At 38.4% G+C, this 59,189-nt stretch overlaps 1 protein-coding gene across 5 annotated transcripts; it reads left to right on the top strand.

Annotated features, from left to right (window-relative positions):
- Positions 1-5,249: 5,249 nt before the first annotated feature.
- On the top strand, positions 5,250-53,292 carry DDC (dopa decarboxylase (aromatic L-amino acid decarboxylase)). 5 transcript variants are annotated; one of them, XM_010140151.1, is made up of 13 exons: positions 5,250-5,450; positions 11,041-11,154; positions 11,829-11,948; positions 18,218-18,352; positions 21,548-21,691; positions 29,106-29,172; positions 31,332-31,426; positions 33,249-33,316; positions 36,775-36,851; positions 40,560-40,579; positions 41,274-41,372; positions 48,682-48,783; positions 52,873-53,292. In XM_010140151.1, exons 1-13 carry the CDS (start codon positions 5,250-5,252, stop codon positions 53,083-53,085), a joined length of 1,455 nt encoding a protein of 484 aa, XP_010138453.1. In that variant the 3' UTR covers positions 53,086-53,292. The 5 variants fall into 5 exon arrangements, with proteins under 5 accessions (XP_010138453.1, XP_010138460.1, XP_010138468.1 ...); XM_010140158.1 differs by lacking the exon at positions 11,041-11,154; XM_010140166.1 differs by lacking the exon at positions 21,548-21,691.
- Positions 53,293-59,189: the final 5,897 nt, after the last annotated feature.

Below are 59,189 nucleotides of genomic sequence, written 5' to 3'. Positions count from 1 at the left end.
CTTTCCCATCATTATAATAAGACATCAGAAGGGAAAATTACTGAGTTGTGGACTCTGTGCCAGTGACAGCAATGAATAAAATGAGCAACTTGTAACTGGAAAATAAAATTTTTAAATGAAATGTAGGGCCTATAAGATTTATACTTAATTCTTGGCTTGTGCAAAAGTAGAAGTACAGGGTAGATCCGGTAGTAGAAGTTTCGCTTAACAGTAGCAACAGCTGCAAAAACCTTTAGCAGAATCTAGTCCTCATGGCTTCAGTGGTGTCACTGTAGTACCACAAGCCTTTAAATTACTTTATATTCTGCAACATTCAGAATATAAAGTGCACTTGTCTCATTTATTGGAAAGATATACAGGTATTACTTTTTTTGAGCCAGTGCAGCTATCAGTTTGAGGTTCTGTTAATGTGTCTATGCATACTTCCTTTCTGTATTTAATAATAGAAGCTGCTAAAAGATTTTATTACGTTAGCTGTTTTTTTATTTTACTCTGATGAACTGGAGAACTGGTACTTACAAAATTATAATATGTTGAAAATACATCTGTCATTTCTCCTCTTTTTCCCCTTTTCCCTCTTTTTTTTTAGTCCTCATAACACATTTCCTGGTAGTATTTAGATATCTTTCAAATTTCTATGTAGTTAATACAAAAAGCAGGTTCTAAAATTATACACAATACTTTTAAACAGAAATAATGAATAAACTGAATGTTATCTACATAATATTACACCTACAAATATATTTAATACTTGTGTGTAAATTGTTCATTTGTATGGTTCTGTTCCAAATAAAGTAGAAAATAATTTGCAAATGAACCTTATACTGAATATACAATCTAAAGATGAATACCAGTTTTTGGTAATTTCACTAAAATTAAATGTTGTCATGTTCTAATTTCAGTGCACTGAGGCAGAAGGAGTAGTTTAAAGAAAGCAGCAATGGATATGTCAACTTTAGATTGTGTAGTGTACATGTCCTGTGAAAAATTCCAGCAAAATTAAAGAGCAATGGGTTTAGATATGAATTTTAAAAAAAGATCCATTGATATAATTTAAGGTTTAAAATGATTATTTGTGGTTTTACGTGAAGTTAAGAGCAAAACTTAGTCTTCTCCAGTAAGGTGGGACTTATCTGAAGAAGTATGCAGTGGTGACAACATCCATTGATTCTTACTGGGAACAAAAGTACTCGGACATAATATATATTTGGTAAAATTGTATTTTTTCAATCAGCGTGAGGCTGTTGATGTGTTTGAATATAAACTGTGCTTGCAAGGAGGTAGAGTTTGATAATTAGGCAGGGTGCCTTCCCCACACCGGGGGTTCGGCTGGCAGTTGCTGAAATTCATCCTGGTAGGTGTGGGATCCCTGAGAGCATGGAGCCTTTATCAACATGGGCCTTCAAGAAAATAACTACTATTAAATATTTTAGAGAGAATTCTCTGGAATTTCCATTTAGTTTCAAAACTCAGCCTGCATTATTTTGCAGTCTAATTCCCTTCAATTTAAGTGGATATGTCAAGTACACACAGATTGTAACATTCAGCCCTTCAGAAAATATGGATGCTCTCAAACAGTGTTTTCATTTTAGACCCTAAGGGCTGATTTGTTTCATGTATTCTTCTTCTTAGAAGGTCACATTCTATATTTTTAAAATATACCATCATAGAGGGAAGATCTCTCTCTATGCATTACGTTGTTGCGTTGTACATGTGTTGTATATGCATGTGAGAGGCAGAAGAGAGAAATATTCTGTACTGGTAGAGAGGTGAAGTAATTTGCATTTTTATAGTACAAACTAGTAAGCATTATAGTTGTCAGATATCCAGTCTACTGGATATGGCTTCCATGACAAGAAGATGAAGAGATATCTGTAATGAACAGTTGAGAAAGAGAATAAAAATAGTGATGAGATGTAAGCGGGTCTTGTCACCTGTAGAAGAACAGATGTAAAATAGGAGGTGAAAAGGAAAATTTAAATGATTGCTGTGTTCCTGCAAGGAGTATACCTTTACAGTTCCCAGAGAGATATGTGTATTACAGTAAGTAAGGTATTTTCAGGTAAGGACGTTTAGTAAAGAAGAAGCAGGGATAAAAATAGGTAGATGTTTAGATAGATTTTAATTGTATTTCAGTATTATCTTTAGGGAAAAGAAGAACAAAATACTTTCCTTAGATTAAGGCAGATTGATGTAATTCACTGGATCAAACTGAACTGAAAGTTCATTACGGGTTAACTAGATACTATTTTATATCAACTTATAACACTGCAGCAACTGTGGCAAATTTGAGACAGATGGTTCATCCTCTCATTCTTTATGCTTAAGCTTCCTGGTTCAATTACATCTTCCGTGCATCACACTGAGTTTCCCCTGTACTTTAATTATTTATCCTGAATTTTGAGAATGTTATTGCAACAGTGATTTATGACAGAAGTTATGCAACCAAAACAATGTTAGGATGAGCCAGTGGGCCTCCAGTTCTTGAGAAAAACTATAGCTAGCAAATAAGATCTCAGTGATTATCTAAAATGTGTATTTTGTCAAACTGAGTTGACAAATTTCAGTTCCATGGTCATAGACTGAAACAACAGATCTGATGTTTAGATGTAAATATTATTTACTTATCCTGATATCCAAAAAGAACTGTCCAAACTGCTAATAATACAATTCACAATAATTTATATCAGCATACTGTATAGGAACGTGATGATACAAATATTACTCAGAATAGAAAGGAGTTTCAAATCCAAAAAAATTTAGGTGGTAGAAAAATACTCACGAACTGTGTAACGTAGTATCCATGTTGTGGTAATAGGGTAAATAAAATTTATTTTTGTCTGTGTGTTTTTGAGCTGTTTTGAGCTTATGTGTGATGCTATTTAATTTATGCCATTGGATTTATATTTTGGGAAAAGACCAAGCAATCCAGGGAAGCTTCTCTGTTAAACGATGCCTTATATTTGATTGATACAAAGTAAAGCCAGAGAGTAGTATAGTGATATTCCTATTTGTCCTGACATTGTACTGACAGCTCATTGGACCCACAGACACTGAATGAAATGTTCAACATCAATGGTGAGCAACAGTAGTGCTAGAAGCGCCAAATCCTCAAGTGCTGAGTCAGGCAACTTTCACGAATTTATTTGGCAGTCATAGGTTAAATTATCTTTTTTCACAGCTTTCGTCTCTGAAACCATAGGGAGAAAAACAAAACAGATCACCATGTGCCGGTTCTTTAAAGCATGATATAGCAATGAACTGATGAATGAAGTAGCATAAAAGAAATAATGATAGCGTAAGGGTTGTTAGAGAGACTTTGAAAAAGATTTCTTCTAGCAAAAATATCTAAACCAAAGAACTGACCCTTGGGGTGTAACTAGATTGCTGCCAGGGAGATGCATATTGATTGCTGCAGTTCATGCTGACTTATTTAGTTTATTAAAATTTTGAACTGCGTTCAAAAGTGTGTTAAATGAAAAGGTACCTAAGACTTGTGGGGTGTTGAAGAAATAGAATCATCCTGTTTGTGAAGGAGCAGAAATAAAACCGCTTGCTTGAATAGTCTTTCAAAGGGGAGGTGACACACAAAGCTGCCCACCAGCGCTTTGTGGGACCCTTTGAGGACCATAATGACTACTGGTAATGAGTTTCTGGAAAAAAATTCTGGAAACTTAGTAGCAAGATCTGAGAAAGGTCCTAATTCCCCTTTCAGAAAAGCCTAGAAAGAGCCAACCAAACACTTAAATGATGGTTAAAGAGATTAATGTAACTTGTAACAAAATAGGAACAAGAACAGCTATTCTCTGGGAGTCTGCAAGTCCCTGCTGTGCAGATCCTTGCTTTCCCAAGTGGTTCATGACCTACAGCAGCACCCTGCCTTCTTAAATAGCAGCAGCAGCTGCCCCACACAAACCACAGACCCTCGGTTTGTAGCAGCAGAGATGTCTCTAGGACAGTGTTTATCAATGATGTCTTTATTTTATAATGTGATGGTACTAATTAAAATATAATAAAGCCCAGAAGGGGCTCACTTTTCTCAAAACAATGTCTTCAGTTATAAATCCTTAGCACAAATAACTGGTATCTAAGAAATTGTCTCTTAATTACCTAATATTCACATTGTGCTTAATATAATTATTTCTTTTTAAAGTGAAGTGCTGAAGATATGTTAACTAAGCATAGTAATTCTTTACACCAGCAGTGAGTATCCTTGTTTCCCTTGCCAATTCTCTTACTAGATCCCAAGGAACAGTATCACTCTGTCTGAGTGTAGAAAGACTCTTGGATTCTTCTTAGGCACTGTGTTCTGAACTTTGTATTCACTGAGCACTCAAACTGGACAGTCACATAGAGTAAAAAAGTTGGGTGGGACAGGATGGCAGGAGCAGGCACCCTAGCAATAGGAGTTTACGTCTGCACAGCGTTCTGCAGGCAAACTCCATCTCAGCTGAGCCAAGCTATATATCATCTCAGGTGTGCTTACGGAGTTTCTGCCTACTTCAAAGCACATCTAGAGCTCCAGCCCTACATCTTGGAAATAGGGACAGTCCCAGACAGAACTTCTTCACATCCTCCTGCAAAACACAGTACAGATCAACTCTAAGTGAATTCTAACTGAACCCTTGGTAAGCAAGAAGATTTTATAAATGGCACAGCATGGGCGTTTACAGTGAAAGAGTGAATCCTGAGGCAAGACAGGATGCAAGACAGGGCAGCACAGTGGAGGACTGTAATAACTGATTATTTTAGCTTGTTATTGAAGATTATTATAGAGACACATAGATGCTGTTTTCTTAGACCCCTCCTTTATAAGGCAGGAGGGAGTTGAATATGTACCACATAACAGTGCCACATCCTTGTGTCAGCCAGCAGCAGTAGTTATTACATCTGTGATTTCTGAATCTTCATTGACTTTGCCGCTCTTCTGTGCTAAAGATACAGCCTATTTTTATCCAGCTAATCTACATCACGATCTAGGCATCAAAGATTTAACAGTGTGATTTTCTTCTATACAATGTCCAACTAATACTGGAGTGGAGCAGAATGCAGCACTTGTATGGGCATTGGCCTAATATGCAGAAATAAAAGAGCATATGGTCTTTTCAAAAATGTTATATGAGTCATCATATAAATCATCTGAATAACATATCTAAAACTAGTAAAAATGTGTTTCAAAAGTGACTTTTTCCTTTTTTTTTTTTCTCTTTTAGGATTTTTCTGATAGTAAGTCCTGAACTCTGATACCCATGGATGCTGCAGAGTACCGCAAGAGAGGGAAGGAGATGGTGGACTATATTGCAGATTACCTGGAGAAGGTAGATACAAGACAGGTCTTCCCAGATGTGGAACCAGGATATCTAAGGCCCCTCATTCCTGACTGTGCACCCCAGGATCCGGAGAGCTTTGAGGATGTCATTAAAGACATTGAGAACATCATTATGCCCGGGGTAAGAAAAATGTGTCTGAGCTGTGATGTTCAATACTGCATTTAGATTTTCAAATACTTTAAGGAAGATGTGGATTGAAGGCTCTGCAGCTAGACCTTATGAACATAAGTACCCACAGTGAGGAACTTTTAGAAGCAGAAGTCTGCTTTGTATCCATAGTTAAATATGGTCTGATACCTTACACAACTGATGTTACCTGTTTTTGATAAAAATAACCAATCATTCTTTACCTTCACACACGGCTTGCGTTTGGAAATAATCCCCTTTCCTCCCTTGAACTGGTTAAGGCAAAGCTTCATAACTTTCAATGTCACGGTGTATTTTTGCTACTTGCAAAGCACAGTAAATATTTCATAAAATGGGATTTTTATTAGTCTGCTGTGCCTGAAGTATTCCTTCAAGCTGATCTTTAAATGTTAAAATTGTCTTAGGAGACTTCTTTTTATTACAGAATTGACTAGAAAGGATTCTCCCTAATACTTGTTGTGTTGACTTACTCTCCTAAATGTCAACTTCTTCTAGTACCTTTTAAGGCAGATGGCCACTACCTAAATATTAGTTCTTGGATAGATCAGTGTTGGACAGACAAAGCACCTGCCATTTGTCCAGTTCTGAATCTTCCTTGTTTTTCTTTTTTTTTTTTCAGATATTACCTTTCTATTTTAAATATATGCTTGTCTCCTAAAGCCCCTAAGTAGCTTGAAGAGGACTGAATTATTAGTAAATGTCAGTGAGGAATCTCTCCACTTTGGATCTTTGCAATAACCGCTTCAGGTTGCTTCTGTGGTAGCTAGGTGATACAATTGCTGTGTGACTGGACATGGAATCACTGCTCTGCAAATGTGTTTAGTCAGCGTACTATAATACCAATTCCTTTTTCATTGACCAATGTAAATATTTGATATTCAATATGACTTTATTTTGTTTCCTTTGGAGCTGTCCTTCAGCACGCAAAAACTCTGCTGAAGGAAGTCAATGGAAATCTCTTCACTCTTTTCAAAGATTTGTGGATGAAGTCTTGGAAAATCCAACAGAATTAGAGCAGTGCAGATTAGAGAATTATGTCCAACACATGCAAATATTTTCATTACTGCTTACTAACCAATACTAACCAATCTTTTTTTGGTCCATGAAGTAGAACAGAAAACACTTTGCTTTCAACATTGGAGAACATTCAATAAAATAATGTCAAATTAAAAAACAAGAGATGAATCATTTGAGAATAGAAAGTGAGACATTGAATTTCAATTACGTCATCAACATGTCATGTTCCTTCTTAAATAAATTAATTTTTTATTCCTATTTACATGCCCTCAAATAAATTTACTTCTACAAACTGATACATTCTGAAGAAGAAATGTTCTATGCAAAATTTTTCACTGGTGTGAAATGTTAGTGTTTGTGATATAAAGAGCACAATATATAAATACCAGTTCTTACAGTAACTCTGGTTCTGCCTGTATTGTTTATACTAGATACTGAAGGCACACATAGTAGAGTGGAAGTTGGATGGCACCTCTAGAGATCGTTTAGTCCACTCCCACTGCTCAGAGCAGAGTCAGTCAGAGCAGGTTGCTCAGGACCATGTCCATTTAGGTGTTGAATATCTCCAAGTCTGAAGTCTTTTCATTCTCTGTGGTCCTGTTCCAAAGTTCAACCACCCTCACAGTAAAAAACCTTTTTCTTATGTTTAAGTGGAATTTTCTTCATTTCAGTTTGTACACGTTTCTTCTTTTCTTGTCACTGAATACCGCCGAGAGGAATCTGGCTTCATCTTCTTCACATCCTCCCATGAGGTGTTAATACATATTGACGAAATACCTATCCCCTGAGTTTTCTGCAGGCTGAGCAAGGCTCTTTCAGCCTCTCATCATATGACAGATGTTCCAATCTTGTCTTTCTCCTACTGCCTGTACTTGCAATTCTACCCTTCACCATCCTGGGCCTCCATTTCCCAACCCAATAAGCAAAGATTTTGACTGCCCCTCCCATTTAGGGGTTCAGGCTCTTCTATCTGAGATACCTCGTGTTATGTCTCAGGGAAGACCCACTCAATCTGCTTTTTGTCGTCGCTGATACTGCACCACCTGCTGACCTCCTCATGCTGTGTAAAACACAGACTCTCCATCACTGCGTATCTCCTGCAGGCTAAAAGACCATCTTCTACTGCCCCAGCCTTGACAAGAGGCACCATCATCCCTGCACTACCAGGCCTGCAGAGCTGCATACTCCCTCAGAAGCTTAGTCTGGGTGGAGACCTGTGATGTGCCAGGGTTAGTTGTTCCAGTTGCTGCTGGGGACTGTGCCCTGAGGAGCATCACCACCACTGCAGAGCTCATGTGCACTAACCTTAGCAGGGTTTATGGACCTCTTCTGTGCATAGTGCTGTACAAACTGCTGCATCTGTTGGGTGCGCCTGTGCTCACAGAAACTGAAGTGTGAAAATGATGGTGTTGTACAAACACATGGAGGCAGGGCATATAGGAAAAACCTAGCACAGGAAGTCTTGTTCACATGTGGCTTAGAGACTTTTAGAATTATTTGTAATTTGTTTTAGGGACTTTTGAAATTGGCTATAGGGACGATCTACCCCCATTATATTTTCCCTTAATATTCTTCCCATATTTTTCCTGACAAGAAACCTAACATTTATAAGTACATCCAGTGTTTTTCAGCTACCATGCTTTTCCAGTGTTTCACTGTGGAATGTCTTAGCTCCATTTTATAAATGAGAAACTGGGATTCTTCAGGGAGAATAAGTAATTTGACAGAGGTCATAAAACCTCGTTTATCCCAGAAGCTCTCAGTGGCCCATAAGTGATTCTTGTTTTCTTCATGTTGACATCTTTACTGTGTTTGTTGCATTCAGATATTTGCTACTTATTGGATGATTGAATATGTGAAAGTGGTGTTCCTTCAGAGGAGAAAGGATCAATTAATTGTGTAAAACAATAATGCAGTATCCACTGCTGTCTTTACCCTATAAGAGAATAAGCATTCATGAGCAGTAAAATTTCTTCATGGAGACTTCTTGTGAAATTGGATGTAGACCTTCAAAGGGCAGTCCACTAAATGATAATGATCACAATGGTGCTAAATTCCTAACATTAACACAGGCACTAAGGGAACAACTGCTGAACTCTGATCTCCACAGCAGGAAGCCAAGGTGGAAAGTATCTGCGTATAAAAATGTCACTGAGAGTCACCTTTTTCTCTCAGACTTGCTTTGTTCTCTCGAAGTGTATCTCCTCCTTTTCAGAGTAAAAAATGATCAAGTTTAGCTGTAACTGCAAATAGCAGCACTGAAGACAGTAATTTTCCTCACATTTGGTCAATTAATCTATGAACTTTCAGCTGAAGTACCTATCCTAGGTGTGTGGTAAGGGAAGACTCTTTGCTTAGACTAAGCAAACCACAGAAAGAAAGACATCCTTAGAAAAAACCTGGGAAATAAAATGTCTCTGAGATTCACTAGAGTGGTAATTACAGAACCCAAGACATTTGTGTATCACTGTTTATCAGCAGAGGGCTGAAAAAACAAGCATCAATTATGTCATGCTCTTTGCAGTATTTGACTAAGTGTGTCTGTTCCAACATGGTGAAAGAAATGAATTTTACAGCTGCTTCAAGATAAGGAGGAAGGGTGGGGGGCAGGAGGAAGGACCACAGCTGCACCTGCCCTAGGGCTTTTGGCTTTTTCCCTTTGTCTGAGTGGTGCAAGTGGAATCTGCTGTGTTTCATCAAACAAATGGCTCCCAGCAAGTAAACAGTTTAAGTTGATTAACCTGAGATGAATGTCACAAGTCTTACAGATCACAGAGGATTGGAGCTGGGGAGATGAACAGTGGCAGCCTGGGCTCATTATAGATGTCAGTGAAAGTCTGTGCGTGTGGGTCCTATCAGGGACCACTGTTTATTGGATATTGTTTTTATCCGTTTATTGTTTTCCTGTGAAGAACCAAGTCCCATGCCATTTTCTTCTGATTTGTGAAGGAAGGTGTTTGCCATAAGTGCTCTCAAACTTTGTTATGGCAAAGAAAGAGATCCAGACCAGATATTAGAAATACAGCTAAAAATTCACATTGGCTTGTCTTTGGATACCTGATTTGAGCAAGTTTGGACGTAGGGAGCCTTAAAAGTTAAAGTTTACAGGGCTAGTTTAGACAGTGGAAAATTTTAGTGGATAGGAGCTGTTTTCATATGAAAGAGATAGGGGCATCTGAAATATTATATATGGTATAATGCAGCAGAGAAAGTGAGACCTGATTCTTTGTGTGTAGAAGACTTAGTTTCCCCTTAGACAGTTTCCCCTTAGCATGGAGCGTGTCCCTTAAAGAAGAGCTGGTTGTTGCATGAAGAAGATTACAAGAGGAAATACAAGGATGTTTGCAGCATGCAGAATAGTGTGGTGGAGTGATCCCTGAGTTAACTCTAGAAGCAGAAAACCTATCACAGACTGGGAAAGGGGGGAGTGTGAAAGGTAAAATTGGTCAGCAGTGGGAAGAGAACAAAACAGTAAGGAAACACTGAGCGCAGGCAAGAGAGAACGTGTGTTCTTACCATCCTCCAGTTGTAATGGAAGAACTCTAGTATTAAAAAAAAAAGAAATCAAAACAGCATTTAGAAAAGGTTAGGCTTCAAAAACTCAACAGCCTCTGGATTTCCAACCAAGGAAAGATCTTACATACATTCTGTTGAATTCTTGCTTATAGTCCATCTAATCCTGTAGAAGCTCTTTTTTTCCTAAGTTTGCCTTTTATCTTGATTGCAAAAGCTGGTTTTGCCAAACATACCACATCACACTATTTCCACAGAACACTGCAGTGTGGCAGTACATTTCTTGTTTTCAAGTTTTATTAGATTGGAGTTGCAGAGCGCTATCAAGTATCTCTCATATCCTTAAAATTGCTTAGATGTTGCCTAAGATAATTATAAATATTGCTACTGCAAGACATTTGACTACAATTTGTGCAATTACTGTGTTGTTTCTCATATTAGTACATATAAAGTGGAAATGTATATAAATCACAACTTGTTACAAGGAGATGATAGTTTAATTTTCTACAGAAGGTATTAGATACTAGAATGGGTTGTTTCCATTGTGGTGAGGATTTTTTTGGCCAGATTCAGTGCCTGAATTTTTGCAAATAACTCCTGAGTGTGAGCAAGCTAGTTCTGTAGACCTCTGCTGCACTGAAGACACTTGCTAGATAAGTCCTATGGCAGAGATGAAAGAACAAAATGCCGGAGTCCCTGGAAGCAGAGGCTCAAGAACAGGACCCTGCACAGAAACTCAGGCTGCCACTGCCCATGTGATTCTTGTCTTCCAGGCAGACAAATGGAGAGCTTTGATTTTGGAACTATTGGGAGGTGCGGGAAAGAACTAATTTACTTTTAATTTGAGCAACAGATAGAAAAAAAAAAGAGAAAAAACAAGGTAATCTTTTCTAAAAATGGGATCCTGTGTTACAGCCAGGTAGTTGAGCTGTGACCAGTTGACTGGTCCCAACCTTTAATCTTTTCTGATTTTGTGACAATTTGTTTCTACTTCCTGCATTAGTAAAAAACGACTGTTTTCCCCTTAATACAGGTGACTCACTGGAACAGTCCATACTTTTTTGCCTACTTCCCTGTAGCCTCTTCCTTCCCAGCTCTTCTTGCAGATATGTTGTGTGGTGGAATAGGATGCGTGGGCTTCTCTTGGGTAAGTTTACTGGGCTATGTACTGCTATGTGGTAATGGTGTTTCACCTTGCCAAGATTTTAAGCATTTCAATGACATTCTTCAATGAAATCATTGATTAATGACCGTAAAGTCACACAATTATTTTTATAGGTAAATTTCCTTGACTAAGTAAGTGTTTTCACATAAACACTCTGAATGACTCCAGGAATAAATGGGTATTTTCTCTTAGCAGTTTTGCCCTTGAAAAATCACCAGCCTTTAGAATTAGTGGTAGCAGTGCAAACTTACTTGTAATTTGTTAAGTACTATAACTGTTGCCTATCACCCGGTGTTGTTACTTCTCTTATCATTTGGATGAACAGAAAATTGTGTTAAAAAATTCATATGAGATGTTTTTTTCTCAAAAGAGGTTGTCTGTTAATGTTGGGAAAAAAATACGCAAGATGCAAATCCTCGCTTTGATATTTGATAGTCATGGTTCTTTGTGAGGCTCAGTTTGTCGTTTTTTTAGTAAGTATTAGAAACAAGATGCAAAAAATGGTCTTCAGGGGCCTAATTTAGCTGGTGAAGTTAGTCTCTTCCTCTATGGTCAAAAGATAGATTGAGAGAGAAAGAGTTATTCTTGCACTGGTAGATCCTGTTTATCTTTGTGGTCCAGTAAAGTTATTCCCTCTGTTCTACTTTTCAACACAGGCTGCAAGTCCAGCTTGCACAGAGCTGGAGACTGTCATGCTGGATTGGCTAGGGAAGATGATTAATTTGCCTAAAGAGTTTTTAGCTGGGAAGGATGGCCAAGGTGGAGGAGTCATTCAGGTAAGAGGGAACATGAAAAAAGAATACAGGATGAGTTTGTGGACTTCACGATTTTGTAAAACCTTCATACCAAAACACTAATAAAAGAAAGATTTTTTTTTTTTTGTCTGCCACGGACAGAGGTGTCGATAGGAGGGTAGGATCATTCATGAAAATAAAGGTTTTGTATTCAGAGCAGATGAATTCTGAAAAACTCTTCTCTGTGAAGAATTGCTAGTAATTCAACTTACCAGTACAATTTGGGCTTAAAATTCAAATCCTAATGTTGAAAAATCATGTAAGATGGAAAATTTAATTTGTTGATCAGGTGAAATGAACTCATACTTATCAACAATGTGCAGCAATGTTTCATGGTTGAAAATCGAAAAAAACTTCTCAAATTGAAATATATCTGATGATTTTGAGTACATCATCACAAAAAGTGGTTACAAAGGCTTCCATGAAGTCTACCTTATACATGTACCATTGCTTACTTCAGTCAGTGTCCAAAGCAGCCTTCCCTTTTCAGGAGAGAAAAAAAATAGTGTCAGAGATCAAGCAATGGATAAGGACTTTGAAGAGAATCTTCTCTAAGTAGAAAACTACAATTTAGTAGCAAGTCTATCAATATTTGTCAAAGAAGTTGAAGTTATTTCAAGAAGTTTTCATTATATAACAAAATGAAGAGGTGCTTAGAATTTGGACCAAAACAGTTCTATCAGTAAATAACACAATTTTCAGACTACATTGCAGTATCCAAAATAGAGCAAAAGCCCTATACTTTGATGTTGACTGCTTAATGAAAGCCTGTAATGTCTGAATAGAGCATCTGTGCATCAATGGGCAAACTTGCATGCATAATAAAGCTAGGTGGTTTGTCAGCCATGGCTTCACAGTGCACGGTGTTTCTGCAAATGCAGACTCTGGTCACAGCTATTAATCTAACTAAAGTAGATCTCTACTATGAACAAAGCTGAATTTTAAATAATTGTTCTGTGCTCCTTTGATAATCTCTGGATTCTGGTCATTGAAGGCCAGGGTACAATCCATTCTATCCTAAGACAAGCTTCTAAAGTACATTTGAATTACATGCTAGAAGTGGGGGCTTCTTTCTTTGATCTCAGCTGCAAATGCCCACAGCATATTCCTATCAATTCTTCCCAACATATTCCCAGGCAAGTATGAATTTAAACCAACTGCTGTGATTCTCCTAGGCAGAGCTGTACCTACACCTCATCTGCTTGCTCTGCTAGGATCTTTCATCATTACAATTACGAAGGAGGGGGTTATGTTCAAGAAATCAAGCTTTTGTCATGCTTCTCAGCAGTGCTCATTTTGTACCAGTGAAAGCAAGCAATTATGCCTGATGGTTAACAGCAGGAAATATTGCCCTTCCAGGCTGATGATGCTGGATTGCCCATAATTTTCATCAGAAACCACTCAGTTTCAACAATCGAAAGTGGGCTCTGTGTTCCTGCTTATGATGAAGTCATTTGTGCTGCAGGTCGTCTTGTCTTACTCTTGAAACAGTAATGATACAAATAAGAGAGCATGAGGCAACCACAACATGAGCGTGTGAAAGTGACGGTCATTCTCTTGGTAAATACCAAGTAATTATTGTGGTATTGGGTAAAACTGAGCCTGTAAAAATTGACTCTCAATTACATTTGAAAATCTATGTCAATATGAAGTACTTTGTTGTTGTGTGCAGGATGACACTTGAAAATGGCAAAAGCTGACAGAAAATTTCAGTTCAGAGCTCTGGTGGACATGATCATCAGCTCTTGCTGATATTTCTTCCGCCTCTTGAGCCTGCTTGCCATGGCAACCTTTGTTTGCTTGCGGTAAAAGGAAAGGTATCATCATCCTTCACTTAATGCAGAATACAGTGTTCGAGAGGAGAAAAAAAAAAGGAGAAAAAAAAAAGTGAGAAAGCAACTTTATTCCTGAAGTAAGCTTCAACAGCTCTCCTGCTGTTCATTCTAGGCAAAAAGCTGAAAAGTGTACCTACTTTGAATTTTAAAGAGTTTTCTTTCTCTGCAAAGTAGAAATATTTTAAGGGTGAAACAAAATGAGACTCAGCCTGTCTTGGCAAGGAACACTGCTGATTTTCCTGTCTTGTCAATTAGCCAAGTAGTTCAAGAACCAAGGGTTTTTTCCTCAAAAATATTTAACACAAGACTTTGGTGCCAAGTGAATAACCAGGTTCTGCAAACACTGTAAGCTTTGATATAAAACAAAGCTGACATGAAAACCGAGGCAAGATGAAAAAGCCTATGTCTGTTGTGAGATACAAAAAATCTTTTCCAAGTTGTTGGATTCAGGTGCCTTTAGGCTATGTCCTAGCTGTGTATCAGAAGGCAAAATTCACCTGGGCAGCATGGCCTTTCCTTTTCATCCTTGTTTCTGTGTAACAAAAATCATACAAGAACCGACTGTACACCAGCCTGAATGAACAGCCAGGATACCAGGACATCTTATGGGACTCCTCAGAAGGCTGAGACCTGAGCCCAGGTCATTTGCCCACCCAGCCAGGCAGTCTCCAGAATTAATTTTAAATTTCCTGATCTCAAATTAATGCCTTAACTTTTGGAATTTCCTACATCTATTTTCTTTTATGTATTTGTGTGCATTTCTTTCATATGCATATTCCTTACATGTGCTGGGAAGACACTTAGGGTTTTACAGGGCCTTATCATTACAAAAAAAAAAAGAAGGGAAAAATTTTTTCTCCACATATATTTGAAAGATTTTAATGTATCCCCTTAAAGATTTTAATAAAAGTAATAATTAGTATTTCCCCAGATTAAATGCAAGGGTGCTTGAGCTAGCTTTACTGTGAAAAGCACCAGTTTAGAAAGGTTGTTTTCAGTGAGTTGCCCAGTGCAAGATGGAAATTGGGTCTTGCACACAGGCTTTACGTTGCACGACTTCTATATGAGGACATACAACTTACCTGAAAAACTGTATAAACATTCCAATAAGTTGCAGTAGTTTGCACAAATGAAAAGTATTCTCATCTGCTGAACTGCTGGAAAGGGTGTTGCAGGCAGCATCGTGCCTGCCCATTATGCAGGTCTTCTGGTTCCAGCGTTATCTAGTGGATAAGGGAAGAGCATCTACCTGGTCTTGTGCAAAGCATTTGACACTGTCCTGCATGACATCCTTGTCTCTAAATTGGAAAGACGTGGATTAGATAGATGGACCACTCAGTGGATAAGGAATTGACTGGATGATCACACTCAAAGAGTTGTGGTCAACGGCTCAATGTCTAAGTGGAGATCAGTAACACATGGCTTTTCTCAGGGCTTGGTATTGGGACAGCATCTTTGTCAGTGACATGGGCAGTGGGAATGGGTCCACCCTCATCAGTTTTGCTGATAACACCAAGCTGTGTGGTCAATATGCTATAGGGAAGGGATGCCATCCAGAACGACCTTGACAGACTTGAGAGGTAGGCCTGTGTGAACTTCATGAAGTTCGACAAGAACAAGTGAAATAACCAGCACTTGGGTCGGAGCACTACCAAGCTCAAATACAGACTGGGTGGTCAGTGGATTGAGAGCAGCCCTGCAGAGAAGGACTTGGAGGCTGAGGAGAAACTCAACATGACCTGGCAATGTGCACTCACAGCCCAGAAAGCTAACTGTATCCTGGGCTGCGTCGAAAGAAGTGTGACCAGCAGGTCAAGGGAGGTGATTCTTCCCTTCTACTCTGCTCTCATGAGACCCCACTAGGAGTACTGAATTCAAAAGGTCTAGAGGAGGATCATGAAGATAATCAAGGTGCTGGAGCACCTGTCTGATGAGGACAGGCTGAAAGAGTTGGTGTTATTCAGCCTGGAGAAGAGAAGGCTCTGCGGAGACCTTATAGCAGCCTTCCAGTACTTAAAGGGGGCCTACAGGAAAGATGGGGAGGATTCTTTATAAGGAAGTGTAGTGACAGGATGAGGGGTAACAATTTCAAACTGAAAGAGGATAGAGTTAGATTAGATGTAAGGAAGAAGTTCCTCGTTGTGAGGGTGGTGAGAGAGTGGAACAGGTTGCTCAGAGAGGTTGTGGATGCCCCATCCCTGGAAGTGTTTAAGGCCAAGCTGAATGGGACTTTGAACAACCTGATCTAGTAGAAGTTGTCCCTGCTCAGCTCATGGTAGGGGGTGTTGGAACTAGGTGATCTTTAAGGTCCCTTCCAACCCAAACTGTTCTATTATTATGCAGGGTTCTTTAGAAGATTATATACTGTGTGTTTTAAAAAAAAATAAAAGAAAAAACCCACAGCTTTTCAGAAAATAGCTGATGTTCTTGACTGTAAAACATTTCTCACACCTGCTGGACACCCAGGACCTGAGTCATTATATTCTAACTCACAGGACTGTCAGGAACACAGGTATTTTTTTTTTCACTGTTACTTAGGTAATATTGTGATGAGCATAGCAGAAATGTTTTTGTTAACAAAGACATGATGACAGAAGTTTCTCATCAAGAAACTTACAGTGTGTGAGATTCGTCTCACGTTTTGTCAGATAAAGTTGAACATACAAGAAGGTGCCTTTAGAGGAGCCATTTCAGTGAAGAATATTTGCCTAAAATAGATGGAATCCTTGCTTTCTGGACATGCTTACCTCTCCCCACTGAATACAAAGGGATCTAAACAATTATTTTTTCTCAGACATTTATCTTTTTAGAGAGATTAAGATGAATCAGATCCTGAAAGATGTTTATGTGTAAAATGAAAATAATCATGCGCACTCAGTCTTGTATCATGAGTTTTGAGAACTATAAACAGGCATGATTTCTCAGTGCTCAGGTATTCTGAGGAGTATTCTTAGTACCTGGCTATGGACCATGTGCAGAATAAGATTAAATGTGAAGATTGCCAAATTATGTTTTCTGTAATTAATGGACAGAATATCTGTCACCCCTTGCCTCCAGATGGAAGTTCTACCTTACTTGACCCGAGAGGGATATATTTTTTCCATACTATTCTGTATGAGTAGTATTTTCCTTCAGTTGCCATACAGTTGCTGTAAGCAGCAGCAGCTGTAAGAAATGCACAAAATTGTCTCCAGCTTGTCGTTGTTCTCTGATGCAGACCCACACCACTGGAAGGGCACAAAAAATGTTTTTGTCACAGCAGTATATTTAGTAAATGCTTAGGGACTGTCCTTTTCTCCTGCTTACTCTATTCATGAGGCTGTTGAATTTCAGCTGGTTTGAGTTCACTCTCTGTTGAGATGTTGACAAGTGCAGAAGGCAGCTGTGTCTCATATAAATAGCTTGGCTAACTTCAGTATTAGGAGAAAGTCTGCATTCACTGAGATCATTCTCATGCATGAAATCTGTAGGATCAGGCCCACCTCCAGGGAAGAGATAAGACTTCCCAAATACTTAAACATTTGTGGTAATTAGTAGGTTTCCAACAGAGGAGGATAAAATTTTGGTACAGGATAAGAAATTTATGAACATGCGTTTATAAACTGTGACTTAGTTTAAAAGAGCAGTTTAGAGTGTGTTTCATCTGCCTGCTCTAGAGGAAAACTATAAAAATAATTTGTGGAAACTTGTATTTTCTTGTGAAATTTACAGATCAATTGATACAAAAAAATTCTGCTCTTTGTTGTCACAGAGCATCCAAGAGACAATTTAAACTCATGTTTGGTGAGTCAAAGAGCAAACTAGAAATTGTGTGCGACTGTTCTTTTCATCTGTGAATTTTTGATGAAGAAAATGTACATCACTAATTCTTTGAAATGCGGTTAGCTGTAGTGAATCATAGCTTTTTTACTTTTTCAGTGTTTTTCTCTTTTAGACATAACAATTCACTTGCCCAGAGTAACTCTAAATGTTAAATAAGCATTATAATTATGCTTGTTGCTTGATAGAAATGAGAGTTGACAGCCAGATTCTAATGGAAGTTAAATGCGCAGAAATCCAGTGTAAAAGAAATCAACAGTTACTTCTCCATTGTTGCTGGTGAACAATGATTGGTGCCTGTCTCTCAAGAAAATGAGAGCCTTTTCACATGCCTTTAAGTCTGTGAGTCCAGCTTTCTGGTGCCTAAACTGAACAAGCATAGATATTAAAGAGAGCAGACAGAAACATCAGGAAGGAAAAGACCCAGATCAAATAGATATTCCTCCCTGCTGACACACGTATTCTTAAAAAGCATGAGATTGCAGTTTCTCATATGCAGTTTCTGTTAACAACTTCACAGATTCATACAGAAAAAAACATTCCTTTTCTTTTTCTGGAATGTCTTCCTTTTGAACCTTACTTCAATTTGTCCCACAGGGAACTGCAAGTGAGGCCACCCTGGTTTCACTGCTTGCTGCAAGAACAAAAACTATCAGACGGCTGCAGTCAGAGAAGCCTGAGCTAACAAAAGCAGACATCATGGACAGGCTGGTGGCCTATGCTTCTGATCAGGTGGGTACCTCTCAAAAATGTGGAAACGTGGGGTCTATACTTAATCGTTTCAGCCATCTCAATAGGCAGGTGAATTAAGTATAAAGTCTTTGTATTGGTGATTATTTGTTTAAATTTTATTGTACCTCATAAGTGGGCTGGAATCTCATGTGTGCTATCATAATACAAAGAATAAATATCTGGAGGTCACTGTTACGTAAGTATTGCTTCTTTACATAAAGAGATCATTCTGAAGTAAATAAAGATACTTGACTAAGGTGTTAATTTCAGTTGTGTTGAGTAAGTTTAGACCATATTTAGTTACCTATAGGCTTGTGTGTCCATGTGTGCACGTTATTTCCTTCCTACTTACAGATGTGCAAACAAACACAGATAGGTCCTGCCCCTGTATGCATGCATGGGTGCAGGTACATGCACACAGACAAACCTAGTGCATGAATGTAAAGCAAGCTGGTCCTAGTACTTGAAGAAGCCCAAAACCTATTTTTTTTTTTTAAAGAAAAAACCTCCTGTTTATCAATCCAGCTAAAAAATCTTATATGAAAGCAGAAAACATAATTCTTGATATCTGACTGTGATTGGTATTCAGCAGGCTGAGTTCAGCTAAACTCTAAGCAGGCCAGGACCGTGAGAGGCTTTTACTGTTAATGAAAGGAAATTTTAGTCCTGTAAGTTCTGCTGCTCTTACCCTTCTGACACACTAATACTGCTGAAGGGCCAAGCAATGATATTTCTCTCAATAGCTGTGACATTTTCTTATCTAAATGTCAATGAGACAGCAGAAACTTCCTTACTACTTGATATTTATTTTGAAGTAATATGTGATAAAATGCCCTGGTTTCAGGCTTACCTTGATTTACTACTAAGTGTATGTTAAACAGCAGTGAAGAACAAGTTAACAGTACACTTGCTCTTTGCTGGTTGGAAGAGGGACTACACTTGTAGGGTGAGAAGGTCAGGACAAGAAAATATGACGAAAGATAACTGTTTTCAAAAGGCACAAAGGATATTTGTTCTTTTTTTTTGTTTGCGACCCTGTGGTCTGTATCATGCAGATTGCCAGTCTCAGAGCTCAAACTCTGACCCAGTGATGCGCAAAGGCTTTTATGGGTTTTCATTTTTTGACCCAGGAAAGTGGCTGACCTGAAATAAAGACTGACAGGCCTTCCTGCCTACTGAAGGTCAGAGGATCTTATATTTACAGAAGGATTTGCCTTAAGATATTGCTGACCTTTCAAAGCAGATTGTTGCAGACTTCACCAGTCCTTCTGCATTAAGAACAGTAAGACCTATATGACTCATAGGCAATAATCCACAAAAGAAAGTAAACCTATGGCATTCGGTGGGAGAGAAAACCACATGCACTGGCAGAGCACAACACTGCAAGAACGCATTAGGAGGGAGGCGAAAAGCTGGCTAGTAAGGAGACCCAGAGCAGAAAGCTGGGCTTGGATCTCGCATTTCTTGGGAGATCATCTAGCTTCTCGGCATTTGGGGAAAATCTTTATCCCGTTGAAATAATGTTGCTTTGAGTTAATGAGTACAGAGCAGGACTGACAACAAATCTTGCCCGAATAACTACTTGGGGGTTGGAGACAATGGATCCCTGTCTGTTCTAGTGCCTGGGCTGTCCTGGCTGAGCCTCCTTTTGCAAGGGACACTGAATGTGAGACCTTGGAATGGAGAAGAGCATCCAGCTACCCTTGTCAGTAGACACTTGACTGTTTGGGACCAGGAAAAATGTCAGAATACTTTTCTGATATTCTCAAATTTTCTCAGGCCATTTCCATCATCAACATTTCTTTGCTGTGTTTATTTGGCTGCCTTAAGCAGCCGCCCACTACTCATTTCACTGATTTCTGTCTGGTTCCTTGCTCTCCTCAAGGGTGCTGGGAGATTCATGAGCACTTTGCTGAGGACTAGAAATTCCATAGAGCAGCAGATTAATAAAGATCTGTTATAATGCAAAGCATCTTGGCAGGTTTAATCTCAAGATTGTCAATGTCTATGGTTATCAGAGAGCCTGAATACAATTTGGGACACTTGAAGAAACAGTTCGTATGTTCTGACCGGCCAACAACCTCAGTGAATTACTATAGCTTGCTTATTTCAAATTTTTGTATAATTAAGTTATAAAATACATCTTTCCATACTCTTGCGTGAAGTATGGTATTGCTATGATCCACACATGGTTTCCACTTCAAAAGTTGTATTTCAAGTATAGACTTAGGATTTTTCTTAAGTTGGTGCCTCATTAGTTTACCTAAGTACTTTAACAAGAGGCACCACTGAAATCTGCCTTCAAAACAGGTCATTTCAGGGATAAGAATAAGAATAGTCATTATATGAAAAAGATAAGGAATTTTTCTAATTCAAATTAATAACAATTAGTGAAATTGAAGAAGGTAAAATAGCAATTTTTTGTTTTAGTCGTGCTCTAAAGGACAGTATTTTGTGGCTAAACATTCCTTTTACTGTTAATAGAGTTATGGTATTGTACTTCACAAATTTCTAAGATGTTCTTAGTGAAGTCTTTGTTTTTATTTACTGACATGATTTATGTTCTAAAAAATATTAAGTAAGGGAAATTTAAATAAAGTGGATAATAACTCAAATGCCATATTGGGAATGTTCTTTAATTACCTAATAAAATGAATGAATGATTGAACCACAATTCAGTCAGTAGGTAACCTAAGAAAAAAAAGTCCTGTAAGAAAATATTTCAGTCTATACCATACCATAATGTATATTTTTGTAGAGTTCAGCAAAGTTGTGTGCCATAAAAATATTTCAGTCATTATCATTATCAGGCAAGTTGATTATTTGTATGTCTTTTTGTTGATTTAGATCCAAATCCTGAAGCTCTTTCTCAGTACGACTTAACAGAGCATGTTAATTAAAGCACTCACTAAGTTCAATTCAACTCTTGTCTGAATGGCGCCATGGTTTCAAGAATACTTCAGGGTTTCTATTAGTTTATTTTGTGTATATGTGTATATATGTATGTGTCCCCATTTGTCCGTCTGTCTATCTGAAAGAGGGAAAGGCATGTATCTGTAACATACTAGCAACGGTCCCAGGATCTCAAGGATTGCTTTACTTGAAAGAAATTATTTCTTTTCTTTTTGAATTCAGATGAACTTCTTACATTTCTGTAAAAGGTATCTGTCTTAAAACTTGCCCATTTCCTTGTAGGCTCATTCGTCAGTGGAAAAGGCTGCATTAATTGGTGGTGTGAAGATGAAAACTGTTCCTTCAGATGATATGTTTAGTGTTTGTGGTTCCGCCCTAAAGAATGTTTTGGATGACGACAAAGCCTCTGGTCTTATCCCATTCTTTGTGAGTACTGGATTTTAATTAATCAGTGGATTTATTGCTTCTGATAAGCTATTTTTGACATAAGTGGATGATCTCATCCCTAACAGAGGGGATTGATAGGCAGCTTAGCTAGAATACTAGGACAGGTTCTCTGAATGTTCTTCACAAACTTTTCTGTGCAGGAGGAGCAACTAATTTGAGCAGCTGGTTGCCCTTCTCCACAAAAATAGTGTTTTAAAAGGACTTAAAATTATATTAGATGGTTGAATAGATGGAGGTGAATTTTATAGCTGCAATGTTATGATCTCCTAACACTTGAATTCTGACCTGCCTCTTCTACAAAGGTACACCTTTACTTTCCAGGTTCTAACTTACAGATGGTATCTCAAACTTATGTACTTTCAAGAAGCAGTAATTTCCCCTTCTTGCCACTTTAGCAAAGAAATGAACTTCTGTAATACACCCCAAATATCATCAAGGTCAGACATTGTCAAACAGGTATTTGTGAGAATGTGACTTACTGCAGACAGATAAGCCACAGGGAAACCAGCTATAATAATTTTTTCTGATCTGTCCACTTTCTTTTTCAGATTCCTGCTTCCACAGCAGTCTAGCAAATGCAAATGTGTTTATATCTCAGTAGCTAAAGCTCACAGTCCCCATTTTTTGACACAGAACAGTGTTAGATTGGATAAAATTCTGAAGTTTGGTTCTACTATGATAAGTACCTGATTGAAAAGAATATTTCCTTATTCATAAGATCTATTTCTCCTGTCAGTGAAGAACACCATCTTACTTCAAGTTAAAACAAGATTTTACCATTTGGTTTTTTTCATGGAGTAAGTAAGCTTTGTTATATTTTTGTACATTATCAACAAAATGTTTTGCTCATTTCCAAGCATTATGGTCTACAAAACTTGATATAGACCATGGTCCCATGGTCTGTATAGATCTTTTAAGGAGTATAATATGCTACCAAGAATATGTCCTTACTGGCCTCCACTGAAGAAAAATTGGAAAAAAAAATATTTTAGAAATTGAGAACTTTAGAATTGGGTTTTTTTAAGAGAGTCAAAAATATGTCATGACTTTTTCAGGAAAGTCATGTCTGACTTGACAGTTGTTTCTTTTCTTTCACGTGGTAACATTCTGAAAAGGGCTAGGAACTGTTTTTCAGAAGACTTAGCAGATTAAGCTTGCTTATAGTCATGGATGAGTGCCAAACAGAACAAAGAAGCTTAAATTTCACTCAGCTCTATTGAAAATGTAATCTTTTTACTCTTCTTGTTATTAACCTTTAGTGTCTAGTATTATGTAGCATGAGGATGACGAGAGTGAAAAGTGTTTTTCATATGTGCAGAATGCTGCTAATTTGTAGCCTTCCTAGAACTAGCAAGTCCTTGGGATGACCAAGCACATCCCATCATTTGTTTTCCAATAGAGGGTGACTATGACTGAGAAACAAAGCATCTCTAGGGCTTCCAAAATTAACTTACTTTCTTCTGTGTGCTGCACCCATTGAAGTGGAGATGTGCCATAAAGTGTGTTTTATTTCTCTGTTACATGGTACCAGCACATATCTTATCTAGGATCCTACTAGCTTATTTCATTGATAATGTTAAGCAATTACAAGAACAGCACTAGATCACATCTCCATGCACTAACTCCAAAGTTAATGTGTTTTTTCCTCATATTTTGTTCATTAATAAAATAATGCAACTTGCCCCTCAGAAATATTAACTCCTTATTAATTTTTCTTTGTGTAGCAAGAGGAAATAAAAAATTATGTTTTATGCATTCAGTGATGACTTTACAAAGAGTGATTTAACTGTTGTTTTTCTTCCTCTGTTTGCTTAGCTGCGCAAAACAGGCTTTCAAAGACAGTAGTGGCTCAACCTGAGTTAATATGGCCTGTACCAAGTCTTCCATTTATTTGTATACATAAAATGTGTCAGCTTAGATTAAACTAGATCTCATTATCCTTATGGCTGACCTCTTAACTCAAAAGGTGTGTTAATTCTCTGTCATGCTGAGCAGCAGTCCATGCACTGTATTAGCTTGCAGAAATCAAAAGCCTTTCTATTTCTTTTGTTCTGGAGTAATTTGGTACTATTTTATTTGGTTCTGGTGACAAAGATGGGCACACTGCCAAGGAAACACCTTATATCACTTCATTGTGTGTCTCCTGTATTCACTGGTCCTTCACTAAGGGGAGTGATTCAACATCAAAGGAAAAAGTTTAACACAAGAAATTCTGCCTGAAGAGACTCGTGACAGCAGAGGGATCATTTCTAATGAAGGCATCTTGCTTGCATCCAAGCTGATGCAATCTCCCTTATCAGAAAAAAAAAAAAGGTTTTTTGAATAGTAAAAAGAAAATACGAGCAAATTACAATGCCTTGTAGGCATGATTTTCCTCTTACGATTAATGAATAAATGAGAAATCATTATACTGAACTTGATTGAAGTGTTTTCCTTGTGGAGGTGAGTGGAGAATCAGAGGCATGTTTGCTTCATGTGAAACAGGTTCTCTTATTACAGCAATCTGGTAATTATAGGTTTGATTTTCACATAGGATTTGGCAGTCAGCCTTTTTTGGGGAGAGGCATTATCTTTAAAAGGAGTCTTTGAATTCCTATTCACCATCAATACCTCTTAGCACTAGTACTGTGTATATCATTTTGTTCAGTGAAGGCTATTGCCGACTAGCATACCCAGACCTTTTTTTACTTCTAAGTTCAGACAAAGCACTTAACTGTGTCAGGTATGGAGGCACTAAAGTTGCCGTGATTTACTGAGGAGCAATTTCCAAGTGTGGCTGATAAGCAGCCCTTCATCTGGCCACCAGTTAAGGGGGAGCTTTAAAACATGTACTGAAATCATGTCCATTTCATTAATTATAAACACTAACCAGTGGTTAGGCAGATGCATAAGTATCCTTCTTAGTTGGGCCTATCTTGAGACAGGCCTCTACGCTGGATGAATATTGACCACTAAGTCAAGCACTGCTAAATTCAGACATAGGGTCTACTGCATTCAAGCTTAGTTCGCTGGCCTGTGTGATTTGTGGCATTTGTGGTGTCTTTCATAAATCAACACTGATATATTGCAGCTGGCACATATATAGCACAATTCCCTTCAACATCCTCATCCACTATAAAGCTGCTGAGCAAAGGCCCAGCATGAAATCTCTCTGATTCCAGCTGAAATTACTCTTCTCAGTGATGATCTGCAGGATAGTAAGAAGCAGGCTGTTTGTGTTTGGAAACAATAAATGAGAATTAGACTGACAGAGGACCCATCTTTACAGTCGAAGCTAATACTTCACACTGAAGATCCCGAGCACTGATTTGCATTTGGAAGAAGCATTCTCGAGACATGTACAGATGACTAGGGTGGCGTTTCCTAACTCACTGTTTGTGAGTGATTGCTCTTTCATAAAATACTGAATACTATTGTAGTAAACTGTTGCAGTTTCCTTCAAGCCACAGACATTCTCTTGAGTGCAAGCTGGCAAATAGCTGAGTAGGAGGAACTAAAAGCCGTAAGATATCAACATCGAAAGTTCCACCTCATTTTAGTTAATTGCAAATGAAAAGCTTTGTGGTGAAACTGAGCAAAGTGTGACCACATCTTTTTCAAAAACTGGAGGAGGACTTTCAGTTGAAAAGATGGAGAGTCATTGCTCTCAGGCTTCATAAAGATTCATGCATGTTTCTTGACACAGCTCTTGATTTTAGGAAAATAATACATGAGGAGACTGATGCAAGCATTTTAGCTGCTTTGTATTCCCAATGAGGGCTGAACCAAATGACAAGGCCTGCAGGCTATACTGAGCCATCAGTCCCATTTCTGTGATGCAGCCTGTCCCCTGCCCTTTGCACAAATGTGATTTTGCTGGTGTTATACAGGTTACAAATTGAGTTAGATTCATTGTGTAGTACTGAAGCAGGGTAATGAGACTCCTGACAAGAGCAGATGCTGTCACTGTAAGTGGTTTCTCAGAATTGAAACAAGTAGCTTTGAGGCTTAGACACCTGCAGAGAGGACAACAAAATTATTTTAGAAACTGAGGTATGCTTTACAGAATAAGCCATTATTTAAACAACGAAGCATATGTTTGAACTCATGTAATCCCTCATTGAAGCAACATGTTCCTTATCCTGGTTAGAAGGAGAACACTTTATCTGCAGTAAAAAACTAATAATGATAACATGTAACTTTCTGTTGTGAAATCGACATCATTAATTTAATTGCTGGACTAGCCAAGACAATTTCACTCTGATGTCGTCAGGAAGTCCACACAATATTATCATAAAATATACATGTAAAAGCAGAGCTAAGTCTATAGTGCACTCTCTTTTGGGGTATTTTCCAGTCCAAGGGGTTAAGCCCTGTTCTTCGTGTATATAGAAATATTTGAATTTTCATCATGGTATCCTTCATTTCGTGTGACCCAATTAGGAGATCTGTGGTTCAGCCAAAGATGAAATGCAAGTTTATCCTGACTGGGGGAACATGTTAAACAGATGATAATGTGATATTTTCACTCCATAGATGCATGCCCTCTTAGTAAAAAATGGAGCAAACTTACTCCTTTTAAAAATATATACTGTAGTCTTTTTAAAGCACCTACCTCAGAGCATAATTAAACTTCCAGAGAAGCCATAAACATACCTTAAGGCACTGTAATTATTCTGTTCTCCTCGTGTCTCAGGAATATGAGAAAGCCCATAGACAAAGATTAGATTATTTTGAGAGAAAAATGTGTTAGCAGCAAAATTTTATTAACTATATATTCAATGTGCTTCTCATTTTCAGAACTGCATTTTTTTCAAACTCAGGTTCTTAGTAGCCTGATATTGAAAAAATACTGAATTGTATTTTAATTAGTTCTGATTTTATTATTTGTGTTTCTTATTTTAATTATAACTTTTCCCATAGCCAACATTTTTATTATGCATCAATTCTCTAAAAACCTGGAACTTCTTAGAAATGAAAATTCCATCACACTATCCAACTTACAATCAGATTATTTTTTCCAAGATGGCAGGCCTTTCTAGTGTGCTGTTGCTGCTTTATTTCACAGAATGAAAAGAAGAAAAACCAAAAAGCTTGATGGGAAATGAGAAAAGAAAAAATAAACAAGTTAAGACTTCATGAGAAGTTATTGGGAGGACTAGTTAGGGAACCTACAGAGGGAAAACCAACTCTCAGTCCTGAGATGTGTACACTACCTGCTTCAAGATGTGACTGTAGATGATTTGTAACAATCTCTAATATCCAATAGCGAGTAAAAGTGAAAAAGACAATAAAATCTCTAGCCTGAAAGCAGGTGATGACATGAAGGAAGATGACTCTTCAAGGGAGAAAATAAAAGGGTAAAATATTGGTAGCTATCAAATAGTCTGTTTAATTGGAGCAGAAATATTTAGTGCAAATGTGTTTAATCTCTAAAACAGAAGAAAAAAAGACCCTCCTGCAAAAGCTGGCATTGTTTAATTTTGAGTAACAGGAACCCTTAAAATTCACGAGATATCACTGAAATGCCGGAGAGAGAGAGTGTGAATGTCAGAGCTAGAAGAATAGAAAAGAGCATACACTTGTCAAGTGAAATATAATATTAGGCTAAAACAGATTATAGGATTTTGGCAATTTGCTACAAGAATAACAACATCAGAGACTAAAAGCTAAAAGCAGGTAAGGGTACATCAGATAATGTAAATGTGAGCAAACTCCTTTGCTACAGAAGTGCTTACTCATCATGATGACTGTAACAGAACAGGCCAAAAGTCCATCCCGTCCCACACACTCAACCCACCAGCTGCACCTCTCAGCTGGGCACTAGCAACATGTCCCCATCCTGCGGCAGCTCCACAACTAAGGCAGCAATGACAGCAGCGCATGCTGCTCTTCAATGAGGACATTCTCTAGTACATCAGAAGGACCTACAGTACTGGGGAAACTAAGCAGCCACTTAAGAAATAGAAGATATTACCTGGCATGTTGGATGAGCCAGAGAAGTCCAATGCAGAAAATGAACCACTGGAAACATTTCCTGATGGTGTTGCTCCAGCTGCAAGGGAGAGCATGAACCCAAAGGTCCCACATATCTACTCGTCATAGAGCTGTGAGACAAAAATGCACTGTTTGGACTTCTAATGTGTATCTATCTTTTGCTATGACAGTATGTTTGTTTCTTGAAAGGTCTAGTATCATCTAAGTGTTCCTTTCTCTTCTTATGGATGTTGTGAATTCACTGAGGGATGTGTACACACACACAGCAGTTTAGATATATGGTAAAAAATGGTGAAAGCAAAAGACAGTGCATTGAGAGTGCACTTGGCACAAAAGTAGCCAGAAGTACAAAGATAAAAAAAACCCCAGAATTCCGGATTTGACATATTTATAATCATCTCTTGGCTGTACTATAGTTTGTGTGTGACCCTGGATAAATTGATATAATTCCTTTATACTTTGATAACAAAAAACCGAGCGTACTTTACTTGCCTATTTAAACTGTAAAGTGTATTTTATTACACAAAAATCCAGTACAAGGCAAAAAACAGACCCAGTCTTTATTAGGGCTGCACAAGACAAGGTGTTTAAAACCTAAGGGGAACAATGAAAAATGAAAGTTTATATATACTGTAGTTGGGTTTTTTTGAGTTATAATTCTACCTGCATATTTCTAGTAAATTACCATAGCTCATTTTCAACTAGTTATATTCTCTTTCTGCTGTGAAACTACAGCATTTATGTTGCCTCTGCTTTTGGCCCACTGGTCATGCAGCAGGATACATTAAATGAGCCATTAACAGAATGAAGGAAAGATGGTTCCAGTATTTTAGGATGAATTTGGGAGAAAATTTTGCTTTGGGAAAAATCATGCAAACCTAATAGTGAACATATGCGACTAGTGATCAGGTCCCAGGCTGTAAATCCATTGAGCACCAATCAGTTACAAGTCTCTCTTACAGAAACTTGGCTCTTTAATTCAGGCTGTAACATTTTATAACTGTCAACAAGAATTCTAGCACCTTCAAGTTGCTCGATTTCAGAGCTTGTCTGTATACCATAAACCGCAGATCATTTTGATGATAATTGTGTACGTGAGGTTAGTGTTGGGCCATGATAAGCATGGGGAACACATAGAAAATATTAATATAATACTGTGAATATATTACATTACTTATCAGTCAGTTTCATATTCACATTCAATTTTATGCATCTGTCTCAATGGACACTAATGGGAGCTTTGAAAAAAAAATTAGATTCTCAGAAGTTCCACTGAAGGATAGGTATTGGCTAAAATAAATTTATTTTGTCCTATATCATTTACTCTCTGTTTATCATTGCCTTTGTAGACAGGTTTTTTGACTTGATAATTTTCTTTGCTGTAACAAATTTTTTTTGCCTCTTTTTGGCTCTGCAGTTCTGTGCAACGCTTGGAACCACATCTTGCTGTTCCTTTGACAAACTGTTAGAACTTGGTCCTATTTGTAAGTGTTTGCTGCTACTTTCTGAAATTGCAGATTCCAGTTTAAGTCATGCTGAGACATTTTCAGGACGTTGTGCAGTGTCTGTGTCCAAATTCAGTGAGGCTACTTGTAGCTGAGACTTTGTTACAGTTTTCTTTCTAATGTTAAGCAGCAAGCTTGCAGTCTCAAACTGTACAGACTACAGAGGACATTGCCTCAAGGGTTGGTCTGGGTTTTTGTTGGGTGTTTGGTTTGGTTTGGTTTTTGGTTGGGTTTTTTTGGGGGGGAGTTGTGGGAGGAGCTGGCGGGGCGGGGGGGGGCTGTATTTTGGAACACTGTGAATTAAAAATTACTGTTCAGTTTGTAACATTTCCTACCTGCAAGTGCATTTAAAGCAATGGTGAAGATCAGGGAAAAGCTGAACTCTGACTCTCCTCTGCACTAAGTGTTTTGTTTCTGTCTGGTTCTAACAACTACAAAAAGCAGGGAAATAGGCACCAAAAATCCACACATATTCTCCTTAAGCATTCCTCTCCCCACTCTAATTTTCTTCCTCTTGCAAGAAAACTGGAGAAGTGCCAGGGTGTTTAATATGGTGACAGTCGTGGACTCTTCAGAAGTATTTCTGTATTGTTTCTCGTGTCAAACTTTGATCTGCAGCAATACTTGGTCAAAAGCACATGCTGGCTAAAGAAAATGCCACAGAAGCGCACCATACCTATTCAAGTGTACATTTAGAACAGGAAATTTATAGCTATAAGCAACTTGAAGCAGCCTCACAGAAGCACAGCTAGATTTGATGTCTGTTAATTTATTCAAATGAGGCCTCAAACTTTTGGGGTTTGTATGATGGTGACTTGTGCTGTGAGGTTTCCTGCCCTTCAGCACAAGCCCCAGCGACTCAGTTTCTCCCAGTCCTTTCTGAAAAGGTTTCTAGTAGTCTGCTTAGCAGCTAGTGATTATTTTGCTGTTCTGGTTATTTCTATAGACCTGACCTAATAAAACAGAGACACCAATACTTTTAGGTATAGCAGCTAATCGTGTGTGTTTCACCAGTTGCTCTAAAACGATTTCCTGCTTGTGCAGCAGAAACCAGCAGTAGGATTGCGCACTGCTCAAATCATAAGTCTGATGCTAGCTTTTCTGCAAGCGGGAGAATTTTCTTCTAAATATACATGAGCAGTAGTCCTGCGAAATAAAGGCAGAAATCAAAGATATTTTAAAATAAATAAATAATTGGTTAAACTTTGAACATGTTTTCGAATAAACCTGTCATGGATGTTATGAAAGTAATTTTACTAGGTTTTTTCCAGACATTTAGGCACAAGGAAAATGTAGTTCACAAGAATGCAAATTCCAGCATGAACTTGGTGCCCAATTGCACATCTGAATAGATGTACCTCTGTATGTGGAAATACCCATCAGAATTATTTGGTAAACAGTGTAAAGATGTTAGGTGGGCTTCGGTCAGCAGCTTGAAGACCAGAATTGTTACCATGTGCATTAATACAGGCGATCCATAGCAGAGTGTGTATACTAAATTACAGAGAGTATGAGAGGCTCATATGCTAAAATGTTTCTGCAGAAACCATCCAGTGACTAATCAAAACTAGCACCTTCTTAACCTTTCAAAGCTTGCTCTTGCCTAAGTGCCTCAGTCCTTGAAATAAATAGTGTGCTGCACATAGTTCAAAGTCATGAGCATGCACATATATCGATATGTAAAACATACTGTTTAGAAATGTGTGTTTGTGATTCATGAGTTAGAAGTGGGGAGCACAGCTAAAACTCGGGCTCTTTTTGCCAGAGGAGATGGTTTTATTGCCATAGAAGTGATAACTACATCTCTAGATACATCTTTGTAAAATGTATTTTATAATGGTTCTTAAATCAAAATCTTTTAATATTTATGTTGCATAATATTAATAAGATAAACCTCGACTTGTAAGAGCTCTGCTCCAGCAGAAGTGGGGAGGACGAAGAATACGTTATGTATACATCTTTATATACTAATGAAAACCCAGATGGTAGAAACATTTAATCTCTTAATTTAATTTTAAATTGGGAAAATAATAACATCAAAGAAAAATCTCTCAGGCATTTGGTTTCATGCAAATTAATAAGGCCTTTTAATCTGCTGTTTACTTTATTTCCTCCTCAATTACTTTTTTTTTTTTTAGGTAATAAGGAAAATATCTGGATGCATGTTGATGCAGCTTATGCTGGGAGTGCATTCATCTGCCCTGAATTCAGGCATCTTTTAAATGGAGTGGAGGTAAATTAAGTGTTACTTCTCTAGCAGCCTGCTAAAACCTCTCTCTTACATAGAATTTTTGTTTCTTATTCATTCAGCGTTAATGGGTCTTCTAGAATCTCTTGAGTATGCTGCACTTTAGTTTGTATTACAAATCCCTGTATATTCTATTACATTATTTATGTTTAAATAATTTTTACTGGTTTATTCTGGTAGTTTGCAAGTTACCACAGTATGTAAAAATTTGTCATTCAGAATAGCAAATAGTAGCAAATCAGTAAACTGCTTTACAAAATAGAAAAGAGGATCTTTTCCCCAAATACCCCAAAAGGCACATTTATAACACCCTAATTCTATACCATATAAAAAAGAAAAAAAAAAAAAAAGAAATTCCACAAACTAATGAGTTCATTTTGTCTGATTTTTTGCTTCCATCCTGAAAGTCTTATAGGATAGAGCCAGAAGCTGTATCTCAAACAGACAGGGTTTAATAACAGAGAGAGCTAAATTAAATATTCCTCCAACAGCACTCCTGTTCCTTTCTCTCCCTTTGCTGTCGGGAGCTACTTGGTATTCAGTTGCTTAGATAAGAATACTTCAATTTCCTGCTGCTCCCCTCAGACAGCCAGATAAGTCTTTGTCTTCCATGTCAGTGAAGAAAATATTACTGTTTGGTAAAGCCAGAAGTTTAAACACAGCACTGATAGGTAGTGACTAATGAAGAAAAGGAGGGAAAACCCCCTCACAAATAAAGCATTTCTTTCTGTCTTTTTGTTTATCAGCAAATGAAGCTTGTTGTAATTTCCTGTGGGGGGTTATTTTTTAAATTATTGCTGTTGGTTCCTGAAGGAAATGAAACAGCATCCCTTGTCTGGGCCAGCATTTGTCATACAAGTAAATAACAACCATGAATAGGTTTCCTGCCTTTCATAGTACAGGGAGATAGCTAGATAGATGTATAGATAGGTAGACAGACAGATAATCTTCTTTTATGAGAGCAGTTGTGAATTGTTTACAAGTGACACAGAAGGTTATGAGAAGCAAATGAGAACAGAAGGTGCTATACATAGTAGTCTGTGCCCTGTGCTGCCAGGCCCCCGTCTCTCTTTTTTAAGGCTGATGGCTTCTGCCTTTTTTAAACCACGAAACATGGGTGAAGCTTTTCCCACCCAATGTCCATCTTACCAACCTGGGTTTCCTCTGATGCCGAGGCTAAGCACATATCAAGTAAATTGAGTCTGTTACACGATTTATATAAACGTGTATTGTGAATGCTTATTCTGTGTTGATTTTTCTTTTGACTTAGATCAAAACATGACTTCTACTAAAAGAAAATACCCTGACAATAAAAAAAAAGTAATTTTCTGGTCAGTTCTAATTTTATGAATGATTGTGATATGAAGATTCTGAACTAAATATACGATTTGTCTCTATGTATGAATTTTGTGCATGTATGTTTAATATTCTTGGAAGTAGAAAGCTTAATGAATTGTTATTGGAAACTGGGATATGAACCACTGGGATATGAATGATCCTGAGTATGCAGATTATATTTTAATTTACACTAAGATATATACTTCTATATCTAAAAAGTGTAATTGTTAGCAAATGCTCAAGAGGTTGATGATACCAATAGCCTAACTTAACCTGAGTTCATCCCCCAAATAAATGAAGATTTAACTACAATTAAGTAAGGTGACATCAGCTTGACCAGTATCTATAAAGGCCCAGTTCAGGAATTCATTTGTACTTAAGATGTACTCAGAAACTCCATAAAGTTGTATCACCAGCACATGGGTCCTTTTCTCTTTCATAACTTTGTTTTTTATTTATCAATTCTCAGTTCGCAGATTCATTTGACTTTAATCCTCACAAATGGCTCCTAGTGAATTTTGACTGTTCTGCTATGTGGTAAGTATTACAGCAAAAGGAAATGTTACAAGAGACAAAAATTTTTAATGTTTGTAGGACAGTTAGAGTCCAGAGTCTAGTCCCTACTAGTTTAATTTCTTGTTAATTCTGCTTTCCTCTGAAGCCCTGTAGAACTAGTTGAAAGTGTTTTACCTGGCTTTCCGGGAAAACAAGGCATATACAATCACACTGCCTGTCAGTTTATATTCCCATCTCAGGTGATTTTAGCTTCTTCCTAGCAAAGCTTAGTCTTTGGAATTAGGAAAGTGTTTTTCTCCGTTCTGTTTCTTGCTTTTTTTCTTAGATAAACCATTGCATAAAATGCTTGTTTTCATAGGTAGGAAGATTCCATTACAAGGAATCTCAAGAGACTTTGCAATGTGTGTCCACTCAAAGCAAAGGCTTCACCACTATAGCCATTCTGGCTTCATTTCAGCAAGGCATTTATGAAATGGTGTTATTCACTTAATAAAGAATGAAGCATATATTTAAACTCTTTGACTTGAAGCCGTATCTATTGTGCAGCTACTTCTAAGGCCCACGTCCAAAATTCACCTCTCTTACCAACTATAAGACTGCCTGAAAAGGTGAAATGTCATAATAAAGTATGAAGGAACCTGCTGAGCAAAAGTAACTGTGAAGGATAGATAGTCCTCTTAGGATGCGTGGAAGTGTTAACCATGATATTGTAAAAATTTGGAAAGAGTTCAATACAGTGAACATGGTTTCAGCATCAAATTAAGCTGAGTTCCATTGAGGGACAGGCTTCTAAATCACGCAGGCTCCTCAGCACTTTCCCCGGTAAATACCCCAATTTCGTTACCCTGGAAGTAAGTTGATTAAGATAATCCAGCCAGTAGATCTGTACTGTGATTATTTAACTGCTCAGTGCAATATGTAACACTGTTGTCATTTGGGATTTGGAGGCAATTTCATTAGAAATGTTTTGTCAAATAGTCTCAGACTTCCCAGGGTACAGAAAAGAGCAGTCGATTTCCTATAAAAAGGAATTTAATATAGCCACTCCGAGAGGAGTGTATACTCCATGTTCAAATGTTAGGGTCCTTTAGAGTCTGTGCCTTGAAACTACCAGTCAGTTTTTCCTGACTTGTTTAATTGGTACTCTGCAATATTATAAAATAGGAAGAAGTGTCTTCTTTCAGAGAAAGTGAAAGTAATAATCTTGCAAAGTCTTAATAGTTTTGCTTTTCTGTTTCTCTTTAGAGGATTTAAGTGTTTTGCTTGGAAAGGTTGTTTTAATGTTTGGAAGGAAGGTGTTACAGGAAATGCTTCTCTGTAGATGGAAATGAAATTTTCCTGTTGGTTTAAAATACTAAGTCACCTTTTTGGTTATTGTACCTATCATTTAAAACGGACAGAATAGGGTGGGGCTGTTAAAAGCTGCAAATGTGCAATCCAACAAGTCACTTTTCACAGATTTTTCACTACTTTAGTCACCAGGATTTCTGTTGTGTATTTTGTATCATGAGTATTTAATCTGTGAATCTGTGCCACTCAAGCAAGATCTCAGTTGATCTATTAGACTAACATCAAGCCTTAAAAAAGCTCTGGTTTTTCAGTGCCATTTTTGAAATATATACTTGCAATTCTTCAGTCAGCCAGGGATATTTGCAAAAAAATGTAAGAATACAACTTCTATCCGTTACCAGACCACACAAGCACTTACTGCAAAGAAGTTTAAATACATAGGGTGAAACCTAGACATGGTGTCTAGGTGCAACTCAGCTGGTTCGTATACATTGATGTCTAGGCTTTGGATTTATTTTAGTAATCCTTTTAGATAGTTTTTTATGGCTACCAGATAAAGACCTGTTAAGTCCCCAGATGGAACAGACGCCATCTTTTAAAAAGGCAGGAATATCACCAAGGAAGTACAAGGTGTCGGATTTTTTATATCTTCTAAGCTAGATGCTGCTGCAGAATAGTTGTCTGTTCCATTGCTCAGCACAGCATATTACAGGAGAAGAAATGAAGCTCTCACAAGACAACTAAGGATGCTGCTTGTAACTTGGGTCAGTTGAATACAGAATGAGCTACAGAAACACGAATATATCACAGTAATCAAATGTATCAAATAAACTACAGTAAAACAACAGGGTTTGTTAAAAATATTGACCCTAATTAAACTTGCTTTCAGTTAATAGTTCCTTCCTTCTGCCCATGAGACATTTCCGGCACACAAATAGGTTATTCATTGTTTTTATTGAGAGCATTCTGAATATCTTTTACTATTTTTCATGTGCATAAGCTTACTTATCTTCAGCTGTATACTTTTCATACCTGAAGGCAAGTACTTAACTGTTAATCTTGGTGCTTTCCTGACCATTAGTGAGAGAATGGCTTTTTGTTTGTTTGAATAAGATGTTTTATGAGCACAGCCTGGATGTGGGTGAGAGTGGGGGGAGTATGTACTAGCCTGTGCATTTATACATACACACTAAAATACTGGAAATTAGATTTTTACCTAGAAATTTACCATTTTACATGAAAATATTTTAAAAAGAAAGAAAAAGATGTACAGAAAATCATAAAAGGTTTGGACTTTCATCATTTACAGTGTCCCTGTCTTGACATAATTATTGCTTACTTTGTAATGTATTGGCCTAATACAAGATCTATAAACATCTTTCCCTTTTTGCTTTCTGGTTTCTTCTTCTTCTGCATCTATAAATCCCAACATTTCTGGAGGTGAGTCAGTTTTACACATAGACTGAAGCATAATCCAGGGAAATCTTGTTATTACCCACTGGCAAATCATAGCTCATTCTCTCTAAAAGGAACACATTGGCTTTTGACCCTCAGTCCCATCACACTACCCACTAGCTTGCAACAGTAAGGTATGGTTCTCAGTTTTACGTTGTGCTGTAGTAAGTCTGTCAGTAATTGTATGTGGGATCCAGCTAAGGGAAGGGTGGTCCAAGAGGGAAGCCTGAGTCTGGACTGGGTGGCTTGTCCCTGCCAGTGGCTGCTGCTTTCACCACCACAGACAGCGTGGAGAGACAGTGGCCATCATCCACAAAGCCTCACCACAGTTGTGCACGGTGTCTAAGGAAACCACAATTCTTCCCACACAGCTTTGTATGGCAGTAATTTCAAGGCAACTTCTGTTGACTGCAAACATTAACATTGCTTCAGCTAGTCTCTCATTCTGGAGTGAGTGTCTATCACCATAAAAAGATCTTCTGTGTCTGTTTCTTGTCTGTTTTTAAATATGCAGTCATGAAGTCATGCTGCCCGTTCTTGCTGAGCCTTACACTTAACTAGTTGAAAGTACAGTACTGATATGTCTGTGAAAAAGCACTGGAAATGGCACAGGCTGTGCTCAGGAAATATGCCAGTTTAAACACATTCAATTTGCCTTCACTTCTTGTGGAAATTTAATCCCTTAAATTTTAATTCTTTAATTTCTCAAATTGATTTCTTTCTTATTTGTACAGGGTGAAAAAAAGATCAGATGTAACAGATGCCTTTAAATTAGAACCTCTTTACCTGCAGCATCCCCATCAAGATTCTGGTAATTTTATAATTAAATGAGATTCTTATTATTTTGTTTGCACTCTGATATTTAATGGAAAAAATGACTGAAGATGAAAACTGGAATTTGTAAAACTACCTAACTTGTTTAGAATCCTATTTCCATTTTTGGAGTGCCCTAGGGAGTTAAGCTTATTAAAGTGCAAACACATGTCTAGTGAGATTTTAGTTAGTATAAAAAGAAATTGAGGGAAAGCCATGTTATAAAGCATTACATTAATACTTTTGTATTAGGATTTCCCCAGCTCCAGACTTACCACTGGCTTTTTGTAGGAGTGTTGAGAAGATTTGTAATGATCTTTTGGCAGTCACATGCACATTATTGGGTGCTGTGTATCAAATCCCTTAACCTGCCTTCCCCAACATACCTTTCTCCACAATGTTTTCAAGATCTAGGGGTTTTTTTAAAGTTTCTGAAGTCTGTGACCTTTTTTCTTAGCTGTTTGTGCAAGCTCTGACTCAGATTTTCAAAAACCCATGCCAGTAGCAAACACCCTGTGGAGCTGCAAAGAAGGGGTGAGCTGTGTTTGATATCCATGCCCTGTTTTGAGTGATAGCTATTTGGGACATTGTCCTGTTGCTTGCATTCTTACATTGATGGTAGAGAAGGTGGTTAAGTGCAGGCTATCTATCTGTCTTGTACAAAATGCTTATGAAAGCTCTTCACAAAATGCTTACAAATAACTTACAAATCTTAGACCATGTACAAAGCTCCTTAATGGATTAGTGCTGCTCCTTGCACGTACCTAGCAACTGCAAAGTGGCATTTGCCATCCTGAAGCCTGTTTTTACAGTCAGTTATTAACTGATTAATTGCGAAGAAGGTCACAGCAGTGCAGTGTCAACATGTGATGCAAGTTCTGTCATAACTTCCTCAAGAGGGTCACTCACATGTAGATGGCCTTACCATTTACCTGATCTCATATTTTTCCTGGAATTGCTGGTGCTGATGTGTCTTCAGAACTGAATCCTGAGTACTTTTAGCTTCTCTCTGTTATGGCTATGAATTCATTGACAATTAAATTAATACCATCCAGAATTCCATCACTGGTGAAAAAGGCCTAGGAAAAACGGATTCCTGTGTGTTATTCCTGAACTGGCCGAAATTTTGCATTTTATTCCTTTTCTACATTTCAAGCAATGCAAATACAGAACAGTGTAATAAGCAGGAAAATGCAGTAACTTTGGAGCTGAGGCTCACACTCCAAAGTCTAGAATTGTTAAGAAAAAAATATATGCTGGGTTTTTTCCCTTTTAAATTAAAAATACAAGTTATAGCAAATACACTTAAGTCACTAGCTTTTACTTAACGGGCATGAAAAGTATTTGTCTTCAGGAGAAAAAATCCAACCTTAACAAAAGTGACAATATGTTATGACACCTGAGAGTGCTGATATGAGAACCTTGGGTCTTCCCCAGTTTAAAAAAAAACTGGAAGAAAATCAAACCTTTCTTAAAACCAGGTACTTTCAGCGAAGCCACCTAGCTGACCTGAAGACTTCATCTCCCGTGTTGGATAATAACTTGTTTTGTCTTGCTTTCAGAAGCTGTGATAGCATGTTCTGTGATCTGGACATAATGACTTCAGAGAGATCAGCTGGCTACTAGCAGTCTAGGGACACTGAATTTTGCTATGCTCTATTTCCATGGGATACCATTTTTCCAAGGAGCTGGACAACACTTTTCAAATCCAAATGCCTCTAGTTAAAATGTTAAGTCCAATCCACACTTAGGCCATCAATAAACATAGTCAAATTGGCAAAGATGATAGTCCCTATTGATCCCTGTGTGATTTATGGGATGTTGATGCTCCTGGAAATATGACTTGCCTAGTGGAGGGCCTTATTTTCTGAGCATGTCTCAGAATTCCCATAATGGTGTACAAGGCAAATGAAGTAGCATTTTTGAATTAGCTCGTCTCCCACTCAAGAATTTAAGCGAGTGGAAAAATGTCTATATCTATGAGCAATTACTCTTAATAACCATATGGCAATTTGTGTGCCCCCAAGGGGAAAGTCTTTATTTTGTCATGAATTATAATTTTATGTGATTTGCATCACCACACCAGGTGATGCAAACTAACTAGCTTGCCTGGCAACCCAGGATATAGGTCAAATCCTAATGGCAGTGTTCGAAGAATGCAGCTTTATACTCTATTGTGAACACCATGTAAGCTCCCACAATGCAATTCCTCCTGGTTAAATACAGATGTAAGACTAAGGCTTGTAATCAAGGACTAATCATTGACTGTATTCTGTGTCACAGCTTGTGAAAGGCATTGTTGTGGATCATTAGACATAGCCCCTTACAGGAGCATAGGATTATTTATCACCAGTTTCTTCACTCTCTTTGCTACCAGTCTTGGAGCTATCAAAGAAAAATGTCTGCTGCAATGCAGAAGAGTATGAATGTTATCACATTACCTCACTGCCCAGCTGAGACATCCATGTTCATTTCCTGAGCTCCAGGAACAGGTTAAAAATTGTTGATCATTGTGGTTTTTTTTTTTTTCATATGGAAAATAACCTAGTAACAGGTTAAAGAACCGAATGACTCTATGTTGCAGGGAGGAAGGACTATGGTTTTTCCTGTGTTTTGGCTCCATAGAAGAGAGAACATCTGCAAGAGAGCATGTTACACAGGAAATTGAGCCTTTTGTTTTAACTCCTTTAAAATATAAAGGGGGAGGATTATGTAAATGACAGATTGGTCAAATTCAGAAGGTACAGTTCTTTATAGTACCTTGCAGTTCACAGTTCCAGGAGCACTTAGACAGCACTTTCCCATGGAATTTAAGTACATAATTTCCTGTGAAGCTTATACTCCACTGCAGAGTAAAAAGCAGAATAAGAAAGCTAAGCAGGTGCTTCCACATTTTCCTAATGATTTACATCAGTTTAACTTCTATCCCTGGCTTACTGCAAGTAATCCAGTTTTATGTTACAGTTTCCTTTACTGTGAAATCAGTTTTATTATCTGATTCAAAGAAAAGGTAGATGCCTCTCTGTGCGTATATAAAAGATAACGAATACGGCCCCTTACTTTGCCTGCCTGGACTGCACTGGGGCTTAGTCAATCCATTTCTAAGGGGCTCTCACTACATCAGATTAAAAGCCATAAAAAATGCAGAATACTATTTTCCAAGCAGGAAGAGATCAATTCTGAGGAAGAGGTCAAATTTTCCAGTCACTTAATAGACATGCTGAAGACTTAGCAACAAATATATGAATGAGAATAAAAGGTAGTTAGAAATGGATTATTTTAAAAAGTGTTACCTGTTCACTAGGGTAAAGGTGGTGACATTTCACAGCAGAGAATGGGTGATGAAGAGCATTTGGGAATTCTGCAAACTTTTAAAAACAAAATTAATAATAGCCATTTTATCTATAGTCTTTAGTCCATCATCTCCACAGTATCTGCAGTATAACAGAAAGAAAAATTGTGTTTCTTCTCCTGTAAGCTGTTTATTCTGACTAGCTAAGGAATGAAGCTTATTACAAGCACCTTCATTTAGCATGCTGCCAAGCATCCTACTAGATATGTAGTGGTCCTGTAGACACTAATGATGCTGAAGTTTGCAACAAACATACAGGATAGCTAAGATACAGGTTTTTCAATAACAGTAGAATGATTGAAGGCTTTGGCTGTTGTGATGAAGGAATGTGAACATTTTTTCTTTAACTTCCAGGCCTTATAACAGATTATCGGGTAAGTACAGTATTAATTTATTAATTATTACTATTACTTGTGATATATTCAGGACTTTTATTTTCTGTTACTATCATAATGTCAAAACCTTATGTTTCTTTCCAAGAAGGATGCAGCTTGCTAAATTTTTAATGTTCCTCAAGCTGAAACTTTAAACTCTATTCTTTGAAAAAAGTTGTGTAAAGGCAGAAATTGTCTTGCATGTGCAATATCTCAAGGTTTAGATAGTAGAAAGATTTTTTCCTTATAGTGAAGAATACTTTTTTTTTTTTATGCATATGTGTTTTAATCTTTAACCAATAGAACACCATTGTTTTGAAATGGAAAATGGGACTGTCATTGTAGATGCTAGCCCCACAACCGAAAACAAGCCAATGTACATGAGCTTCTAAGATACTTATTTTTCTAAAACCTTGAAGGAGAATTCAGAATGCATGAAGAACCCTTGAGACCTTCCCATTCTGACACCAACCTCCTTTTCCAATTTTAATTTGAAAATTTTGAGTATTAAATATTCACAGCAGGGCCTTAACCAGGAAGATATTTCTACTGTTATTTGACGCACCTCTAGCAACTGCCTGTAGGATGTGGCAGTGTGGTACACCTCGAGGTCGTTGCACAACGTTCAATTTCTGCAGTATCACAGCAATGGTGACTACTAATGTCGGTGCCTTCCCTTCTCCCTGGCTTGCAGCACTGGCAAATCCCCCTGGGCAGGAGGTTCCGCTCCCTGAAGCTCTGGTTCGTGATGAGGATGTATGGGGTCACGGGACTGCAGAAGTACATCCGCAAGGTGACTGGAATTTGCTTTCTTGGGTAATCTGTGGTGGGACGGCAAGGGGAAATGAGCTGGCTGTCTATCTACTTTCCATGACTTCTGTACACATCAGAAAGCACAGGCTACAGCTTTTAGACAGCTGCTCATTTGCTGCATGTATTGTCACAATTTCACATCATGGCAGGATCAAACCTGTCATCCATTTTGTGTTAATCTTTAGGGATTTTCTACAATGTAGGCCCATAGTTCCCTCTCAAATTAATTTATTGTGAAAAAACATGTTTATTCATTACTTCTTTATTTTATTATTGTGCATGCATTGATAGCATGATTAGATTATGATTAGGGATACAGTAACTTATTGGGCACGACTACCTCTGCGGCTTGTTTCCTGTTTAAAATACATATTTTTTTTAAAAGAGAGAATGCATACAATTTACAGTTTGTCAGCATTGTTATGAATAAGTACTAAGTTTATTCTTGATGTAAAAGGAAGGGGTGTCTTTAATCATAAAACCCCACATCTGGCACAAGTCTAAATTATATATATACTTCTTCTGTGGCAGTAAAAGTCAAATCAAAGCATGCCTTTCATCTTTATGAAGTTTAGGGAAGCTTCTAGCAAGGGGAGATCCATGACTTGGCTCTAAATATTTACAAAAATGTCCATTAGCTAAGGGTCTGGTCTAGCGTACCAAACTCCCTGCAGACACACATTCCTTTCTGTTGTGGTACTAAACATTAATTTAGAAAGCCTAAGAAAGCCTTTTTCCACTGTTGTAAAATAACTGCATGAGGAAGTCTCTTTCGATTTGCGAAGGTTCTGCAATGGAGGGTACCCTCTGCTTCTCATTTTTATCAGACTATACTATTCAACTGACTCTACAAATATCAAAATTGGATTTTTATCCTTAATGAGGCTTTCAGAAATAAATTTTGGCAACAGTGTCAGTCCTGATGTTCTGTCATGCTTGTAGCAATCTGATTCTAATGGAAATCCTTCTGATGAAAAATTGGTGCAAAGTTTGTTACCACTTTACTAGGCTACCATTACAGTTTCTAGTGGGAGTCTCTCTCGGGTTTTATGTCTGGCAATTGCAATTATTTCAGTAGAATGCCAATTTTTAAAATAAGGCTATATCTCTTACTGGGAAAATAGAGAGTTGGAAGCCTCACATCAATTACATGACCTTTTATCAGGCGGATTACCACAGGTCACTATTTACTTTCAAGTAGTTCCTTCTTTTCCAGACGTTTCCCTGACTGTCCAGCCAAAAAGTGCTTGTCTTCCTATATTCCCAGCTAAAGACCAAATTTTTAAATTTTCTGTGAGAAAGCAGTTCAGGAAGGCTAGGCAAATCAATCTTTTCTTAAAGATACTGACTCCAAAATAAAACCTAATATGTCCCCTAATTTGTAAAGGTAATAAGACAGATAGGTTTTCAAGGGCTTGTTGAACTGAGTGTGTATGTTTAATATCTCATTAAGGACTCAATTGTTCCTGGGTATACAGAGAAAAATAAGTTACGACCTTGTGTTTGCAACTTTGAAAGGGAAAGAAGGGTAATTAAGTGCAGAAATTGGTTCACTGGTATAGATCTGTCAAACTGGAACCATTAAGTTAGTTCCTCCTTGCCACCCCCTCACCCCAAGATGAATGCAGATTAAAATCAGTGGGTTCCAAATCAGCTTTTTTTAAAAAAAATTTATTTCTATCTCCAGAAATTCTCTGTTAAATTTCAAGAAAATTGCATTTCATTTGCTCCCTACTCTAGCAGAATTTAAGGTATCTCTTGCGAGTTTGCAGACATGTTGGTAAAGTATCAGTAGCTTCAAAATAACAATTATAAATGTGTTTCATATCTTGCACATTTTCCTCTATTCTCAGGAATTACTGTGGGTTACAGATACATTGTCATGACTTCTCTTGTGCTAGTATAGAAATGAAAAATGTAAACCAGCCTGACGCTGGCTTGTCTTTTCAAATCTATAGACAAGTTTCCAAATGAAAAGTAAGTTGAAATTTAACTTCATTTGTTAATTTCACTTTAACATTGCTTATCTCAGTGCTTGGCCTTGGAAAGCTGTTTTCTTTTAAATATGATGTAGCATCTTGCAAATAACGGCTTTTATATTCCCATTGCTGGCAGAGGCAGTCCTTGAAGGATATAGCTGGTACGGTATCTTGTGCGCTTGGGACTTTTAGCTGGGTTTTAAGGGACCCCCTGTAGTGCTAGAATTATTTCTGGAACTCTGTTTATTACAGTGGATGATACAGCGGACACAGGTAGAATAAGTGACCTGGGAACAGTAGCAGAAGCAGGAATTGCAACCTTCAAGTGAAGAGCAGCATGGCTGGAACTGGGGAAGCAGGAAGAAGTGCTCTCTGTTGTGTCATTAAGGACTTGCCCCAGGGAAAGGGCCACAGAATCAGGCAAAAGAGCAGAGGTTTGAAACAGCTCCTTGGGCTGGAACCTGGGGAAGGGGATGCCTATGTTTGGGATGTCACAAGCAACCATACACCACACGGTTTTCATACGTTAGCATCTCTGTGTGTAGGGCATATTGTTGCAGTTCACGCTATACAGTAATAGCAGCTAAGGCATCTCGCTCAGATGCAGGGTCGGACCTTGTTGAGAGATTTGGAACCTAGAGTTTCAATTCCTTTCTGAGTTCACAAAAATCCCAGTGTAGTTGTTATTACCTAGGAAAAAAAGACACTTCATCTCCTAAGCCACAGAAAACTGTAGGAAGATTTATCCAGTGTTTATAGACTTGTGGTTAAGCTGCTTCTGCACAGCCAGGTGTTACTTACAAAGCGATTTGAGATTTTCAGTAGTGACGAGCTTCTGACATAATATAAAGGGGAAAAACACTGCATAGCCTCAAGAATCCACCCTATTTGCTATATGATTAGCAAGCTTCTATATGGAAGACCAAATATATCTGGAACTATCTTCACAAACTTTTTTCTGGATGTAAACTGCCACAAAAAATTATTTGTCTCCTTCCTTTCTTTCTTTCTTTTCTTTCTTTTCTTTCTTTTCTTTCTTTTCTTTCTTTCCTTTCTTTTCTTTCTTTCCTTTCTTTTCTTTCTTTCTTCCTTTCTTTTCTTTCTTTTCCTTCCTTCCTTCCTTCCTTCCTTTTCCTTCCTTCCTTCCTTCCTTCCTTCCTTCCTTCCTTCCTTCCTTCCTTCCTTCCTTCCTTCCTTCCTTCCTTCCGTCCTTCCTTCCTTCCTTCCTTCCTCCTTTTCTCTTTTATTATTATTATGTTTTAAGAAAAAGATGTTTGTTATGTTTGCAGCTTAAGTTCTGCATCAAAATGACTAGATAACCACTGCAACCTGGCATTTGCTTTACTGAGGAATACATTTAGGAACTAAAATATGCCTATGGGATGAGAATGTGACTTGGATTTAGATACAGTAACTTCTTCTGTTTTCCAAACCTTTCAGTTATGCACTCTTTACCCACACATCATGTAATATTAACCTATTTCAAAGTATAGGTTTTAAAGTAGTGGTAAAAGGGAGGACAGTCATCTCTGAAGGATGTGGGGAAAGAAAAATACAAATTTTGGAGGTAAGCCCCAAAGCCACAGAGGAGATGTACAAAGACAGCAAAACCAACAACAGGAACAGTCTTCTGGACTGATTCCAAACACTCAGAGTGAGTATAAATGTGAAAGCCAAATGGCCCATCTGTAAAAGGCCCATTTGCAAGCTGCTTGACCATCTATTACTCCCATGTGAGTTTAAGTCCTCTCAAAGAGCTCAAAAGTCTTTTGAAAAATTTAGTAGTTAATGTTTTTGTATGTGAACCCCATGAACATTCTGACTCAGATGAATCCTTCGTAAGACCAGAAGAAATCAGTGCATGGTGTCCTTCTTTCTTCACTGAGGATAATGAATTCCATTAAAAATTAACAGCAGAGTCCAAGAGACTGGAACTGTACAGAACAGCAATGCCAGAAATAACATTTCAACTGGGGAGCGGCTGTTGAGGCAACTCTTTCTTCAGTGTAGTGGGATGTGAGCTAAGGCAGGCAGAGGTGAAATCTGTAGCAGGAAAAGCACGGTCAAGGCCAGGCAGGTACACTTATTTGCATATACATATCAATGTACTCTGATGCTTCAGAGGAGCTCCCTTCAATCAAAAACTGTTTTATTTCTTGAAGACTTTGCCCAAAAATCAATTTTCATTTTAAACACCTCAGTGCAGAAGCATTTATATTTATATTCACACCTACACATACACAAATACAGATTTTTAAAAAACCTTAATGCCTCACAAAACGCTCCTATTAGTGATTATGTAAGACATTTCCCTGAATCCTGAATAACAGATGAATTGGATCCCTGCCTTGTTTCCCTTCTCACTGTAGAAGAGCAGTGGTTATTTACCTGATATAAAAGAATTCCTTACAAGCTTCTTTTCTTCAATCTGCTAAATTTCACTGTGAAGAGAAGGGCTGATATTCTATTCCTATATACCAAGATTTTTCAGGCCACTAACACAGTCCATGTGATTCCACTTTGGGCACCCTCATGATAAAGGGATTGTCCAAATGATGTTTCTAGAAATGGTATGTGAGTTGCTTTGCGTACGTCCACGTTTTCGCTAAATTATATGAAAGTGTTATAAAAATATTTTTTAAGTAATATTTGAACATCAACTTTAAGTTAATGGTGCTAGGGACACCACATGACACAAATGTCAAAAAGCCTTTCAAGGGTTAAAATATGCATAGATCAGGCTTGGTACATGCACATTCAGCAGAAAACTGGGAACAGCTTGTCAGTTTTTACCCCAGTGCCCGCAGTTCTCCAAACAGGACTGTATTTTCACAGTTTATCTGCCTGTCTTGAAAGGCTGAAGCACTAAAGCCACATGTAGGTTATTGCCATGCTCACATTCAGGGTGTGGGTACAGCTGGTGGGCTCACGGAGGCAGGTGGGATGGCTAAAAGTTGCTCAGTTTTACAAACTTTGAACTTCTAAACTTAATCATGTTTAACTTTATTGGATTTCATTATGTTTGGTTGCAACAGTCTTTGTAAAAGGAATTGAGGATAATAGCTTATAGTTCAAAGGTGCATGGCCTTGGCTAAGTGTATTACACAAAGCCATCACAGGTAAAATCTCGCGTACGTCTCCACTTTCTCGCCTTTCCAGTGCTGTGCAATCTAAAACACTTGGTGCCCCCCAGTGGCTTTACAAATTATTGCTACGTGTTAAGACGCTATGGATAAAAGTACTTGCATCTAGACAAGAATACAAAATACTTCCAGAATTTTGATGATTTGTGTTTCTCTACTTTCCCCTTGATTTTATTTCTTTCAAATTTCTGAAAAATCCCTTGGTGCAAAGAGTGGACATTACCTGCTATAAAGTGTACAGCATGGGTTCAGTGTTCTCTTATACAAACTACCCGCAGTAAGCCAGATCTCAAATTTTGGTTTTATTCAGATCTTAACCAGGTAAATTTTGATTAAATTCAGTTGGTGATCACATTCAGATGAACAGCTGTGAAATCCTCGTCTCATTGAACATGTTGGTTTTTTCTTTTTTTTATGGCTTTGATTTTCAAGATGTAGTATATGCAGTGTGAAATTGTGCAGAGCCGAAACACCAGTTTGGTTAAGTACATGCTACAGAACATGAGGATAGGAGGAGACAGTAAAAGATCATTACATATGTATATTTCACATGCATTTTCCATGCAATTATGCATACAAGAATCTATATGTATACATTTACTTCTAGTCAGTTTTCATAGCTGAAAACTGATGCTGTTTATATTAGCAGAACACGCAAATGCCTTGGAAAGGGCTGGGCATGTTATTGGTCTCATTCCTGTCTCAAAGAGCTTTCACTCTAATTTTAGAGGGAGTTGATAAATGGATGTAACAAACAGCAGAGAGGAAGTGGTAACAACAGTAAGATTGGCTGCTTGCGTAGGGTACCAGTATGCCCAGTATCATAGTTTTGAAGCAATGTTTTGATTCAATATAAACACTGTTTTTCTATTTTAAGAAATAAACAAACATCAGAAAGCTATGATTAAGATTGCAAAATGTGTTGGTTTGTTATGTTTTCTTCTTCTTTTCTGTAATTTCTGTTTTGCCTTGTTCTTGCCCTTTTGGAAAAAGCTCCTGTGAGATGAAATTTTCCACATCTAACCCTGTCCCAAAGTGAAATGTTTCATTTTTGTTTGATGTCTGTCCTTGAACTTGCAAAAAGGCAAAGTGCAAAAGCAGGAAAAGGTGTGGGCTTAGTTGTTTATTTTTATAAAATTATTTGCGATCATAAACATATAACAGCTAAGGAACTTTCAAACATCATTTTAGATGTTGCTGATAATTTTTGGTGTAGACTGGCTATTGCATGAAGACAAACTATAATTCTAATAGCTGGTTGCTGTTGTTGTCTTACCTTTTTTTTTTTTTTTGTCTTAGGGTAGTGAGCACTAAACTGATGATAGCCAGTGGGAGAGGGACTGGATAAGGTACTGCAGGTGCCTGATGAGGATATGGGTTCTTTTTTACCAAGTGCTTTTGAATTCATTTTCTGTTCGGAAAAAAGCAAAACGTGGTATGAGTGACGTTAAGAATCCCCAGCTGGTTGTTAGTGTGTCTGTTGGTGCTTTTCCTATTTGTTTGCTTCTGGAAGAGTACTGGTTTCCTATGCTTCAAAATAATTGCTCTGGCTTGGTGTCCAGTGTCACTCTTTCTTCCCCAGGAACTTCTAAACAGGTTGGATGAGATTTGCTATCGATTTTCTGGATCATCTTTCTTTTCAACTGAACCTGAGCACTCAGGTTAGAAGAGTGAGCAAGTTCCCCCCTTCTTCACAGTTATTTTAAGTGAACTGTTCTAAAAAGTGTATTTTTCCAGCTTATTTTGCACTGGATTTGTGATCACTTTCTCTTATGTATCTGTGCATCTCCCCCTTTCCCTATAAGAACTTTTGGATTCTTTAGCCATTCCCAGCCAAAACTGACAGTGGTAGAAAACTTAAAGAAGAATTATTACAATTATTTACTATTAATATGGCATCATATAGTACCATGCAAAATGTTTCATTAAAAAATAGACTAGTACTGCCTGAGACAGGCTGAGCTACTAATATAGTAACGCCTCAATATGGTCTGTGGAAGTCATAAACAGGATGTAAGTTAACGTAAACAGATGGCAACATGTGAATATTATCACATATCAGAAGAGAGAACAGAGAAAGAGAGATTAGGGATGGAAACAATTTAGCACATCTTTTCTCTTGATGGATCAAATTTATACAACATGGATACTATCTTTCTTTTCTCAGCATGTCAGGCTGTCGCATCACTTTGAACATTTAGTCCTTCAGGATGAAAGATTTGAGATCTGTGCTGATGTTGTCTTGGGACTAGTCTGTTTTCGGCTGAAGGTAAGGCAGCTACGACCTCCTGTTTCTTCTGTCATGTTTTATAGCAATACAATAACCTGCAAGTGAATGTAGTCTTTGTAGTTAATACACTTAACTATTTTTTAAGGAAAGTAAAGGGAGTCCAAGTAGATCAAAGCATATTAAAGAAAAAAACTTAATATGCTTTTAATTTTTTAAAACTTTTTTTAATTTAAAAAAAAATAATCAAATGCTTAGGAGAAATTCAAGCATATTAGGATATGGAAATATATAGTCAGGGCAAACAAATTGTCTACCCAGTCACACAAAATGACCATTTTATTCTATGTTTGATGGGCTTTGATGAAGATGGTTGTTTTAATAGATTTCTGTAGGAATTTGTATATGATGTGTGAGTGTATGTGTGTGAATTATATGTTTCTTGTCAAGTTAATTTTATATGTGTACATATTTAATATCCAATGATATATTTATATAAAATTACTATCATGGATGAAGATTAGTGTAGTAAACATTTTTTGTTCTTTAAAGAATTAATTTTCATTTATAAAATCCTACAGACTGGGCAAATTTGAGCAAGATATCACTAAGAATAGGTTGCTTGGGAGGCCGGCTTCCCAGCTGCCCATGGCCCTGGCCTGCTTTTATTTTAATGAACATGATTCTTCTGCCCTTCTTGGCCTTTCATTCCCCTAAATCTCTGTTAGTGCCAAGTTCATTGATGTAGAGCTCTTGCCTGGCAGAAACTAGAAAACTCACTCTGTGCTCGGGGCATAAGAGCTGCAGTAGTTGGGAGGGCTTGCTTTTTAATCAGACGTTAAAAGGGTATCAGTGTCTTATTTTAGGTAAAAAACTCATTTAGTGGAGGAGCTTGCAACTGAAGCCTCTCTAAAGGGCTGGATTGTGACAACTGAATCTGAACACCAAGCAATAATAACAGCAGCACTGGTGTTTTCTAGTTCACATGATACCTAAATGAGCTCTCAGCATTTCCGAAGGCTCACAAGCACATCTTGGCTCCTTCTGGGTAGTGTGCTATTACGACTTTTCAGTTTCTTTTCTCAGTCTTTCAGTTGCCCCAGTTACCTGGGTTTATGCAGTTTGTTAAGGAGCTAATAATAAGGTAAAAATCTTTAACAATAAGGTAATGGTGAATTCGTCTGGAATGGAGAAATTAAATTATGTTGTTTAAAATAAAAGAAAGAAAAGATCTGTTGCTAGGGGATCAGACAGATTACAGAATATGGCATTTTTACAGTAAGTGGAAACATGAATATAATTTCTTTCCTAACAAGAACTTTTAAAAGATTTTGAGGAATAGGTTCTGTGGCTTTTATTGCTCTGTAACTAGAAGTTGGTTGTAATTTGCTCTCTCACGTGGAACAAAAGAAAACACTAGTTTTGCAGATCCAGAGACAGCTGTTTGTGCTCAACACTTACTTTAAAGAAGCAGTCCTGGTGAAATAGAGCACAGCAACGCGGGAATTGTCACTTTTGACGAGACCAGTAGTTCATCTACATCTGTTCTCCTGTCCCTGATGATCCCGAGGGAGAAATCAGATCTATTGAAAGATAATTTTACAACAGGAGGTAAATATTGGACATGTAGCTAAGAAACTTTTGGACAAGTTGTAGAAAAGAGGTGTGATTCTGCTGAAAACCAGTGTTGAAACACCCATGTTTCTATCACTTGCCTTCCTGGACCAAAAAAGGAAAAAATCCTAAAAGCTTTTAAATGAAAAGATTTTTACAGTTGTTTTAGGCAGCTTTCTTTGTTTTTTAATTCACTTTTTCAAAAATCTTCCCCTGATTTCTGTAATTCATATTAAAATGCATCTTAGAAGTAGGATACTTGTAACTTTTATGTAGTTAGGGATAGGGAACTTGAACTGTAATACTGCATAGCTATAAAAGTATGAAATATTCTTCCTTCTTTTTTGTTTGCTTAGGTGTAACTTTTAATTTTTTGCCTTTCGCACTGTTGAGCCTGGTGGACTAATAATCTATGAGTTTCAGATTATAACTATTCCATCAAATATATCATGTCAAAGGGTTAATTTTTTGCCTCCTTGTCATGTCTGGAGATGTATTCATGTCAAGCTAGTTATTTTTCCAAGGCAGGGAGAATAGTCTCTTATTGAAGCTGACAGACTTAATCAGAGCTGGCTTCTTAAAGCTCTGGGAAAGGATTAGTCACTATCAACTTCAATTGGACGTGACACTTGAGTGTCGCAACAGCTTCTAGGTGCAGCTGTGAGAGTGGAACAGAAGAAAGACATATAAATCTTTCTCTTGCCCCCCCCCTTCCCCCGCAACTGAACATCATATATCCACTTGTATGGCCTAAAAGTGAGTGCTGTGCATTTCATACTAAAGGCAAGGATCATCATTTTCTTTGATAAGAAAGCGGTGTATCATTGTCACCAGTGACTGACCCATAATGGGTGGGGACTTGAAAAAACATTGGAGCTGGTTCTTTCCTTCGTTAGGAGCATTCAAGTTGCATAAATATCTCCTAGAATACTTAGGCTAAGCCATGAATTTCAGGCTCTCGTCCAAATTCCCTAATATCTTGAGCTAAGTCAGAAAGTCTTTAATATGATCCCAAACCATGAGAATAATACATTTATCCTCAGTGCCAGTGGGAAACTGTGTCTCTCTTATGCTTTTTTTCTATATGGAAAAGGCTCAGCAGGCAAGTCATAACTGCACAGATTTGAAAGAACATGATTTCTGATCTGCATGTTTAGAAGATCTGTGCCACTACAGTAACAAAACAGCTGCTGAACGGATTTGTCTATTTGTGACTCTTTTACCACGGTCGGTGCTCAGTAAGGGAACACCGCAGTTAAAGCCCAGGTGCTCCTTGCATGTCTTGCAATTCGGTGCTACCAGCAGTGTAATAGAATGAATAAAGGCAGTACAATAGGATACTTCCCCAAAGAATAAAATTATAGCACTCAACATCAACATGGTATATCCTAAGCTATTACAGCAAACTGCCCAGCAAAACCGAAGCCATCCCTTGTGGTGTAAAAGTTAGACAGACTTTATTTGGGTAATAGACTGTCAAAGATACACAGCTAGCACTTCATTCACCGTTGCTGAATCAGACAAAAACCCCAAGGTTTTTGGGATCCCTTCTTCCATTGTTTTCATTTAAAGTGATTTGCTACTGTTTTTGAAAATCGGATGAGATCTTTTATTTTAAAATGCTGATTTGAAAAAAACATTGATTCAACATTAGCTGAACCTGCAAAAGAAGCAGTACTCCTCCATGCAGTCCTATGTCTTTAGAGATTTGTATTTAAGGGCATACAGCCGCTCTAGGGGAAATCCTCACATTCGCTATTTGAACACAAGGAGAATGAAGAACACTAGAAGGAGATAAAATTCAGCACTGAATGCATGTAGAATCCCTCTGACCTTTTGCAAGATACTTAACATTTTTATCTTTGTTTCCCAGAATGTAGAAGACTGTTTACTTCCAGTGGGAGGGTCAGTTTATCAGCTTTCCAAACACACACCCCACAAAAAAACACCCGCTTTGTAGGATTCTGTGATGGATACTTTCTACAGAACTTGAGGCAAACACTTTCTTAGGGTTTCTACTGATAGTACGAGACTTACTTATGCCAGGGATACATTTCCTTAACTATGTCTTAATTTATTGTAAGATTTCCATCTTCATATTCTCTCACGGCTGCCATGCTTAAGTTAAGACTGGACAAATGTTATTATAGTTCATTGCAAAACTTCCACATTTGTCGGATTAGATCTAAGAAAAGTGTAATGAAATGGATGCAATAGTGAATGCTTTCATATGACGCTACCTAGCTCATGACCTTAGGTCACACAAAAGCAGTCAGCTATCACAAATGCCTCAGTGTGAACACTGCTTCTAAACCCCAGTTAATCCATAAATCTCTTTGTAGCTGAAACATTATCTCTTGTGCCGTCATCTTTTTGTAATCCTTTGATGGCAAAGCACTGAGACATGAGGCTGCGTGTTACTGGTGGTACTTGGGCTTAGCTGCTTGGTGGGATTTACGTATTCCAAACTTGCTTCTGAAATTCATCACTGTAACCATTGAATTACAATAATTTCAGGGCTCAAATGAACTAAATAAAGAGCTTCTTAAAAACATAAATGAGGCCAAGAAGATTCATCTGGTCCCGTGCCACCTGCGAGAGAAATTTGTGCTACGTTTTGCTATTTGCGCCCGCACAGTGGAATCCACCCACGTCGAGTTTGCCTGGCAGCACATCTCACAGCTGGCAACTGATCTTCTGAAAACATGGAAGCAAAACCACCAGCAGTAATAGCAGTAAAGTAGCAGTGGGGAGAAGTTAATTAATTCGCTTTCTCTGTGTTGTGAGGTTTTATTTTAGGGGCAGGTGGTAAAGTCAAATTATGAGGTAAAAAAATACAAAATCTGTTGTTATGTAGCCCAGCTGCAGTAGACAAATCCTTAACAGCAAATTGCGTTGTAACCTTAGTCATTCCTTTTCTGTACTGTAGTTTGATCTCGCCTGTTTCTAGGATGCACGCTGCCATGGGGGCTCGAGCTGTCATTTCTGACCAGTTTGTAATCAAGAGCATTTATTGAATCAGGCAATGGAAATGGAAGGGTTAGTGCTCCCTCCATTGTCCCCATTAACCTCTAGCACACACACTCCTTCTTCACAGATGAATCTGTGAGGTGTTGTAATCCATTATTTAATATGACTATAACTTAAGAAAGAATCCAAGTTGGGGGAAGTTCAGTAACCTGGTTGTAACACTGTTCAGGTCCTATCTAAACAGCCATACCTATATGTTGTTGTCATGATACGGGGCACTATCATGTCCTCACAAGCCTGCTGCAGTAATTCTGTAAATTAAATTAGGACCTCAAGACTTCATTTACATAGCCAGATTGGGGGTGTGTGAACACTAGATGATGCTAACCATCCTTACAGCAGGTTCTCTACTTTCTCCTTTGCTTTTAAAACAGCCATTTGGTCAAATATTAGCAAGGAAGTTACGCTGGCTATTGATTTTCACTTCAATCATTCATAGTGAGTCCTCTTCAAAGCTCCTTCTTAAGAGTTTTATCAAAAGCCATGTACTACCTGGCATTAGATGTAGGTCGCTCCAAAAGTAGCACCTCCTATTTACTATTTATTTCCTTGGAAACTACAACAGACACAAAGAGCACAATGACACTATCAGTTAGAGCAAATTCTCAGCTACAAAACACTGGTTTTCGACACAGTCTCCACTATGCGCTGTGCATTTCACCAGCGATGAAAAAGAGCCTGCGTGCCATACTCGTAAAAACCTGCACTAGGGGAGGGGACCCACCGTCACTGTCACCAGTGCTGGAACGTGCCACCCACCGCCCCACTGTGCTGACACCCATTGATTGGTCTCCGTAAACGTTCAGTAGCGACAGTGAGTGTCGATGGGTGCAACTTTTTCTGCATTGAGGAATTCAGTTATACCCTTTTGCTTCACACGCACTCTCATGTCAGACGCCCTTTTGTCAGACAGCCCCTCTGCTGCCGTCTGTCATACTGCAACAAAATTTAATGGAATATTGGTGGGAGGGTTCAGCCTCTACTGCCAGGCCAACGACATCTGCCTCTGACATTGTGGGCTGACGTAATAAAATAGGAGGCACTACTTTTGGAGCCACCCTCAAATATCTTTATCCAAGCTATTATAAGCAGTGATTACTTGAAAATAATCTGTAAGCTATGTTCTGTGAAATAGAGTTGTGATTTCTCTTTATGGCTACCATTCTGCTTACTTCATCGTGTACAAATCTTTGACAAAATGTGCTAAGAAATGTGATGCCAGAAATGTTACTCTTCATTTCTCAAGTTAGCTAACAAACAAGACTACAAAATACAATAAAAATAGAAATTAAGAGACCTATATTGGGTTTTGATAGCAGGGGAGGGGCTCCTGTGAAAAGTTTCTAGAAGCTCCCCCAGCTCCAAGTCAGACCCACCTCTGGCCAAGGCCAAGCCAATCAACACGTCTGAAAACATATTTAAGAGGGGGGAAAAAAACCTGCTGGGAAATCTAGAACAGAGAGAGGAGTGAGACTGTGTGAGAGAAACAACTCTGCAGACACCAAGCTCAGTGAAGAAGCAGAGGGAGGAGGTGCTTCAGGTGCCAGAGCAGAGATTCCCCTGAGGCCTGTGGTGAAGACCATGGTGAGGAAGGCTGTCCCCCTGCAGCCCATGGAGGTTAACAGTGGAGCAGATACCCACCTGCAGCCTGTGGAGAACCCCGTGTCTGAGCAGGTGGATGTGCCCAAAGAAGGCTGTGACTCCAAGAGAAGCTCACGCTGGAGCAGTTTGTGAAGAACTGCAGCCCATGGAAAGGACTCACATTGGAGAAGTTCATAGAGAACTGTTTCCCATGGAAGGGATCCCCTGCTGGAGTAGAAGAGTGTGAGGAGTCCTGCCCCCTGAGGAATGGAGGTTAACAGTGGAGCAGATACCCACCTGCAGCCTGTGGAGAACCCCGTGTCTGAGCAGGTGGATGTGCCCAAAGAAGGCTGTGACTCCAAGAGAAGCTCACGCTGGAGCAGTTTGTGAAGAACTGCAGCCCATGGAAAGGACTCACATTGGAGAAGTTCATAGAGAACTGTTTCCCATGGAAGGGATCCCCTGCTGGAGTAGAAGAGTGTGAGGAGTCCTGCCCCCTGAGGAGTAAGGAGCAGCAGAAACAACATGTGATGAATTGACTGTAACCCCTGTCCTTCTGTGCCACTCAGGGGAAGGAGGTAGAGAAATCGAGAGCAGAGCTGAGCCCAGAAAGAAGGGAGGGGTGAGGGGAAGGTGTTTTTAATATGCGGTTGTATTTCCCATTTTGCTGCTCTGATTTGATTAGTAAAGTAGCATTGTTGTTTTTCAAATGAAATTGATGCTTTTTTTCCCCAAGTCAAGTCTGGTTTTTGCCCATGCCCATACCTAGTGACTGTGTCTTCTCTGTCCTTGTCCCGACCCACAAGCCTTTTGTTGTACTTCTTCCTTCCCATCCCACCAGAGGGAGGACTGAGTGAGTGTAGGTGTTTAGTTACCGGCTGGGCCTAAACCATGACACCCCCAAAATATGCTGTGGTGCCCCCACCAGTGTTTTTCTTCCATTAACAGTGAAACATGAAATATGAAAATATAGGACAACAACCTTCAGAGAAATCCAAATCGTGTACTTGACACACGCCATTGATATGCCAATGTCACCCTCTTGAAGGCAGGTACAGCAAAGAGGTGGAATCGCAGCTTGAAAACCATGCACAATTATGCAGCTTTCTTCCTCCACCCTGTACTTCCTATATGGGGGAAGCGGCGTGTAGACCTTGGAACGTGCATCGGGACAGTTAATGTGGCACAGTCTGCTCCTACCCACTGGCTTTCCAGAAGGAATTAGAGAAGCTGACCATGGAACAGGGGAATTTTTCTGGTGATGCCTAATCACCTCATTTCTGTGGTGCAAACTGGGGGTAGATTAGTATTACTGTGTGTGCAAGTGGTACGTAAGAGATGTGCTTCAATCCTGACACTTAGGAAACTAAAACTGACCAAGCTCCGCATTTCCAGCAGGTCAAGTTCTGTGGCTAGGGCAGGCGATGGCATACCACCCTTCTGCACGGCCAGCCAGAGGGTACGTCATCCTCTCAGATGGAACAGCTGATCACCTTTTCTTTAAGGAACTGATTCTGTAGGTAACAGATGGAGCAAGGGATGACAATCTGGCAAAAACAAGGAATGTTTGAGCAGGTGACTGAGCCGTTCCATGAGACACTGCTCTCAGCTACAGTATCAGAAATTTTGATTGTTAGCATCATTCTCTTCAGCAGAATCTGTGTGAAATGAAGCTTTTCTGTAGCAGCACAATGTCATAGATTGATGGACTGAAGAGAGCGGAAAATCCTGACAGTTGTTTCCTTTCTCTGTTACTAGGTTTTTAAAAATATTATTCAGTTCTCATGACTTGGGAAACAATGTTCATCCATAGCACATATGGTCCACACTGATACAATTTTACAGTGTTTACATTATGAAAACGCTGAAATCTAGGAGCCAGAGAAGAATCACACCTTCACACCTTCCCTATGAGACAGACCAGGGTTTTGTATGTGAAATACATGGCCAGGTCTGTCGAGGAAAGGAACAACAACAACAAAAAAAAGAGAGATAAGATTCTGATCAAAGCTATCACAGAGTAAATCCAGGATAAGTCCACTGAAATGAAATGGAGCTGCTTTGGGCTTATGGGACTGTAATTAAAATTAAAATCTAACTAATAAGTACTGGAAAAGAAATGCATAAGGTAAGGGAACTCAAGACCAACCGTAAGAGGATTTGGGTGGAAATCCTCTCTGTGGAAACTGGAGCAGAGGTGGCTGATGCACGCCTGTGTGGGGTAGAACAGGGATGGGGCAGGATGCACACCTGGACCCAGGAGAGGTGAAGTGTTCCCAAAAGCTCAGAATGAGACGTAGGTCCCTCCAGACGTTTGTGGGGAAATGCTGCAAAATTGACATTTGACTAAACATTTCTCTGCATTTTTCATGCAGTTTTACAAGAGGCTGCTGTCCAGATATCAAAACTCCCTTGGGCAAAGAATTCAGGATAAGGGTTAATTTAAAATTCTATAAATGCAGTACAAGTTAATTGTTTTTAGAGAAGTGACATAAGTAAATCATCTAACAAACAGCAGTGACAAGAGCTGTGAAATTATGTTTCCCCACAGCTAGACCAGTTCAGAAATCTGAAGTTCACACCCCTAGTTTTTCTGGAATGATTTGAAAAGGTGATCGGTGACGGCTGCCTTAGTATACAACCTCTCATACCCTCTTTTCCCCACATCATAATTCCTCTATAGACTATTAATTCTAGGTCATCTGAAAATGAAATCTGGGCTATGTAATCAACTTAAGAACAAAGGTACTGAAACAAACATTTTGAACGAAGGACGTAACTGCGGTTTCTGTTCTGCAGCTTTGCAGCGTATTTGTGAGAAACACTGTGTTCATGAATAGTGGGTGTGTGAACCTGGATTTGTTGTGCCATGCATGCAAAAGCTAATGCAGCTTGTGCCAACTAATACTGTTTGATGTCAAAAATAATTACAAAATCTCAGAATTGTACTTCAGGAGAATATCCATATGTCAAGGGAGACAGTCCGGCTACGAAAGAAGGTGGCCAAAAAGTAACTTTTCAGTAACCATATTTTTTTAATCCATTAGAGTGCTAGTACAAGACTTCATAATGATGACAGATTATAAATATATTTTATTATTGATGGTGAAATATTGAAAAGTTACATATTTATTATAGTCTTGCTAATATATTATACTCTGAACTGCACTATAATGATCAAATTTCTAATTTTCCCTTGCCTTTACATGTAAGATTCTGCTCATGGTTGTTGTTTTGTTGGTTTTTTTGTTGTCTCCTGTAAGGATACAACAATACAAGTATTTGATGAGTAGAACTCACATTACAGCTGCCTTACAGCTAAACTTGCAGTCTAAACTCTGAGTCAGGCATAACCTCAAATTCCTCAAAGGCAGGAGCAAATGAGGAACAAAACCGAGGATCCTGAAGACCAGGGTGGTGGGAGCAGGTTAAACCACCAATGCTGGTTATTGATCTGCTACCTACCATGGGCAAAGCCTGTATGACCTAAATGGAGAAATAATTAGATATTTAGTGCTTTATAAGTGTAATTTGTGAGCTGTTGAGTTCCTTTAAAATCTGTATCCAAAGCCTACTAAACAGACATGTATGTTTTAAATGGCAGCATTAATAAATTGAATCAAAATGATGCCTATCGCCTGTCTTTGCTCTTAACCAAGCTTTTCCCATTTTATTCATGCTGGATGTGCTCTAAGGGTTTCAGTGTCCCCCCTCCAGTGTCCTGACTTTCTCCATCGGTGACTTTTTCAAAATTTTTTCTTCAAACAAATTACTCTGCAGAGGAGAGTTCCTGCAGGAAGCATCCTCCTCAGCGACACAAGTCTGAAAAACGCCTGGCCATAGCCAGGGTTGATGCTGACCCTTCCATGAAGTTCTGCACGGTGCTGTCTGCACTGATGGCATAACAAGCTCGATGTCTAACCAAAACCCGACAGTAACTGTAAGACATGTTTCTCACGGGAAAGTAAATGTTCACCCACACAGAAATGGCCGCGTTAACACGCGGCGTGTAACGGCAGCGCACTGTGCCGATGTGCACCGAGGCTGGCGCTCTGATGGGAACGTGGGTTGGCGTCACCCGGCTAAGGACTCCACGACAAGACTTAGTTCACGGGATGCCTCCACCTGGGCCACCATCGTTTGCCCGCTAAGGCACGATGCTGTTCACCGCGCCCCCGTGCCGGAGCGCCAGCTGCTGCTGCCAAGCCCTTCAGCAGAGCTGT

This window comes from Buceros rhinoceros, unplaced genomic scaffold (genome assembly GCF_000710305.1).
Source record: "Buceros rhinoceros silvestris isolate BGI_N320 unplaced genomic scaffold, ASM71030v1 scaffold3730, whole genome shotgun sequence".
In the NCBI taxonomy this organism is placed as follows: domain Eukaryota; kingdom Metazoa; phylum Chordata; class Aves; order Bucerotiformes; family Bucerotidae; genus Buceros; species Buceros rhinoceros.
Note: the sequence above shows the minus strand (reverse complement) of the source record. Positions and strands in the feature narration are given on the sequence as shown.

Coding starts and splice junctions, on each gene's coding strand:
- DDC (XM_010140151.1), top strand. CDS start 5,250: ATGGATGCTGCAGAGTACCGCAAGAGAGGGAAGGAGATGGTGGACTAT. Junction 18,353..21,547: donor TGGCCTATGCTTCTGATCAG/GTGGGTACCTCT, acceptor ATTTCCTTGTAG/GCTCATTCGTCAGTGGAAAA. Junction 36,852..40,559: donor GCATCCCCATCAAGATTCTG/GTAATTTTATAA, acceptor TTTAACTTCCAG/GCCTTATAACAGATTATCGG.